The following is a 72,089-nucleotide window of genomic DNA, read 5'->3' on the forward strand; positions in this document are numbered from 1 at the left end:
TCCACATCTAATGGCTGCTCGGCAGAAGACGGTGCAGTAGGACTGCTAGCCATCCTCATCTCTTGCCTGCCTGGAAGAAGATGGTACAGTACGACTGCTAGCAATCCGTATCGCCTGCCTGCTCACCATAAGATGGTTCAATAGGACTGACTGCAGGACTAAAGAGAATGACCTGGTCAAGTCACTCCAAATTTAGTCCCTGCGCCCAAGTCTGCCCAGGCGCTCCTGGCCAACGTGGCCAGGAGCACTCGGACATGACGATGACGGCTACCAGTCGTATTGTACCGTCTGCTGCCACAAGGCAATGGGTTGCTGCTACTGTGTAGCAATTCAGTACCGCGTCTGCCAGCACCCAGGAGACATACGGTGACAGTGAGCTGAGCGGGCTCCATGCTTGCCGTGGTATGGCGTCTGCACAGGTAACTCAGGAAAAAAGGCATGAAACGATTGTCTGCCCTTGCTTTCACGGAGGGAGGGAGGGAACGGGGGCCTGACGATATGTACCCAAACCACTCGCAACAATGTTTTAGCCCTATCAGGCATTGGGATCTCAACCCAGAATTCCAATGGGCAGTGGAGACTGCGGGAACTGTGGGATAGCTACCCACAGTGCAACGCTCTGGAAGTCGACTCTAGCCTCGGTACTGTGGAAGCACTCCGCCGAGTTAATGCACTTAATGCACTTAGAGAATTTTCTGTGGGGACACACACACTCGAATATATAAAACCGATTTCTAAAAAAACGACTTCTATAAATTCGACCTAATTTCGTAGTGTAGACATACCCTTAGTCATGGATTTTACCCTATGAATGGAGATTGTTTTGAGGCTTTACACAACTTGTGATTCTCTCAGTATATTTGTGCTGAATGCTTACAAAGAAAACCAAAATAACGTTACCATAATGCTATTCAGCCAAAGGCCAGAACAGAGAGCTCTTGTATCTGCACTTACCTGCACACTGAATTCCTTTATCTGAGGATCTCAAAGCACTTAAACATTGAATACAGAACACACCTGTAAGGAACAGCCATCCTCATTAAAGTGTTTAGTGAAGAATAATGCCACCATAATGCTAATCACCTGCAAGCAGTAAATGTCAGCATTTTAATGGTGACTGTTGTAGGTAAAACCTGTCTCCCTTTTACAAATGGCTAAACTGAAGCACAGGGGGGTTCAGCAGAGATTTGTAAAGGTGCAAAGGACAGCCAGATGCCCAATTCCTATTGTAGATCAATGGGAACTGGACACCTCTCTCCCATTTGTGCTTTTCAAAATTCCCCCAATTGCCTTGAACATGTCCATTCAGCAAGTGAGCAGCATAAGGCAGGACTAATAATTCTTAGCTCCCAGTCTCATTCTTAGTCCACACTGCCTCCCTATCACTTTTAAATGCCTCTATACAACTTTGTTAGGGATTATTCCCTTTTTCTCTCTCTCAAAAGTGAGGTAACTTGAGGGGAGGATGATGATGATAAGGTATGTTATTAACATATTCATAAAGTCAGTGGAGTTAATGACATTGAACTAATGTAAAGACTTGATTCAATGTTAATGGTATGTTGAATTGTGCCCTAAGCAAGAGGAAAATCTGGCCTGTTAACATTTGTGGAGCCTATGGAGATCCTTGGATGGAAGAGACTACAGAAATGCACAGTATTCTTATCCAATACCAACAAGTCACCAGGCTGGCTTTATGTCTGACATTCTGTGCAGCTTTAACCACTCTCATGGCATAGTTCAGTTGATCTGAGAAGGGACAAATTTTGACGTGATCCTGGATACTTTGGGTGAGATTTTAATTTCTCAACATTTCATCTTCATTGGAGTTATTCATGGTCTAAAATGGGATCAGAATCAGACTCTTAGTTATTATGAACCATGTTCTGCCCTGGGCTCTGAGTGAGAGGCTCCAATTGATTATAACCATGCACACTTCATATATCCAAGGATACAGTTGGCCCCATAGCAGTCATCTGATATTTTGCATCTCTCACAGTGCCTGCATACTGAAAAAAGTGAAAGAAGTTTTTTTGCTCAAATGTGCTTTATTACAAGGTGATGCGTGAACAGTCGTGTATGCACAGTCTGCAGCACCTAGGACAGATGAGAAATTAACAATGACATAGAATTAACATATAGCTTGCTGCTCCTGTATCTCTTGGAAATGTAATTTTAATCATTAGTTCTCCTGAGCCTAGACTGTCATCGGCTCAGTGAATATGAAAACCACCGACTGGCTAACACCTGCACTATTTCCCGTGGTGGTTTGAAAGGAGCCTATAACTAGAAAAGCCGAACACTATTGCTGTTTTAAATACCACAAGCAAAACTTGTCTTCTGTTAATACAAACGCTTCCAGCCTCCTTTATTCTTTACAGGGAGTAAATTAACTGTATTTGTGGAAACTAGGTGTCAGATCCTACACTGACATATACCCTGTGCAATCCTGATTAAGTCTACGGGACTTGACAGGATGGATATAAGCCATTGCTGAATAGGGCCCTATATCTTTTGTAAATTATCTTCTCTATTAGCTCTAGTGTAAGAATATAATTTCCCATACCTGTCCCAATATATCCTCTCAGCAGGATTCTAGCTGGTCTCTGAGAGCCAGGAAGAGTCAATTAGTAGTTAGAGCCATCTGGTGTATTTGAAAACCATGCTCAAATTGTAGGGTGTTCCTTTAATTTGTAAGGAGGTTCCTGGTCCTTCTGCCTGTAGGGAAGGGTCAGTCAGTCGACAAAAAGAAAAGGAGTACTTGTGGCACCTTAGAGACTAACAAATTTATTTGAGCATAAGTGTTCGTGAGCTACAGCTTATGCTCAAATAAATTTGTTAGTCTCTAAGGTGTCACAAGTACTCCTTTTCTTTTTGCGAATACAGACTAACGCGGTTGCTACTCTGAAAACAGTCAGTAGACAGTTAGCCTACAGTAAGGTGGGGTGAGTTGTTCCTCTCTGTTTTAGGGAACAGCCTGCTTTGTCTCTCTGTTCTGTGGTTCTTGTGTATTAGTGTTCTCAGTTCTAAGAAATAAAGTGTGTTATATTGCAACCTTCCAGAAAGAATATTTATGTTTTTATCTAACTTCTCAGTGTGTTTACAAGAACATAACAGAGAAAACTGGTGGTGAAGATGAGATATTAAAAACAAAAACAAAAGAAGAAAAAGAAGAAGAGAGTAAAGATAAAATTGCTGCATATGGCAATAGGGACAGTTTCCAATTTAATGGAAAAGGAAATTTTTGCAACATATATTCAGAGACTTGATCAGTGTTTTTAGGCAAATGCTATAGAAGATACTGCTAAACAAAGAGCTGTTTTTGTAACATTGACGGCAGAAAATCAGTATTTACAGTGCTTAAAAATTTATGTTTTCCACACAAACCTGATCTTGACAGAGTATAAGGACAAAATAGAGCTTCTAAAGAAGCATTACATGCCTAACTCAGTTTTTTTAACAGAATGATAAACGTTTGGTCTAAGAAGCCAAAAAGAAGAACAATATCTCTGAATTTTTGTCAAGTTTAAAAAATCTGCCTGCTACTAGTGGTTTTGGTAACTTTCTGAAAGAGGCTCAGAGACCAACTTGTTTCTGGAGTAAAACACAGCGAACTAAAAGAGGGTCTGCAGAATGTTGTGACTAAGAAGGAACTGCCATTAGAGGGAGGTGTAGAGACTGTTCCCTTGTTAGAATCCTCAAAGAAAAATGTGCCAAAATTTGAAAATAAACTGCCCCCATGTACCATTCCTGGGAAGAAGGGCCTCAGGAGGGGGTGAAGAAGATAATGACACAGGTTGGCACCTCTAACAGAATCCAAACAAAACAGAGGGAGCTGTTGAGGGACATCACACTGGCAGGAGCTGTGTGTCTTTAATAAGTTTAAGTGAAAGAGGCGTCATAAGAGGGGACATGCCTCCCGGGCTTGCTGCATTGCACCAAAGCAGATCAAAAGATATGACAAGAGGAAGCCATCAGTGCCTACAAGAAGAATCCACTAAACTAGTTATGTGACCTTGCAGGAACTGGACTTGGAAGCAGGCTGCTCCCTAAAACAGAGACACAAGTCACCCCAGCTTGACTCTGTGCTGGCTGCTGACTGACTGACTCTGATTACATGCTTTGGTGATGTGAAGTGTCTATCATTACGTGTTGCGTACATGTTGACATTATTATTTGTATTACCCCATTGTGCTAGGTGCTGTGCAAACACAGAACAAAAATACAGCCACTCCTCCAAGGAGCTGATAACCTAAGTGTAAGACAAGAGACAATAGATGGAGACAGACAGGTGGGGAATACAAGGAAAGACTGAAACAATTATGTTGATAGTCGCCACAATTGCCAGTTTTCAAGTTTATTGTAAGCACCATTGCAAAGGAGTTTTGAGGAGTGATTTGAAAGTGGATAGTGAGAGATATTTACTGAAAGGATAAACGACCTTTAAAACACTACCATTAACATTTTTAGAATTACATTTAAGTGCCATAAAATAAAAATGTCAACAAATAGACAATTAACAACCACGCACCTTTATGCAGTTATTTTTGGATTGATCTGATGACTGTGTTATATCTGCACTGGGAATTTTATTGATCACCAGTAATCACTACCTTTCTTGTCTCCTGTTAAATGTTCTGCATTAACTGATTGTTTTCCTGAATCCCAGGCTGCTTCACTGTTCTTGATTTTTCTCTTGTGATCTCTTTAATCTTTTAAAATTCATTGATGTCTCTTTTAGAGTGTTCCTTACCTTCCACTGAATTTATTTTGTGGACTATCACTTGCTGAATCATTCACTTTAATATATGCATTCTGTTTGGTGGACACTGCATCAAGCTGGGTTTTTTTCCATAAACTATTTTAGAGCACCTTCAACTAATGTATGTTCTTACTGAAAAATGTTAAGGTACCTTCTACACAGTTGTTGGCCCTGTCATGAAATTTGTACTCTTTATGTAAAAATCATGTGAATGGCTGTAAAATAATGAGTTTTTTTAAAACCTGAGAGATTCTTATTATTTGCCTTCTGATTTCTGAGCCTTAGAGCTACATTTGGGTTACATTGTCAAGGTTCCTCCCCCACTCTGAACTCTAGGGTACAGATGTAGGGACCTGCATAAAAACCTCCTAAGCTTACTTCTACCAGCTTAGGTTAAAACTTCCCCAAGGTACAAATTAATTTTATCCTTTGTCCTTGGAATAACCACTGCCACCACCAAACTCTAACTGGGTTTACTGGGAAACGCAGTTTGGACACGTCTTCCCCCCAAAATCCTCCCAACCCTTGCACCGCACTTCCTGGGAAAGGTTTGGTAAAAATCCTCACCAATTTGCATAGGTGACCACAGACCCAAACCCTTGGATCTGAGAACAATGAAAAAGCATTCAGTTTTCTTACAAGAAGACTTTTAATAGAAATAGAAGTAAATAGGAGTAAAGGAATCACCCCTGTAAAATCAGGATGGTAGGTACCTTACAGGGTAATTTGATTCAAAACATAGAGAATCCCTCTAGGCAAAACCTTAAGTTATAAAAAAGACACACAGACAGAAATTGTCATTCTATTCAGCACAATTCTTTTCTCAGCCATTTAAAGAAATCATAATCTAACGCATACCTAGCTAGATTACTTACTAAAAGTTCTAAGACTCCATTCCTGTTCTATCCCCGGCAAAGCAGCATACCAACAGACGCAGACCCTTTGTTTCTCTCCCTCCTCCCAGCTTTTGAAAGTATCTTGTCTCCTCATTGGTCATCAGGTGCCAGCGAGGTTACCTTTAGCTTCTTAACCCTTTACAGGTGAGAGGATTTTTCCTCTGGCCAGGAGGGATTTTAAAGGGGTTTACCCTTCCCTTTACATTTATGACATGCCCCCCAAATCTCAGCTAGGGTGAAACACTGGCTGGGATTTCTTCCTGGAGCTCTAGGAAAAACAGAGTTAATAAGACACATGCATCTCTAAATATACTACCAAGTACATAAAGACTAACAATATTTTCCACATCTTAAGGACGATTTTAACCAGTTGATTCTGGGAAACTTTCACGGGAGAGTACATCAGCCACTTTGTTAGAAGCTCCTGAGATGTGTTGGATGTCGAAATCAAAATCTTGGAGAGCTAAACTCCACCAAAGAAGCTTTTTGTTATTTTCTTTGACGGTGTGAAGCCACTTCGGTGCAGCATGGTCGGTTTGCAGGTGGAAACGCCGTCCCCAAACATATGGGCGTAGCTTTTCCAGAGTGTAGACAATGGCGTAACATTCTTTTTCAGTGACTGACCAGTTGCTTTCCCTCTCAGACAGTTTTTTGCTGAGAAACACTACAGGGTGGAATTCTTGATCAGGTCCTTTCTGCATTAAAACTGCTCCCACACCACGCTCGGATGCATCTGTGGTTACTAGGAACGGTTTGTCAAAGTCTGGGGCCCTTAGTACAGGGTCAGACATGAGTGTCGCTTTAAGCTTGTTAAAGGCCTTCTGACACTTTTCGGTCCACTGAACGGCATTTGGCTGTTTCTTTTTGGTTAGGTCTGTCAGTGGGGCAGCAATTTGGCTGTATTGCAGTACAAATCGTCTGTAATAACCGGCCAAGCCTGAGAAGGATTGAACCTGTTTCATTGACTTTGGGACAGGCCACTTTTGGATAGCATCCACTTTAGCCTGTAGGGGGCTGATAGTTCCTTGACCCACCTGGTGTCCAAGGTAAGTCACTCTGTTTAGGCCTATTTGACACTTCTTCGCCTTAACAGTTAGTCCTGCCTCCCTTATGCGCTCAAGGACTTTTTGTAGATGTTCCAGGTGGTCTGCCCAGGAATCCGAAAATATGGCCACATCGTCAAGGTAGGCGACTGCATATTCTCCTAATCCCGCTAGGAGACCATCTACAAGTCTTTGGAAGGTGGCGGGTGCATTTCGCAGCCCAAAAGGGAGTACATTAAATTCATACAGCCCGAGATGTGTGGTGAAGGCTGACCTTTCCTTGGCAGATTCATCTAGCGGTACCTGCCAGTACCCCTTGGTTAAGTCCAAGGTAGAGATGAACTGGGCCCGTCCCAGTTTCTCTAATAGTTCATCTGTGTGTGGCATTGGATAGTTGTCTGGGCGAGTTACAGCATTTAGCTTACGGTAGTCCATGCAAAAACGTATTTCCCCATCCGGTTTGGGAACTAGAACCACTGGAGATGCCCATGCACTTTCAGAGGGGCGGATTACACCCATCTGTAACATATCCTGGATCTCCCGTTCTATAGCAGTTTTAGCTTGAGGAGACACCCGGTAAGGTTGGACTTTAATTGGGTGAGCATTACCTGTGTCAATGGAGTGGTATGCCCATTCAGTCAGTCCTGGGGTGGCTGAGAACGTTGGCGCCTACCTAGTGCACAGCTCCTTGATCTGCTGTCGCTGCATATGCCCAAGGGTCATGGAGAGGTTCACCTCTTCCACACCACCAGCACTTTTCCCTTCGTAGTAGACACCTTCAGGCCACTCAGCGTCGTCTCCTCCCTGGGCTGTAAACTGACAAACCTTTAATTCTCTGGAATAAAAGGGCTTTAGAGAATTAATATGGTACACCTTAGGCTTTCGGTTGGAGGTGGGGAATGCTATGAGATAATTAACAGCTCCCAGGCGCTCCTGGACCGTGAATGGCCCTTCCCACGATACTTCCATTTTATGGGCCTGGAGCGCCTTTAAGACCATGACCTGGTCCCCTACTTTGAAGGAACGCTCTCTGGCATGTTTATCATACCAGGATTTTTGCTCTTTTTGAGCATCCTGTAAGTTTTCTCTAGCAAGGGCTAAAGAGGTTCGGAGGGTGTTTTGTAGGTTGGTTACAAAGTCCAGAATGTTACTTCCTGGAGAAGGTGTAGATCCCTCCCATTGCTGCTTCACCAACTGCAATGGCCCCTTAACCTCACGGCCATATACAAGTTCAAATGGGGAAAACCCTAAACTGGGGTGTGGTACAGCTCTGTAGGCAAAGAGCAACTGCTGCAACACTAGGTCCCAATCATTGGAGTGCTCATTTACGAATTTACGTATCATGGCCCCCAAAGTTCCATTATACTTCTCCACCATGACATTTGTTTGATGGTGGTAAGGAGTGGCAACCAAGTGATTTACCCCATGAGCTTCCCAAAGGTTTTCCATAGTTCCTGCCAGGAAATTAGTCCCTGCATCTGTGAGGATGTCGGAGGGCCAACCTACCCTGGCAAAAATGTCTGCTAGTGCCTGGCACATACTTTTAGCCCTGGTGTTGCTTAGAGCTACTGCTTCCGGCCATCGGGTGGCAAAATCCATGAAAGTCAGTATGTACTGTTTCCTCTGGCTGTCTTTTTCGGAAAAGGACCCAGAATATCCACAGCTACTCACTGAAATGGAACTTCAATGATGGGGAGTGGCTGCAGAGGGGCTTTGACCTGGTCTTGGGGTTTTCCCACACTTTGGCATACTTCACAAGACCGGACATAGGTAGAAACATCCTTGCCCATTCCCTCCCAGTGGAATGACACCCCCCCCAACGGTCTTTGGTCCTGTTCACCCCAGCATGGCCACTAGGGTGATCGTGGGCTAAGCTCAAGAGCTTGGCCCGGTATTTAGTTGGAACTACCAACTGTCTCTGAGGATGCCAGTCTTCCTGGTGTCCCCCAGAAAGAGTTTCCTTGTATAAAAGTCCTCTTTCTACAACAAACCTGGATCGATTAGAAGAGCTGAGAGGTGGTGGGTTGCTCCATGCCACCGTCCAAGCTCTCTGGAGGCTTTCATCTGCTTCCTGTTCGGTCTGAAACTGTTCCCTTGATGCTGGAGACATCAGTTCCTCATTGGATTGGGGACCTATGCTTGGTCCCTCTGGAAGCGATGTAGGGGATGGGGCTGTTTCCGTTGACTGTGAACTGCTTTCCGCTGGTGCACTATGTTGGGACTCAGGCTCCGGCTGAGCCTCTTGTGTCGGGTTATCGGCTGCTGCCAGTTCAGGTTCGTTGGGGCCCTCTGGTGTTGAGGTTGCAAGTACTGGATTCAGTGCTGGCAATGGGTCTGGTGTTGGTTGTTCGGCTGGTTCCGGTTCTGGGATTGGTTCCGTCTGAGCCTCTGGGACTGGATCCACTACTGCTGTTGCAGACATTGGCCTGGGGTCCAGGTCCATCACCTCTGACCGGGTCCTGATAGAAGTTTCCGGAACAGAGCTAGGCCTCACAGCTTGTTTAGCCTGGCTACGGGTGACCATTCCCACCCTCTTGGCCCGCTTCACATGATTGGCCAAGTCTTCCCCCAACAGCATGGGGATGGGATAATCATCATAGACTGCAATAGTCCACATTCCTGACCAGCCCTTGTACTGGACAGGCAACTTGGCTGTAGGCAAATTGAAAGAGTTGGACTTGAAGGGTTGAATCGTCACTTGGATCTCTGGGTTGATTGAATTGGGGTCCACTAAGGAAGCATGGATAGCTGACACTTGTGCTCCAGTGTCCCTCCACGCGGTGACCTTTTTCCTGCCCACACTCACAGTTTCCCTCCGCTCCAAGGGTATCTGGGAGATATCTGGGCCTGCGGACCTCTGGTGTGATCCCGGTGCAATGAACTGTAATCTGTTGGGGTTCTTGGGGCAGTTGGCCTTTACATGCCCCAGCTCATTACATTTAAAACATCGTCCAGCTGACGGGTCACTGGGGCAAGGTGGGTTGCTGGAGAACGGGGTGGTGGGACGATAAGGGGTCTGTAGGGTTCTTTGGGAGGTAGGTGGGGCTTTGTGTGGCCCCCGGTGATAGGGTGTGGTCTGGGGTTGTCCCTTCTGGTCTCCGCTCCAACTGCGACCAGTTTTCTTCTTCTCGGCCACCTCCACCCATCTGGCTCCAATCTCTCCTGCCTCGATTACACTTTTGGGTTTCCCATCTAGGATGTATCTTTCTATTTCCTCAGGAACACCCTCTAAGAATTGTTCCATTTGCATTAGGAAGGGCAAATTTACTGGAGATTCAACACTTGCTCCTGATATCCAGGCATCCCAATGTTTCACAATGTGGTAGGCATATCGGGTAAATGACATGTCTGGTTTCCACCTTAGGGCTCTGAACCTCCGACGAGACTGCTCGGGTGTTATCCCCATTCTGACTCTCGCCTTGGATTTAAACAGTTCATACTTGTTCATGTGTTCTTTAGGCATTTTAGCTGCCACCTCAGCTAAGGGTCCACTAAGCTGTGGCCTCAGCTCTACCATGTATTGGTCAGTAGAGATGTTGTACCCAAGGCAGGCCCTTTCGAAGTTTTCTAGGAAGGCCTCAGTATCATCGCCTGCCTTGTAGGTGGGGAACTTTCTGGGATGGGGAGTGGTACCTGGAGAAGGATTGCTAGGGTTTGTTGGTATATTCTGCTGAGCCTTTACCTTCTCCATCTCCAGTGCATGCTTCCTCTCTTCTTCCACATGCTTCCTCTCTTCTTCCTTCTCCTCCTTCTTCAGCCGCATGAGTTCTATCTGTCTTTCATGTTTCCTTTGTTTTTCCTTAGCCTGAAATCTGGCTAATTCCAGCTTTTGTTGAGCCGTGGATTTTGTCACCCTAACCTCTCTGTTTTTTAACTAACTTTACACCTGAGGTTTAGAAATAAACAAACAAAACTTGGCTTTAAAATTTTGCTGTGCTGGAGTAGAATACCTATTCTCTGATAGTGATTGTCAGCCTACAGAAAAAGACAATTCCCTTGTCTCTGCTCTGGCCCCAAATCAAAGCAAAAAACCTCCAACTACTTGGAAACCTGCTTACCAGCAGCCCAAAGGAAAAAAAATTCCTTTTCAAACTTGTGCTCCTTGTAAAAAAAAAAAAAAGCCCCTGCCACTTTTGTCTCCACGCAAATGGGTAGAACATCCCCCCTATTTACTTTTATGTGAAAATGAACCCTTCTGGTTTGGAAGACTGTGAATTTCCCTGCAGGAGTTAAGTACCCTGCCTCCAGGCAAAGAAAACCTGCAATTCACAAAGATAATCCCCTTTTGTCTCTCCTCTGGCTCCAAAGCAGAGAAAAAACAAGCTGCTTTCAGTTTCAGCTGCTTTCTGGACCTCTTTTCCAGCAGCCCCAAAGGAAAAAAAAATTCCTTTTTAAAATCTGTATTTCTAGTTCAAAAAATCTCAAATTGATCTCAAAATGATTTCAGGTTAATCCCACCACTCTGCCACCATGTCAAGGTTCCTCCCCCACTCTGAACTCTAGGGTACAGATGTAGGGACCTGCATGAAAACCTCTTAAGCTTACTTCTACCAGCTTAGGTTAAAACTTCCCCAAGGTACAAATTAATTTTATCCTTTGTCCTTGGAATAACCACTGCCACCACCAAACTCTAACTGGGTTTACTGGGAAACGCAGTTTGGACACGTCTTCCCCCCAAAATCCTCCCAACCCTTGCACCGCACTTCCTGGGAAAGGTTTGGTAAAAATCCTCACCAATTTGCATAGGTGACCACAGACCCAAACCCTTGGATCTGAGAACAATGAAAAAGCATTCAGTTTTCTTACAAGAAGACTTTTAATAGAAATAGAAGTAAATAGGAGTAAAGGAATCACCCCTGTAAAATCAGGATGGTAGGTACCTTACAGGGTAATTTGATTCAAAACATAGAGAATCCCTCTAGGCAAAACCTTAAGTTATAAAAAAGACACACAGACAGAAATTGTCATTCTATTCAGCACAATTCTTTTCTCAGCCATTTAAAGAAATCATAATCTAACGCATACCTAGCTAGATTACTTACTAAAAGTTCTAAGACTCCATTCCTGTTCTATCCCCGGCAAAGCAGCATACCAACAGACGCAGACCCTTTGTTTCTCTCCCTCCTCCCAGCTTTTGAAAGTATCTTGTCTCCTCATTGGTCATCAGGTGCCAGCGAGGTTACCTTTAGCTTCTTAACCCTTTACAGGTGAGAGGATTTTTCCTCTGGCCAGGAGGGATTTTAAAGGGGTTTACCCTTCCCTTTACATTTATGACATATGTTTTCAAACTTTTCTTTATAACTGTGAGAGCTAAAAAAAATGTTTATAATGAAAGCCGAGGTTCTCATGCAATCCCTTGATTCCAATAGCTGGGGCTTTAAGAAAAACATATTTTGTGAGACTTGTGATAAAATTGTGAGAGTTGGCAATACTACTCTGACTTTAGCATCTATGAATCATTTGTGGGTGAGGCAAAAGTACTTCAGTCCCTATACCTAAACATTTGGCTCAGTTTGTCCCTTCTGTAGTCACAATGTCCATTGTCCCATGATTTTTAGAAAGCACCTATCATGCTTTTAGGTGCTATGAAATAAATACATTTTGTGCTATCTGCCAGGCCAGAAAATCTAAAGGAGGAGAAGAATTATGACATTGCTAATTATACTTTATTTATGAGAATATCATTTTATGGTAGCCACAGCTTCTCTGTGTATAAGGTGAATTTGTTTTATTTATTCTTCTACTGACATGAAACTAAAACAATGAAGCAATAGCCAATGGCATTTCTCCTGGTTAAACATTCCACAGATCCTGCAGTCAAAAGACAGATTTAAAGCTACCTTTCACAATGTTATGACTACAGCAGGATCTCAACATATTTAACCCAAAAAATAGGAATAAACATAATGCTAATGTGTGCGTGCAAATGGCAACACTGGAAACTGGGTGGGTTTTGCCAATATTTGTACTTGAAGGCATATTTGCAAATGACTATGTAATTAAAATGTCTGAAGTTCACACAATTAGTTCCCAATCACACAATCTGGATATATGCTAAATGAGCCTGCTTAGAGAAGTTCACTAAAATATACAGATCCCACGGACTGGTAATGACTGAAAATAGGGCAGTGAAAAAAATCCATAGCTGTGTGTGGTTTTTCATCTTTTCTTAGAATTCTTGATGTGGCTCACTGAAATAATCTCAACTATTTGCTGAGTTGTAACTTCAAAAATCTTGTCAGTATTACACAAGCTCCACTGTGGACTTTTAGAAAGCTTTGGTGAAAGAGAAGGAAACCCAGAACAGAGTTTGAATCTTTCCAAAATGAACTGTGGGCATATCAAGGACTTCGTAGATAATCCACAGTAACGTTCCTATCTGTAAATAAAGAATAAGAATATATTTAATATGACTAGTTTACGTTAGATTGTCAGGGCCTGATCTAAAACCAACCGAATCCAATGCAAGTCTTTTCCATAGACTTCAATGAAGCCTTAAACACCTCCCATCCCATCTAAACGATAAAAAGAAAAGAGATTCTCCTTTTGAACTCTGCAATCATTGCTAGAATGATTCGGCTTTTAGCGCCACAGGGGACTTTATCACTTAAGAAGAAAATAAAGAGAAACTTACCCACAGGGACTGATTGTGGGTGGATGGTAAAATACGAAATAAAAGTCAACAAATATATTTGTTCCATTTACCACAGCCTGAGAGCTATATCATTCTGGTGAATCTGAGATTTTCCATTAATTTTGGAAAAGGGAAGGGACTCATTGCTGTCTGCTAAACAAAAATATTGTTTGTTTTTTAAATCACCACAGATAGTTGTTTTTTTTTTTAAAAAAAAAAACACTATTGCAATAATAATAAAAAGAAAAGGAGTACTTGTGGCACCTTAGAGACTAACCAATTTATTTGAGCATAAGCTTTTGTGAGCTACAGATCACTTCATTGGATGCATAAAGTGGAAAGTACAGTGAGGAGATTTTATATACACACAGACCATGAAAAAATACACATTGTAAGGAGAGTAATCACTTAAGATGAGCTATTACCAGCAGGAGAGTGGGGTGAGGGGAGAGAAAACCTTTTGAAGCGATAATCAAGGTGGGCCATTTCCAGCACATTTCCAGGAGTTAAGAAGAACATCTGAGGAACAGTTGCGGGGGGAGGAGGAGGTGAGGAATAAACAAGGGGAAATCGTTTTACTTAGCATAATGACTCAACCACTCCCAGTCTCTATTCAAGCCTAAGTTAATTGTATCCAATTTGCAAATTAATTCCAATTCAGCAGTCTCTTGTTGGAGTCTGTTTTCGAAGTTTTTTTGTTGAAGGATAGTCACTTTGAGATCAGAAATCGAGTGACGAGAGAGATTGAAGTGTTCTCCAACTGGTTTATGAATGTTATAATTCTTGACATCTGATTTGTGTCCATTTATTCTTTTACGTAGAGACTGTTCAGTTTGACCAATGTACATGGCAGAGGGGCATTGCTGGCACATGATGGCATATATCACATTGGTGGATGTGAAGGCGAACGAGCCTCTGATAGTGTGGCTGATGTGATTAGGCCCTATGATGGTGTCCCCTGAATAGATATGTGGGCACAGTTGGCAACGGGCTTTGTTGCAAGGATAGGTTCCTGGGTTAGTGGTTCTGTTGTGTGGTGTGTGGTTGCTGGTGAGTATTTGCTTCAGGTTGCGGGGCTGTCAGTAGGCAAGGACTGGCCTGTCTCCCAAGATTTGTGAGAGTGATGGGTCGTCCTTCAGGATAGGTTGTAGATCCTTGATAATGTTGGAGAGGTTTTAGTTGGGGGCTGAAGGTGACGGTAAGTGGCATTCTGTTATTTTCTTTGTTGGGCCTGTCCTATAGTTGGTGACTTCTGGGTACTCTTCTGGCTCTGTCAATCTGTTTCTTCACTTCAGCAGGTGGGTATTGTAGTTGTAAGAATGCTTGATAGAGATCTTGTAGGTGTTTGTCTCTGTCTGAGGGGTTGGAGCAAATGCGGTTGTATCGTAGAGCTTGGCTGTAGACAATGGATCGTGTGGTGTGGTCTGGGTGAAAGCTGGAGGCATGTAGGTAGGAATAGCAGTCAGTAGGTTTCCGGTATAGGGTGGTGTTTATGTGACCATCATTTATTAGCATTGTAGTGTCCAGGAAGTGGATCTCTTGTGTGGACTGGTCCAGGCTGAGTTTGATGGTGGGATGGAAATGGTTGAAATCATGGTGGAATTCCTCAAGGGCTTCTTTTCCATGGGTCCAGATGATGAAGATGTCATCAATATAGCGCAAGTAGAGTAGGGGCATTAGGGGACGAGAGCTGAGGAAGCATTGTTCTAAGTCAGCCATAAAAATGTTGGCATACTGTGGGGCCATGCGGGTACCCGTAGCAGTGCCGCTGATTTGAAGGTATACATTGTCCCCAAATGTGAAATAGTTATGGGTGAGGACAAAGTCACAAAGTTCAGCCACCAGGTTTGCCGTGACATTATCGGGGATAGTGTTCCTGATGGCTTGTAGTCCATCTTTGTGTGGAATGTTTGTGTAGAGGGCTTCTAGATTTATAGTGGCCAGGATGGTGTTTTCAGGAAGATCACCAATGGATTGTAGTTTCCTCAGGAAGTCAGTGGTGTCTCAAAGATAGCTGGGAGTGCTGGTAGTGTAGGGCCTGAGGAGGGAGTCTACATAGTCAGACAATCCTGCTGTCAGGGTGCCAATGCCTGAGATGATGGGGCACCCAGGATTTCCAGGTTTATGGATCTTGGGTAGCAGATAGAATACCCCAGGTCGGGGTTCCAGGGGTGCGTCTGTGCGGATTTGTTCTTGTGCTTTTTCAGGGAGTTTCTTGAGCAAATGCTGTAGTTTCTTTTGGTAACCCTCAGTGGGATCAGAGGGTAATGGCTTGTAGAAAGTGGTGTTGGAGAGCTGCCGAGCACCCTCTTGTTCATATTCTGACCTATTCATGATGACGACAGCACCTCCTTTGTCAGCCTTTTTGATTATGATGTCAGAGTTGTTTCTGAAGCTGTGGATGGCATTGTGTTCTGCACGGCTGAGGTTATGGGGCAAGTGATGCTGCTTTTCCACAATTTCAGCCCGTGCACATCAGTGTAAGCACTCTATGTAGAAGTCCAGTCTGCTGTTTCGACCTTCAGGAGGAGTCCACCTAGAATCCTTCTTTTTGTAGTGTTGGTAGGAACGTCTCTGTGGATTAGTATGTTGTTCAGAGGTGTGTTGGAAATATTCCTTGAATCGGAGACGTCGAAAATAGGATTCTAGGTCACCACAGAACTGTATCATGTTCGTGGGGGTGGAGGGGCAGAAGGAGAGGCCCCGAGATAGGACAGATTCTTCTGCTGGGTTAAGAGTATAGTTGGATAGATTAACAATATTGCTGGTTGGGTTAAGGGAACCATTGCTGTGGCCCCTTGTGGCATGTAGTAGTTTAGATAATTTAGTATCCTTTTTCTTTTGTAGAGAAGCAAAGTGTGTGTTGTAAATAGCTTGTCTAGTTTTAGTAAAGTCCAGCCATGAGGAAGTTTGTATGGAAGGTTGGCTTTTTTATGAGAGTATCCAGTTTTGAGAGCTCATTCTTAATCTTTCCCTGTTTGCTGTAGAGGATGTTGATCAGGTGGTTCCACAGTTTCTTTGAGAGCGTGTGACACAAGCTGTCAGCATAGTCTGACTTAGAACAACGCTTCCTCAGCTCTCGTCCCCTATTGCCCCTATTCTACTTGCGCTATATTGATGACATCTTCATCATCTGGACCCATGGAAAAGAAGCCCTTGAGGAATTCCACCATGATTTCAACCATTTCCATCCCACCATCAACCTCAGCCTGGACCAGTCCACACAAGAGATCCACTTCCTGGACACTGCAGTGCTAATAAACGACGGTCACATAAACACCACCCTATACCAGAAACCTACTGACCGCTATTCCTACTTACGTGCCTCCAGCTTTCACCCAGACCACACAACCCATTGTCTACAGCCAAGCTCTACGATACAACCGCATTTGCTCCAACCCCTCAGACAGAGACAAACACTTACAAGATCTCTATCAAGCATTCTTACAACTACAGTACCCACCTGCTGAAGTGAAGAAACAGATTGACAGAGCCAGAAGAGTACCCAGAAGTCACCTACTACAGGACAGGCCCAACAAAGAAAATAACAGAACGCCACTTACCGTCACCTTCAGCCCCCAACTAAAACCTCTCCAACGCATTATCAAGGATCTACAACCTATCCTGAAGGACGACCCATCACTCTCACAAATCTTGGGAGACAGGCCAGTCCTTGCCTACCGACAGTCCCCCAACCTGAAGCAAATACTCACCAGCAACCACACACCACACAACAGGAACCTATCCTTGCAACAAAGCCCGTTGCCAACTGTGCCCACATATCTATTCAGGGGACACCATCATAGGGCCTAATCACATCAGCCACACTATCAGAGGCTCGTTTACCTGCACATCTACCAATGTGATATATGCCATCATGTGCCAGCAATGCCCCTCTGCCATGTACATTGGTCAAACTGGACAGTCTCTACATAAAAGAATAAATGGACACAAATCAGATGTCAAGAATTATAACATTCATAAACCAGTCGGAGAACACTTCAGTCTCTCTGGTCACTTGATTTCTGATCTCAAAGTGACTATCCCTCAACAAAAAAACTTCGAAAACAGACTCCAACGAGAGACTGCTGAATTGGAATTAATTTGAAAATTGGATACAATTAACTTAGGCTTGAATAGAGACTGGGAGTGGTTGAGTCATTATGCTAAGTAAAATTATTTCCCTTGTTTATTCCTCACCTCCTCCTCCCCCCGCAACTGTTCCTCAGACGTTCTTCTTAACTCCTGGAAATGTGCTGGAAATGGCCCACCTTGATTATCAATTCAAAAGGTTTTCTCTCCCCCCACCCCACTCTCCTGCTGGTAATAGCTCATCTTAAGTGATCACTCTCCTTACAATGTGTATTTTTTCATGGTCTGTGTGTATATAAAATCTCCTCACTGTACTTTCCACTTTATGCATCCGATGAAGTGATCTGTAGCTCACAAAAGCTTATGCTCAAATAAATTGGTTAGTCTCTAAGGTGCCACAATACTCCTTTTCTTTTTGCGAATACAGGCTAACACGGCTGCTACTCTGAAATAATAATAAAAAGATCATACCCAAGAAATTGGAAATGAATGTGGTGAAATGCTATGCTGCAGATATTTTGTGCACAGATCTGAAAACTCAGTATTAGTCATTTATTTTATGCTTGTATTTTGTAAAAAGAGAACACTTTTTTGAAGTTAAATCAAGTAACATATAGCAAGACAAAAAAAATATGTCCCTAATATCAGCCTATGGGAGTGATCTTACTCTTATATGTAAAACATGACAGTCAGTTGCATTCCCCCACCCCATTGTTCCTAGGACTGTCAGAGGCCTGTCACTTTGTGTAACTTGTTCTGCTTCTGTCTAGAACTGTGATGACTATTGCTGGGTAAGAGTGCTAGAAATAGTGAAAAGGAGCTGAGTGAGTGAAAAGTAACCAGAGAGTAGCAGCCTGGTCTAGTAAGCAGCTTAGAGAGCCAGCAGTATCTGCAGTCTAATCCTGAATGACTTTGTGCTTGTCTTTGAGAACACTTCAATCTTACAAAATGCGGATATTAATGTTTATTTTCACCACAGGAGTGTGGTGTGGCTTAATGACTTAGACCAAAACAGTTGAATTAGGCACCTCAATAAAAGTAGCCTGATTTTTCAGACATGCTGAGCACCCACAGTTTCTAACTGAGTTAATAGGACCTGCCAGTGCTCAGGACCCTAGACAATCAGGCCACTTATGTCCCTAAATAGAGCCGTAGTAGCTAAGCTTTAAGCACCCAGTAATGAAAATTTTGGCCTTAAATAACTGTACAGTTTTTTGAACTACTTTCAAAGTAGTGTATAAATGGTCAGAGGGAGATTTTCAGAGGCCCTAATAGGACCTAGGTGCACCACTCCAATGGCTTTTAGTGGCATTTGGGCACCTAACTATCTTTGCACCTTTGAAGATGTCCCTTGAAGTCCTACCTCTTCCCCCAGATTCCTCCGTGGTAGTTGAACCTATGTACCTGAAGATGGAATTAGGCATTGAATCCATGGGAGTTGTATGCAGCTGGGAGTTTAGGTGCATGATTAGCCAGTGGGATTAGCGTCAGATAGGTTGTCTTTTGAAACTAGATCCTAGCCAGCCTATCATGTCAGGGATCCTCACATCTGACAGGGCAGTTCATTATTTGCATCTTCTACCATTAACTCCTTTCTTGTTCTCAGGATCTTCTAGCTGTCTATCCAGATGCCCTATAACTTATTACGTTTATTGTTTAAATTACCCAGTGAAGTGAAACATGGGGTCAGACACTTAGCCTCTTCTCCAGCACACGGTACATTCACTACTCCCTTTGTGTCATTTTTTTCTATTTTTATTCCCCTACCTTTACGGTTAAATCTTTGTTAACAACATGCTTTAAAAAATATTCTGTCTCTGTCTTCTCCCTACTGTGAGCAGCATTTTTTGGATCTGCCACTTTTGGGAAGTTGCCAAGTTCCACTGTGGGACCAGCTCCTGCCACATGCTGAGCTGTGCCTTGCGTTCAATTTGTGGGCACTCAGCACTTTGCAGGATTGCTCTGTACACTGAACAGCAATCATGCACTGGTTACAGGACATGGCAACAGTTTATAGCTGTCCCAACGCATCACTCATAAATGCTGCTGTAATCAAGAATGATTTGTAAATACATATTTTGTGAGCTCTTTTTTGAGCCTATTTGCAGATTTCTGAGTCCCAGCTGACTAGTGTCCTACAATGAGTACAGCATATTTTAACATACCCCAACGTAAGACACTATTTATGGTAAATTAATAAAAATGATTTTCCTAAATTATGTCTGTTGTATAATTATTAAGAGCATATATAATGACTTCCGTGTTTTTAGTAACGACATACTTGATGCTTTCTGTTGACAAGGAAGTAGATGATAACATCTGATCAGCACTAAATTATTGCTTAATTAGACAGTGTTGTACATTTGCATTTGTTTAAGTCGTGCGAGTGAATCTGTACACTACATTATTTTATCTGTTCTCTTGTTGGTGTGTGGGTGAAATGTAAATTGCACTCGTTAACCATCTGTCTATCTGCAGATGGATATAAAATTCCTCGCTCTTCTGTGTGACCCTGACTGGCATGCCTAATGTCATTTCTAGAGAATGGGGAAGTTAACAGTGTCTGACATATCATTAGAGGGGATAACATACAGCAGGAATAGCAGCACAGAGATGAAACTGTTTCTTTTGAACAATGTTGTCAAATGTGAGAAAAGCAGGAAACACCAAGGTCCTGATTCTGGACACATCTCTGTTCAGAATAGCACTTTAGTGTGAACTTAACTGTGATTAAGTCCTATTGACTTCAGTCAGACTTAAGCATGTTCCTAAAATTTGACCATTTACTTAAGTGCTCTCCTGCATCATGGCCCAAATTACGACTATACTCAATTTCTGGCTCCACTCTACCCATGTGACCTTTAGCAAGTCACAACTTTTCTTCTTCTATCTGTAAAATGGGGATGATCACATTTAATGTCCTGGCTCAGAGGATCAAAGAATTCTAAAGCAAAATGCTTGGATAAAAGGTGTAATGTAAATGTAAAATATTATTATAACACTACCATCCAGCCATATATCAATATGCCAGCGTCAAGTTCCTCAGTAAAGCCGTGGTATGCAGAGTTATGTGTATCTGAATATCTGTTTCTCTTTGTATTGTTCACAAGCTTTTGTAATGCCTCAAAACTCCCTTTATGATGCTAAACTGTGAGAAAGCCAGATCTTGTATAATTTCACCTACTGGATGGTGGAAATTCTGACAAAGGAGCATTTTTTGGCCTATAGTGAGTGCTTATTAATGAAAAACAAAACCAAATACCACTATTTTGAGTTATATGTTGCATTCCTGTGGAATGAAAACACATAAACATATCCAACACTGCATTCTTTTATAAGGCTGATCAGAAAACACACTGCACAGCTTTACAGTACTTTATGTCACTACTCTGGGATACTGAAGGGGGTTATTTTTATCATGCTTTATAATAAGGGTCCATTTATAAATAATTTATAAGGGGTTAATACATGATTAATAGGTGTTTGGTTATTCAATTGTTATACGGACAACAGGTCCATACGTTGCTCATAACCATAGCTTATATCTTTCTCCTGTTGTGCTTTTAATAGCCATCTATAACATGTACTACTTATGTTTGTAAAATGTTCCTAACATCATGTTAACCCTTTATAAACTGTTTATAAATGAAACTTTAATATTATATGTGATTTTTTCAATTAACACACTGAAAGCCTAAATTTCCAACTCTGCAAACAACAAGAGTAAATTTCCAAATAATGGTTTTCTTTGTAACACGTAGATCTTAGTTGTGTCTTTAATGTGTTTGGCATCTAGTCTCATTTTTATTTTCTCCTAGTTTCAATCACTGCCATTTTTTGTCTGAAAGGAAACTTGCCGTTGCCTGCTCATTTGTGAATGCTGTTTGATAAGCCTGTATATTAATATGCAGTAATTCTGCTGCAGTCAAATAAGCCACAAACCTTTTCAGACATGGGTAAAATCAGACGAAAGGGCTCAGAGCCATTTTTCCCACAGGAAGAAAAAGGTAAAATGCTGAAGGATACGATTGCTGTTTTGTTGGAGTGTACTGAACCCACTGATGAGGAAGTAATTATAGGCAGGAAAAAACAATCCTTCTGAATCCCATCTCATACAAATTACAGGAATCAGAAATGCTTTTCAGCTGTAGAAACCTTATTTGACTGTTCTTAGGGGAGGGGAAAAAATGAGGCTATTTTGTGAACGATGCATAAAATCAATGCAATAGGTTGCTCAGACATCAGTTCCTGCAGACTGGAAACTGTGATTCACCTCTATTGTGTAGCAAGCGTTTTTGGGAGTTAAATGAACAAGTCCCACAGAAATTGAACAATAAAGGGGAGCTCTAATATCATTCAAAAATGTTAAATATTTCCTACTTACATTTCCTTCAGGGTTCGACCCTCTTAGACTGGAACAGAAGGCAAAAAAGGTAGGACTGATGTAGTTTTTCAAAAGAATGTCTTATTTCCTGCACATTGGGAATAAAAAGAAAGGATAACACCACTTATAAGAACTATAATTCTTTCCCTTGACATGGCTTTAAGGGAGACATTCACGTTCTGCTCTGACTCAGACATGAGGAAGGCTCTGACCTTTGCAAGCTAATATTGCACAAGCTATTACTTAGTAATACCATGTGTCTGGATGATCCGTTAGAATTTATTATTATAAAAAATGTAGCATCTAGCACCATGCATGTTGCTTTGTAAACAAAGGGTGTGATTCTGCATTTTATATACAGCCCCAAGTAAAGGGCAGTGCATAATGTCACTGTCCCAGGAGGACCCACTGTTATGCTGAAGTGGAGAGGGGGCAGAAATTTGCTACATGGCATTTCACAATGTAGCTTATTCCTACCGCCATGCAGCCAGACTGTTCCGTGGGGTCCGTGCTTAGGGCTTATGATGCCATGGCTTTGTCCACTACTCACTGTTGACTTTCTATGGGAGCATCTGTCTACGAGCCCCTCAGTAGACAGAGCTAAGATCCAGATAGACCTAGTACAATCACACAAGGGTGTGATCCTTACAGCTCCCTACTCCTATAGGCAGTCATTCTAGCCCAGTTATAAGCCATGCTGGTGAGAAAGCAAACATAAACACAAAATCATAAGAAACCTGAGCACCAGCAGATTTAAAGCAAATGAGAAAATCAATGAAAAGCTGATGAGAAAACTATCGTAGTGCAAACATGATATTACAGTGGAAAGTGATTGTTTTATAGCAGAAGCAACAAATAAGACATGACTGCCTATGAGACAGCACAGTCCTCAGGTGAACAGTTGGGCACGAAGTGACCCCACGTACAGCTTCTGGAACATGCTTGAGAAATGCCTAGTCATTATTAATGAGACAAGAAAGTGTGATCTCATGGTTAACACACAGAATATGGGCGGCCAGGGTCATAAGTGTTGTTCCTGGTTCTACAACTGACTTAGAATCTGACTATGGGCAAGTTACTCAACCTCTCTGAGCCTCAGTTTCAAGATTTGTAAAAAGGGGCAAAAATGTTTATAAAGCAATTTGAGATGAATGTCACTAAGCATTAGTAGGAGGAGGAGGAGAATTTCCATGTGCTCTGAAGCAACCTTTCCAGACTACTGTACCCCTTTCAGGGGTCTGATATGTCTTGCATACCCCCACCACTAAGCTACTTGCTTACAAAATCAGACATAAAAATACAAGTGTCACAGCACACTATGGCTGAAAAATTGCCTACTTTATAATTTTTAACATATAATTATAAAATAAATCAACTGTAATATAAATATTGTACTTACATTTCAGTGTATAGTATATAGAGCAGTATAAACAAGTTTTTGTCTGTATGAAATTTACTTTGTACTGACTTTTCTAGTGCTTTTTATGTAGCCTGTTGTAAAACTAAGCAAATATCTAGATGAGTTGATGTACTCCTGGAAGACCTCTGCATACCCCCCCCAGGGGTACACATATCCCTGTTTGAGAAACAGTGCTCTGAAGTATGTTACCATTGTCACTATTAGGCAAAAAACCCCAATTATATCGGTTTAATTCTCAAAAAATTTCTTGAAATACCAACAGGATGTCTCAAATAACATAATACAGGTAACACCAATCAGCTCATCTGTACCACTGTAAATAATACACATTTAGAATCCCTGTTCAGTGAAGCTTTTTCCCTGATTGTATTATTATTTACTATTTATTTACTTATTTGGTATTTTTATTTCAACAGCCGGGTGAGACGCGATAAAATTGTGAGAGTTGGCAACACTACGCTTCTACCTCCTGTTATTTCTTAGTTTATTCTTTCTGCCAGGTGCTGTTGGCAGCAACAAGGACTGTATTTTCATCTAAAACAGCCAAAACTGATCACTTTGACAAAGCAGGTCTGTCTGTTGATTACCTAGGCATAGTAGATGTGTCTATGCAAATGCCTTCTGTTCCTGAGGTCCTTTCTACCAATTCATGGCTAGATGTTAGGGGACAGCTCATTCAGGCCATGCTTTCACAGAGGTGAAGAGCAAAGGCTGCATAGAACCACACTGTTTCTTGGGGCCCTTTGCTATATATGGCAAGGAAAACCAGAGGTGGACAGTGGATAAGTCAGGCCTGGGCCTCTAATTTATTTATTTATTACTTGTATTGTGGTAGCATGTAGGAGTCTCAGTCATAGACTCTGACCCCATTGTGCTAGATGCTGTACAAGCATCGAACAAAAAGATAGCCCCTGCCCAAAGGAGTTTCCAGTTGTGAAACAGAACAGAACCATTATAGTATTGGGGGGAAACATAGATCATTTACCCATCTTGATCTGAACTATAATACTTACACCTATAATTTTGTTCCCTTTTCTTGTCTGAGATGAGTCGATCTCTTCCACACAGTAGGCACCAGATTTATTAGAGTTCCCCATTAATCCTTGCCTGCTGTTCTTAAAGCCTGGTTGGACATAAGTGAAGCACAGAGGCCATTTCTGTGTGCTGCTGCTGGACCCAGACCTTTGTTAATCATCTAAACGTTCTTCATGGATTTTTTTAACGAGTCCTTTTAGATGTGGCCAAAGGCATCTCATTTGCTTTTCATTCTGTGTGTTTAAGCAGTTTCTCCTTGGCGTGCTGTGCACCTGAAAATCATTAAAAAGGAAAGCTTTTAAAAAAATTCAATGCTGACTTCCTCATAGACTATGAGTAACTGCCAACAGTGAACATATTTTTAAATTTGATGAATGTTTGGGGATTTATATTATATGTAATTAATAAAGCATTTTTGTGCAGTTTACTCTGGAACACCCAAAACGTTCACTAACAATATTTACATTTGAATTTCAGTGGACACATCTACCTGCCATAATGCCATGTGAACAGGAAAAGTTACATGTGTAAGAGGGGCATGAATGTCAAGGGTATAAAATATAAAAGGAAAAGACTCTGGATTTGGCTGGACTCAGGATATGGTAGTAATAAACAAAACTGCATGAAGTAAAATAGTCTGCATGTATAGATTACATTACTTTGAATCAATAGTGCACCATAAGTGCAACTGACAATATGCTGAACCATATATATATATTTTTTTTGTCAAAACAGTATACTGAATTTCTGGGAATTAACTAAATAAGAACCGAACTGGAGGATCCTCAAGAGCTGGGGACTGAGTCACCTATCCAGGTTTACCAGCATAAAGCTGGAGGAACACCGCTAGGAATTAAGCCCCTGGTGTTTTGTTTAGGTTGATTCTCTTGCACCACCGTAGTTTCACAGAGTAAAAATATTATCACTTTTGTGTTAGATCTTTGGATCAAGACAAAGAAATAAAAGCGGCCAAGAGGTGAAAGAGCTTTAATAGGGCTGGCTTCTAGTCTCCAATCATGGCATAAAAATGTGCTGAGTTCTACTGACTCCTGAAATCAAAGTGAAACACCATCCTGACACCCCATAAAGTTTACCCTGTTAGCCAATGGGTCTGATGATGTATGATCTCACATACATTGGTTTTACACTGGTGTGACTTTGGTCACAGTGGGGATACCCGTGATTTATCCCAAGTTATGCAAGAGCAGAATCATGCCCTCTGATGACAGTTTGAGACAGGAGCTGACTGGTTTTCTCAGAAAAGCAGGGTAAAAGGGAAAGAAAGATTTTCCTATTTTTCCAAAATGAAACTAGGCTTTAGCTGTGCAGATCTCTGATCTTGTCCTCAAACTTTCTCATGAAGTTTCTCTGCAATCAGCCACTGCCCTTTATGGACTTGTCTGAATTGAACTAGGGGAAGATGAACAGGTCAGGAATCCAAACTTGAAAAATGGAGAAAGTTATTATCTCCCTCATCCTTCAACAATGGACTGGAACTACTGAATAAAATCTAATTATGTAGGCCCAGTGCCCAAATATTTTTGAGGATCTGGATCATGGAGCCTAATCCTGCACCATGGAAGTCAGTGGGATTTTTTTCCATTGACTTCAATTACCCTCTAATAAATGCTTACCCACGAGGCTGCTAAGTCTCTACACCACCGGATATAAGGATCTTTATAGAAGTGGGTAAGAACTGTAGGGTCTGTGGCTCTGGGGCAGCTCACCAGATGGACTGCCTGAGTTGGGTATCCCAGGATTACAGGATCTGTGGCTCTGGGGCAGACTGCCCTAGTGCTGGGGCTCCTTACCCTTTTGCGGAGAAATTCAGAATTTTTGGTTTTCATTCTGAACTGGAATTAAACCAATTTTGAAATCACAAAATCTTCCATGAAATAGAAATTCCTTTCTCCCTCCAGTTCTAAAAGCACTGGAATGGGCAGGTGTGAACAACTCACATTGACAGTCATTCATCCTGAATAAGAGCTCAAAGCGTCTCTCTTTCACCAACAGAATTTGGTCCAATAAAAGATAGTACCTCACCCCCTTTGCCTCTCTAATATCCTGGGACCACAAAGCTAGAACAACACTGCAAACCACTCATCCAGTCAGATACCTGGTGACACACTGAGCAGCACAGAGGCCTGTCATTCAGGTAGGCTCATCACTCAGAATCGTAAGAGCAGGGAAAGAGGACTGACAGGGGAACTTTTCTTCTCTTCTGGGACAAGACATGGCCTGGACATAATGATGCAGAAATACATCTCTGGGTAAACAGGGCAAAGCAGCCTCATAGACATTGCTGGAAGATGGTCAGCAGCACATTGACCTCAGGAGTTCAGTAGGTAAGTTTCTTTGAATCATAGAATCATAGAATATCAGGGTTGGAAGGGACCCCAGAAGGTCATCTAGTCCAACCCCCTGCTCAAAGCAGGACCAATTCCCAGTTAAATCATCCCAGCCAGGGCTTTGTCAAGCCTGACCTTAAAAAACTCTAAGGAAGGAGATTCAACCACCTCCCTAGGTAACGCATTCCAGTGTTTCACCACCCTCTTAGTGAAAAAGTTTTTCCTAATATCCAATCTAAACCTCCCCCACTGCAACTTGAGACCATTACTCCTCGTTCTGTCATCTGCTACCATTGAGAACAGTCTAGAGCCATCCTCTTTGGAACCCCCTTTCAGGTAGTTGAAAGCAGCTATCAAATCCCCCCTCATTCTTCTCTTCTGCAGGCTAAACAATCCCAGCTCCCTCAGCCTCTCCTCATAAGTCATGTGTTCCAGACCCCTAATCATTTTTGTTGCCCTTCGCTGGACTCTCTCCAATTTATCCACATCCTTCTTGTAGTGTGGGGCCCAAAACTGGACACAGTACTCCAGATGAGGCCTCACCAATGTCGAATAGAGGGGAACGATCACGTCCCTCGATCTGCTCGCTATGCCCCTATTTATACATCCCAAAATGCCATTGGCCTTCTTGGCAACAAGGGCACACTGCTGACTCATATCCAGCTTCTCGTCCACTGTCACCCCTAGGTCCTTTTCCGCAGAACTGCTGCCTAGCCATTCGGTCCCTAGTCTGTAGCTGTGCATTGGGTTCTTCCGTCCTAAGTGCAGGACCCTGCACTTATCCTTATTGAACCTCATCAGATTTCTTTTGGCCCAATCCTCCAATTTGTCTAGGTCCTTCTGTATCCTATCCCTCCCCTCCAGCATATCTACCACTCCTCCCAGTTTAGTATCATCCGCAAATTTGCTGAGAGTGCAATCCACACCATCCTCCAGATCATTTATGAAGATATTGAACAAAACCGGCCCCAGGACCGACCCTTGGGGCACTCCACTTGATACCGGCTGCCAACTAGACATGGAGCCATTGATCACTACCCGTTGAGCCCGACAATCTAGCCAGCTTTCTACCCACCTTATAGTGCATTCATCCAGCCCATACTTCCTTAACTTGCTGACAAGAATACTATGGGAGACCGTGTCAAAAGCTTTGCTAAAGTCAAGAAACAATACATCCACTGCTTTCCCTTCATCCACAGAACCAGTAATCTCATCATAAAAGGCGATTAGATTAGTCAGGCATGACCTTCCCTTGGTGAATCCATGCTGGCTGTTCCTGATCACTTTCCTCTCATGCAAGTGCTTCAGGATTGATTCTTTGAGGACCTGCTCCATGATTTTTCCGGGGACTGAGGTGAGGCTGACTGGCCTGTAGTTCCCAGGATCCTCCTTCTTCCCTTTTTTAAAGATTGGCACTACATTAGCCTTTTTTCAGTCATCCGGGACTTCCCCGGTTCGCCACGAGTTTTCAAAGATAATGGCCAATGGCTCTGCAATCACAGCCGCCAATTCCTTCAGCACTCTCGGATGCAACTCGTCCAGCCCCATGGACTTGTGCACGTCCAGCTTTTCTAAATAGTCCCTAACCACCTCTATCTCCACAGAGGGCTGGCCATCTCTTCCCCATTTTGTGATGCCCAGTGCAGCAGTCTGGGAGCTGACCTTGTTAGTGAAAACAGAGGCAAAAAAAGCATTATTTGCATTATTTACCGACTGATAAATGAACCAGAACCAGAGTACTGCATGATCATAGTGCAAGGGACACCTTGGAGAACAGCACACAGGTTGACATACTAAATTCAGGAGGCAGAATCTGGTTAGTCTGAGAATGTAACATGTGGTATGTCTTCACATCAGAGTTAACCCAGTTCTGGTTATTTGATTAGCCTAGCTTGTGTATGAGTGTCCACACACTCATGCTGGTGGTGTGCAGTAACCTGGGGGAGGTGCTTGGACTTCTAGAGGCAAATCCCATGGTTCATACCACTGCACTAAACTATGCTACTCTATTAATTGTTTTGCTGTGCATTGTGGGAGAGGTTGGCTGTCCTTCTTAGGCTCCTGCACAGAAGTGCTCTTACTCTGCCAACTATCAGGGACCACAGATCTTGAATGCTGGTTCACAGGGCGCTTAGGAGCTAGTAGGTTCGCAGCCTGCCACACAGTGGCCTGCTAGCAGTTGTAGGTTAGAAGCCGAACCATGACAGAGGACTCCAGTCCAGAAATCTTTTTTGGCAAAATGGGGCGGGGATCCCTGATTGGTTTACAGCTTTTGTCCATGCACCTGGGAGCCACCTTGCTCTGGACTGTGTTTCTTGTGCTTCCTGCTTCTGCTCCCCTGGCTCGACATCCTGGTATCCTGACCTGGCTGGACTCTGGTTACTGATTTGTGGTTCTGCTCTCAAGTTTGTCTCCTGCTTCTGATCACCTGGTTACCTGACCCTGCCGGCCTTCTGACACTCAACTTTTGTTTTTGAGCTCTGCCCTGTCTGACCTCCTGGTATCTGACCCGGCTTGACTCCTGCTCCAACCACTAGGTTCGGACCGCCCATGTCCTGGTCATAACAGCAGCATGATAAGCGAAAGCATGTCTGACTCTACATGCTCCACACTTCTGTCCACGGCCTCCATTCCAACCAGTAGCAAGGAATGGATCCAGCTCAGGACCTTGTCCTGTTCCACGTGGTAGCATTAATGCAATTCATTTCAGCAACAACAGGCAAATGCAGGACCTTTGCATATGTTCGTTGCCCTGAGAAGGTGGCAGAGATCAAGTACGGCTTTGTAGGCTATATCCAGACATGGAAGAATGGAGACATCTGATGCAGACTTTAATAGCTGTGAACTCCCCCTGTGCTGATCAGAAGTTCTAGAGCTGGACCACAAGCACAAAGTGATGAGATGACCTTGCCCTGCAGAGCTGGAATGACTAGTGGTGGCTCCAGAACTCCCTCATAGAAAGGCCACCTCCAGGGAGCTGTGTGAGGAGTGTCTCCTGGCCCTTCATTGTCAGGACACGAATAAGAGCGAGTCCATACGAATCCAGAAGGGGGTTGCAGTTGCCATTTGGTGCTACAGATTGGTGGCTAATCAATTTGATGTTTGAAAGTCAACTGTTGTGCTGTGGTGCTGGAAATTTGTAAGCAATTATCCACTGTGGGATCACTCAGACCAGTAAGGGGTTCTGTTACTGTCTGCCCTGTAACCTTGGGTTTCTTTATGCTGTGTAGTTTTGGTTCAGACACCCATAGCCTGTCTACAAGGACAAAATCTCACCCTGGTTTCTATCAGTGTGGTTAATCCTGGCAGGGTGATACCAACAGCCCTTCCAATCCCGAGTCTCCCCAAATCCATCCTCCCTCAGCTCTTAACTCCAAGACACTCCCTCTCTCAGCCCCTGTGTGTCTTCTCCTTTCTGTGGAAAAGCAAGAAGAAAAATATATATGCTCTTCTTTGTTAAAGGAAACTTTTGAATGTTTTGTTTTTGTCTGTAGGACTGTAGAAGATTTTATGTAAAAAATTATTTAAAACTCTTCCCCTTAGAATGTTTTAGATGAGATTAGGCAGCACCCAGCATGAGTTACCAGCCATCATCCAAACCTCTGCACAATGGCTCTGTTGTATAGGTACACATCTGACAGCCTGTCTTTTGGCAGGAAGTGAAGTCTAGTGGTTGGGGTACAGGACTGAGTCTCAGGAGACCTGATGTGATGCTGTATGTATGATTTATATCACTGTTGTTACCACTAATACACAATTTCCATAAGTCTTGTACAAAGTATGTCATGTAAGGTATCAATAGAAAAGTTATGAATTGCTAAGAGTATTATGATCCTGTTTATATGCATGTATCTTTTTATCTGAAGTTATGAATATTGGCTGTGTATCTGTATCTCAAACATGTGTTGTATGCCTGAGTGACACTCCCCAGACAGATTTACAACAGGACTAGACAGCTATGTATTGATGGCCCATTAAGGAGACTCCACTTTCACAATGGGCCACTGAAGAATCTCATGCTGCCTAGTAGGCCTTTCCTGTGGACACCTCAGACAGCAGGGGCCAAGGCCACCCCTTGTGATTCAGCAAAACACCTTGGGGCATGTGATATGCTCATGTGACCCTGAACTCCATTTTGGGCCAGTAACTTTCCATACACAGAGGCTAGGGGCTTTGTTTGGGACAGTAACTTTCTATGCACATGGCAGAAGATATAAAAGGCACTGGAGACATCTCCATTTTGCTTCTTTCCTGCTCTAATTCTCTGGACTGTGGATTTACAACTAAAAGGAGTATCTTGAACTATAGATTGAGGAACTTCCAATCTTTTGGAAGTTACCAGAGAGACTTTTGGAAGCCAGCAGTCTATTCCATCATAGAATCATAGAATCATAGAATATCAGGGTTGGAAGGGACCCCAGAAGGTCATCTAGTCCAACCCCCTGCTCAAAGCAGGACCAATTCCCAGTTAAATCCTCCCAGCCAGGGCTTTGTCAAGCCTAACCTTAAAAACCTCTAAGGAAGAAGATTCTACCACCTCCCTAGGTAACGCATTCCAGTGTTTCACCACCCTCTTAGTGAAAAAGTTTTTCCTAATATCCAATCTAAACCTCCCCCACTGCAACTTGAGACCATTACTCCTCATTCTGTCATCTGCTACCATTGAGAACAGTCTAGAGCCATCCTCTTTGGAACCCCCTTTCAGGTAGTTGAAAGCAGCTATCAAATCCCCCCTCATTCTTCTCTTCTGCAGGCTAAACAATCCCAGCTCCCTCAGCCTCTCCTCATAACTCATGTGTTCCAGACCCCTAATCATTTTTGTTGCCCTTCGCTGGACTCTCTCCAATTTATCCACATCCTTCTTGAAGTGTGGGGCCCAAAACTGGACACAGTACTCCAGATGAGGCCTCACCAATGTCGAATAGAGGGGAACGATCACGTCCCTCGATCTGCTCGCTATGCCCCTACTTATACATCCCAAAATGCCATTGGCCTTCTTGGCAACAAGGGCACACTGCTGACTCATATCCAGCTTCTCGTCCACTGTCACCCCTAGCTCCTTTTCCGCAGAACTGCTGCCTAGCCATTCGGTCCCTAGTCTGTAGCTGTGCATTGGGTTCTTCCGTCCTAAGTGCAGGACCCTGCACTTATCCTTATTGAACCTCATCAGATTTCTTTTGGCCCAATCTTCCAATTGGTCTAGGTCCTTCTGTATCCTATCCCTCCCCTCCAGCGTATCTACCACTCCTCCCAGTTTAGTATCATCCGCAAATTTGCTGAGAGTGCAATCCACACCATCCTCCAGATCATTTATGAAGATATTGAATAAAACCGGCCCCAGGACCGACCCTTGGGGCACTCCACTTGATACTTGATACCGGCTGCCAACTAGACATGGAGCCATTGATCACTACCCGTTGAGCCCGACAATCTAGCCAGCTTTCTACCCACCTTATAGTGCATTCATCCAGCCCATACTTCCTTAACTTGCTGACAAGAATACTATGGGAGACCGTGTCAAAAACTTTGCTAAAGTCAAGAAACAATACATCCACTGCTTTCCCTTCATCCACAGAACCAGTAATCTCATCATAAAAGGCGATTAGATTAGTCAGGCATGACCTTCCCTTGGTGAATCCATGCTGGCTGTTCCTGATCACTTTCCTCTCATGCAAGTGCTTCAGGATTGATTCTTTGAGGACCTGCTCCATGATTTTTCCAGGGACTGAGGTGAGGCTGACTGGCCTGTAGTTCCCAGGATCTTCCTTCTTCCCTTTTTTAAAGATTGGCACTACATTAGCCTTTTTCCAGTCATCCGGGACTTCCCCGGTTCGCCACGAGTTTTCAAAGATAATGGCCAGTGGCTCTGCAATCACAGCCGCCAATTCCTTCAGCACTCTCGGATGCAACCCGTCCGGCCCCATGGACTTGTGCACGTCCAGCTTTTCTAAATAGTCCCTAACCGCCTCTATCTCCACAGAGGGCTGGCCATCTCTTCCGCATTTTGTGATGCCCAGCGCAGCAGTCTGGGAGCTCACCTTGTTAGTGAAAACAGAGGCAAAAAAAGCATTGAGTACATTAGCTTTTTCCACATCCTCTGTCACTAGGTTGCCTCCCTCATTCAGTAAGGGGCCCACACATTCCTTGGCTTTCTTCTTGTTGCCAACATACCTGAAGAAACCCTTCTTGTTACTCTTGACATCTCTGGCTAGCTGCAGCTCCAGGTGCGATTTGGCCCTCCTGATAACATTCCTACATGCCCGAGCAATATTTTTATACTCTTCCCTGGTCATATGTCCAACCTTCCACTTCTTGTAAGCTTCTTTTTTATGTTTAAGATCCGCTAGGATTTCACCATTAAGCCAAGCTGGTCGCCTGCCATATTTACTATTCTTTCGACTCATCGGGATGGTTTGTCCCTGTAACCTCAACAGGGATTCCTTGAAATACAGCCAGCTCTCCTGGACTCCTTTCCCCTTCAAGTTAGTCCCCCAGGGAATCCTGGCCATCCGTTCCCTGAGGGAGTCGAAGTCTGCTTTCCTGAAGTCCAGGGTCCGTATCCTGCTGCTTACCTTTCTTCCCTGCGTCAGGATCCTGAACTGTATCACTGATACAAACCTGATATAAGGACTTTGCAATCATTTATATATACTTTATCTGTTAACCATTTATAACTCTTTTCTTTTAATAAATCTTTAGTTAGTTTACTAAGGATTGGCTGACAACATTATATTTGTGTAAGATTTGAGATACATATTGACTTGGGGGTAAGTGTCTGATCCTTTGGGATTAGGTGAGAACCTCACAAATGGTTTTCAGTAACCTCTAGCTATATTAGACCTGGTTGTCTGGATGGGACCCAAGGGCTGCAATGCTAAAGGGCACTGTGTTTGGCTTCTAATCAGTGTGCTACTGTAGAAACTCTTTTCTTACTGGCTTGGTGAATCTAATTATAGAATAAATCACCAGTTTGAGGGGATTATCTGCCCAGATTCTTGCAGTCTTCCTTGAGTGTGGCATTCTCTGTGTGGTCTCAGGCACCCAGTTACATTTGGCTTCTGTTTTCAATTCTGCCAGTGGGTAACCTTGGGCAATTCATTTAACCGTTATGTGCCTCAGTTTCCCCATCTGTAAACTGGGAATAATACTACTTACCTCCTTTGTAAAGCATTTTAAGATATACTGATAAAAAGTACTATATGTAAGAGGTAGGTGGTGGTATTATTAATAATCCAGCCACAGATTGGCTGGAATGAAACTTGGAGCTCTCACTCAAACCTTTTTAACTTCATTTTCCTGTAGTCATTCATAGAATCATAGAACATCAGGGTTGGAAGGGACCTCAGGAGGTCATCTAGTCCAACCCCCTGCTCAAAGCAGGACCAATCCCCAACTAAATCATCCCAGCCAAGGCTTTGTCAAGCCTGACCTTAAAAACCTCAGAAGAAGGAGATTCTACCACCTCCCTAGGTAACGCATTCCACTGTTTCACCACCCTCCGAGTGAAAAAGATTTTCCTAATATCCAACCTAAACCTCCTCCACTTCAACTTGAGACCATTACTCCTTGTCCTGTCCTCTTCTACCACTGAGAATAGTCTAGAACCATCCTCTTTGGAACCACCTCTCAGGTAGTTGAAAGCGGCTATCAAATCCCCCCTCATTCTTCTCTTCTGCAGACTAAACAATCCCAGTTCCCTCAGCCTCTCCTCATAAGTCATGTGTTCTAGACCCCTAATCATTTTTGTTGCCCTTCGCTGGACTCCAATTTTTCCACATCCTTCTTGTAGTGTGGGGCCCAAAACTGGACACAGTACTCCAGATGAGACCTCACCAATGTCGAATAGAGGGGAATGATCACGTCCCTCGATCTGCTGGCTATGCCCCTACATATACATCCCAAAATGCCATTGGCCTTCTTGGCAACAAGGGCACACTGTTGACTCATATCCAGCTTCTTGTCCACTGTCACCCCTAGGTCCTTTTCCTCAGAAATGCTCCCTAGCCATTCGGTCCCTAGTCTGTAGTGGTGCATGGGATTCTTCCGTCCTAAGTGCAGGACTCTGCACTTATCCTTGTTGAACCTCATCAGATTTCTTTTGGCCCAATCCTCCAATTTGTCTAGGTCCCACTGTTTCCTATCCCTACCTGCCACCATATCTACCACTCCTCCTAGTTTAGTATCATTCGCAAATTTGCTGAGAGTGCAATCCACACCATCCTCCAGATCATTTATGAAGATATTGAATAAAACCGGCCCCAGGACCGACCCTTGGGGCACTCCACTTGATACCGGCTGCCAACTAGACATGGAGCCATTGATCACTACCCGTTGAGCCCGACAATCTAGCCAACTTTCTACCCACCTTATAGTGCATTCATCCAGCCCATACTTCCTTAACTTGCTGACAAGAATACTATGGGAGACCGTGTCAAAAGCTTTGCTAAAGTCAAGAAACAATACATCCACTGCTTTCCCTTCATCCACAGAACCAGTAATCTCATCATAGAAGGCGATTAGATTAGTCAGGCATGACCTTCCCTTGGTGAATCCATGCTGACTGTTCCTGATCACTTTTCTCTCGTGTAAGCGCTTCAGGATTGATTCCTTGAGGACCTGCTCCATGATTTTTCCGGGGACTGAGGTGAGGCTGACTGGCCTGTAGTTCCCAGGATCCTCCTTCTTCCCTTTTTTAAAGATGGGCACTACATTAGCCTTTTTCCAGTCATCCGGGACTTCCCCCGATCGCCATGAGTTTTCAAAAATAATGGCCAATGGCTCTGCAATCACAGCCGCCAACTCCTTTAGCATTCTCGGATGCAACGCATCCAGCCCCATGGACTTGTGCACGTCCAGCTTTTCTAAATAGTCCCTAACCACTTTTTTCTCCACAGAGGGCTGGCCACCTACTCCCCATGCTGTGTTGCCCAGTGCAGCAGTCTGGGAGCTGACCTTGTTCGTGAAGACAGAGGCAAAAAAAGCATTGAGCACATTAGCTTTTTCCACATCCTCTGTCACTAGGTTGCCTCCCTCATTCAGTAATGGGCCCACACTTTCCTTGTCTTTCTTCTTGTTGCCAACATACCTGAAGAAACCCTTCTTGTTACTCTTAACATCTCTTGCTAGCTGCAGCTCCAGATGCGATTTGGCCTTCCTGATTTCATTCCTATATGCCCGAGCAACATTTTTATACTCTTCCCTGGTCATTTGTCCAATCTTCCACTTCTTGTAAGCTTCTTTTTTATGTTGAAGATCCGCAAGGATTTCACTGTTAAGCCAAGCTGGTCGCCTGCCATATTTACTATTCTTTTGATGCATCGGGATGGTTTGTCCCTGTAACCTCAATAGGGATTCTTTGAAATACAACCAGCTCTCCTGGACTCCTTTCCCCCTCATGTTATTCCCCCAGGGGATCTTACCCATCAGTTCCCTGAGGGAGTCGAAGTCTGCTTTGCTGAAGTCCAGGGTCTGTATTCTGCTGCTTATCTTTCTTCCCTGTGTCAGGATCCTGAACTCGACCAACTCATGGTCACTGCCTCCCAGATTCCCATCCACTTTTGCTTCCCCTACTAATTCTTCCCAGTTTGTGAGCAGCAGTCAAGAAAAGCTCTCACCCTAGTTGGCTCCTCCAGCACTTGCACCAGGAAATTGTCCCCTACATTTTCCAAAAACTTCCTGGATTGTCTATGCACCGCTGTATTGCTCTCCCAGCAGATATCAGAATGATTAAAGTCGCCCATGAGAACCAGGGCGTGCGATCTAGTAGCTTCTGTGAGTTGCTGGAAGAAATTCATGAAATGCCAGATGACAAACACTGACCACAATTTTCAGCTGGCCAAAAAATGACAATATTCATGATATGCATCAGATACCTCATCAGGTCTGTCCTCCCTTACAATCTGGAAGTGGGAAGTAGTGGGGCCAACACTGATTGGTCTGTTCACTGGCAGGGGCACAGATGTACAATACCAAAAAGAACAGAAAGGCTTAACTCAAAATTCAAACACATAAGTAATAAAATTGAAAGACTGTGTACAAGATAAACCAGTCAATGCTGCCAGAGCCATGGGGAATTGCTGTAGTTCAAAATTTAACGGTACGCTTTGGCTTATAAACATGTGGACTATTCATGGATCACAGAAGCATTAAAGCTGCACAGAATAAATAAATATTCTAGTATCTTTATTAAGTATTCTGTTTTCATTAGAAAGGCATATTCTGGTTTGGATTCAGTTCAGAGAAGGGCTTTCAGGCTTTACCAAAGGCATAAAATACAGCAATTATATTACCCAAGTGATGGAGCTGCCATCACTTCTCTTGAGAGCCTATTTCACAGTCTAATAGACCTCACTGCAAGGAAGAACAGCCTGAATAGTTAGTCTCATATTCAGCGTAAATTTTCCTTTTCTCAGTTTCTTGGTAACATAAGATTCCCGTGGCCATTGCTGCTTCAGTACAGGCTGTTGCCCTCTCATCTTGACTCTTCTTTAACTGCGTCTTTGCTCATTTTGATCTTTTTTTGATTTACTTATTCCTGTCTCTAGTGGAGGAACTTTCAGGCTTGTTTCCAGAGATATCTGGCAGCTTTATATTTTTTATGACAGAGGAGCTTAATTTTCTCCAGTGAACTGTACAAACAGCTCTAGAACAAAAAGAAAGTCTATTCTTTAGAGGGGAGTATTGTATGCAGATCTATGGGGACTTGCAATAACAAGACCCCTCTCATATCCCAAGTTACTGGGGTCACCTTAAATCAAAGCACTGCGGCACAACAGTGAGACACATAACTATGAGCTTTATCAATCACGTATGTACTGCATGAGTATTCACTCAGAACTAACCAAACTGACCCAGCATACCTTGGAATTAATGTTATACTTCAGATGGATTCTTCTTTGGTAGGTCCAGAGCCCTTGCATGAAATTCAATCCCCATTTAAGTCAGTGGCAAAACTCCTATTGATTTTGGGAGGGTCAGAGCAAGATTTTACCCCAGTGTGGAGCATAGGAATAGGAAGATTGGGTCAAGTCAATGGTCCTTTCAGCCCAGCATCCTGTCTCTGGCAGGGATAAGGGATTCTTCAGGGGAAGGTGCAAAACATCTGTAATGGACAATTACAGGTTAATTTGCCCCTAAAGAAAATTCCTCTTTGGCAGTTTTTTCCCCCTTTCATAGATTCCAAGGCTAGAAGGGACCATTGTGATCATTTAGTCTGACTTCTTGTCTAACACTTCCCCATAGAACTTCCCGCAAATCGTTCCTGGAGCATGTCTTTAGAAAAACATTGAGTCTTGATTTTAAAAATGCCAATGATAAAGGATCCACCACAACCCTTGGTAAATTGTTCCAATGGTTAAATATCCTCACTTGCAAAAAAGTGTACCTTATTTCCAGTCTGAATTTGCCTTTCTTCAACTTCCAGCCAAGGGATTGTGTTATACCTTTCTCTACTAGATTGAAAAGCCCATTATTCAATGAGTACCCTATGCAGATACTTATAGACTGTAATCAAGTCTTAACCTTCTTTATGTTAAGCTAAATGGATCGAGGTCTTTGAGTTTGAGTTTATCACTATAAGGCATATTTTCTAATCCTTTAACCATTCTCATGGCTTTTCTCTGAACCCTTTCCATTTTATCAACCACCTTCTTGAATTGTGGGCACCAGAACTGGACACACTGTTCCAGCAGTGGCCGCAAAATACAGACAAAGAATAACCTCTCTACTCCTACTCAAGATTCCCCCTTTTATGCATCCAAGGATCACATTAGTTCTTTTGGCCACAGCATCACATTGGGAGTTCATATTCAGCTGATTATCTAACATGACCCCCCAAATCTTTTTTCAGAGTCACTGCTTCCCAGGTGAGAGTCCTGCATCCTTTAAATATGGCCTTCATTCTTTGTTCCTAGATGGATACACTTATATTCAGGAGCATTATAATGCATATTGTTTCCTTGCACCCAGTTTACCAAGCAATCCAGATTGCTCTGAATCAATGACCTGTCCTTTTCGTTATTTATAATTCCCCCAGTTCTTGTGTCATCTGAAAACTCTATCTGTGATGATTTTATGTTTTCTTCCAGGTTATAGATAAAAATGTTAAATAGCATACAGCCAAGAACCAATTCTTGTGGGACCCCACTAGAACCACACCCACTTGGTGATGATTCCCTGTATACAGTTACATTTGAGACCCATCAATTAGCCAATTTTTAATCCATTTAATGTGTTCCATGTTAATTTTGTATCATTCTAATTTTTTAAAGCAAAATATCATGCAATACCAAATCAAACACCTTACAGAAGTCTAAGTACATTATGTCAATGCTATTACCTTTGCCAATCAAACTTGTAAGCTCATTTAAAAAAAAAAATCAAGTTTGTCTGACAGGATCTATTTTCCATAAAACCTTGTTGATTTGCATTAATTACATTAATTCTTTAATTCTTTAAGTGCCGTATCAGCTGCTCCATTATTTTGCCTAGGATCAATGTCAGCCTGACTGGTCTATAATTACCAGGGTCATCCTGTTTACCATTTTTAAAAATTGGCACAATATTAGTTTTCTTCCAGTCTTCTGGAACTTCCCCAGCTCCAAGACTTACTGAAAACCAACATTAATAGTCCTGCAAGCTCCTCAGTCAATTTTCTAACCCTTCAGACATTCCATTGGAATTCAGAGTGAAATCTCAGGCTGTCTCTGGAGAAGCACACATTTTTGAGGGGCTTGGGAGGGGAGGGGTGTTAATGATATGAGGCACCTGGTATGCCTTCTGGACTGAATGACGTCTCATCTTGTGAATTGTTACTAAACCACATGTGATGCACAGAATTTCATGAAGGTCACACCATCTCTTTACATATTCCTCTGAACAAATCTGAAAAGTAATTGGAAATACAAACTGTGTAGGCCACATACATTTCAGCAAACTTATTAGGCAAGTTGGGGTGTATGTGAACAGAACATGACAAGTTTTGCACAGCTCTAGCTGTGTGGAAATTGCTCAAGAGTCACTGCAGAGGATGCAACATGCTGACTAAAATCATTGCCTTCCATCGAGTCGAATTCAAGTGAATGTTTATGGAATATTGGGGGGGGGGCGGGGAAGGAAGAGGGGTAGCAGCATACACTTTTTCAGCTGGGATATGAGAATGTCAATGGGCACAAATGTTTCTGTTTTCTGATGGAGAAATTCTCTTTTATTTTTAGAGGTCCATAAATTGTTTAGTAGTGGGCCTTTGTTCATGGCTTGGTTCAGCCTTGGGATTTGTTTGCTTGTTTGTTTCCTTTACTGCGTCGTCTTTTGTTTTCCCAACTACATTTCCTCTGTCTGCTCACTTGTGTGACTAAAACTGTCTGTGTTGTTTCCTTTGTCTCTGTTGCTTCCCCTGGTTTCTTTTCACTTAGCTGTATGTGTGTAAATACCATGTAATGCTGTTAAGTGCTGTCTTAACTACGTGATTAACCTAAAAAGACAAGGAGTACTTGTGGCACCTTAGAGACTAACAAATTTATTTGAGCATAAGCTTTCGTGAGCTACAACTCACTTCATCGGATGCAATTTGTTAGTCTCTAAGGTGCCAGAAGTACTCCTTTTCTTTTTGTGGATACAGACTAACACGGCTGCTACTCTGAAACCTATGATTAACCTACTGTACCTACCTATATGCTAACACTAGAAGTAAAAGGTAGGAAAGTATCTAATTCCTACAAGATTCTCTCTCTGGGATTTAGGACAAACCCCTTTTTTTGCTTCTATTAAAAAAGGTTACCTTGGTATTGTTTTGTCTTAAGAATACGTGCAAAGCAGTGTGTGTGAGATCAGAGTACTGAAATAATTTCTGATGGATCGGTGCTACTCTGAATAATCTGAAGTGACAGTTGCATTCACTTTATCATTCATTTTCCTTCAGTCCAGAAATGCATTTTCCTACCTTCCCTTTTTTCAGTTGTTGCTTGATTGGATCAGATTTTTTTCATTTGTTCTAAGTGATATAAATCTTCTTACATTATAACTCATTTATCATTTCAGTTCTGTTAAATCTTCACATGGTCAAATTCCATCCTCAGATCTGTGCTGCATTGCTTCAAAACTTGTAAGGAATTCAGTGCTTCAGAGGCTGACAGCAGACTCTGAGCATAACTTTTAATCCACAGGTTTTCTATTGTCTTTCAAGAAGTGCAGATTTCCATATCAGCATGCCTTGTGCATTGGCAACTGTGGATCTTCAGAAGTTCTTGTTTCACCAAAAGAGGCGGAATTTCTCCTATTTGCTATTACTGAGGTATTGTGTTATTTACTAACAGACATAGGGCTTAATACAACACCAGTTGAAGTCAGCGAATAGTCTCCCATTGATTTCAATGGATGCTGGATGGAGTGCTTAGAGGCCCCATTCATCAAGGTACTTTTTTAGCTTGCCTAACTTTATGCATATGAGTAGTCCCATTGGTTTAAAGTTAAACTTGTACTTAAGTACTCTGTTAATTTCATAATCCAAGGGTTTTATTTAACAATAGAGCAAACACAGCACAAAATGTAGTCAACCAATATGAACAAAAATAACTTAAATCAAGAAAGGTTTCACTGAATGCATCCGATGAAGTGAGCTGTAGCTCACGAAAGCTTTTGCTCAAATAAATTGGTTAGTCTCTAAGGTGCCACTAGTACTCCTTTTCTTTTTGTTAAGAAATAAAGCTTTAAGCTTTTTCCGTGGTCACTTTCAGTTTTCTTCATAAGAATTTGTTGTGATGTGACAACATTCCTCAAATCATCAGAAAGTGCATTAAGGGCCTGATCCTGGGTCTACTGAATTCAATGAGAAAGGTCTGATTGACTTCAGCAGATGCAGAATTGGGACCTCAGGATAATTAGGTCTCAAAACTTCCTTATCAAACAGGTGAATATTACTAGCTCCTTTTCACAGAGGTATTGTGTTTGTCTTAAGGCCAGATCAGTTAGTAGACAACATTTTTAAAAGCTCCTTCCAGTTTTCAATGCTTCCAATTTTGTTTCTCCAAGGTCTGGTGACTCCCAGCAAATGTGAGGCTGGAAATCCTTGCCCCTTCAAGCTCTGCAGGTCCCCAAATGTCTTTGGAGGAAACTCCACAACATGTACTTTGCAAAGATTTCCTTCCTCTGTAACATCTTTCTGTTCATTTCTCCATGGAAGGGGGCAGTCTTCCCGTATCATGCAGAGGTTGTCCTATACCAGTGCCGAATTAAAGGAATAAGGAGAGTCGATATATATATTTGTGTGCGTCCATTATAGCTTGTTATGAGACACCACTATTAGCACCATTTGCCCATTGTATATAATTTTCTTTTACATTTTATTTTTGGGAATAGCTGTCATAATTAATTAAAAGAACAAGCAATGGATACAAAAAATAGGATCCTTTTACTACTGCACTTGCAATCAGGAGGGTTTGTTTTCCCACTCTTATCACTGGTTCCCCATTATGTGGTAAGTCCCAGTACCCATACCTCTTTGTTATAGCTCCTACAAGTTATTTTGACTGTGGAACACATTCTTGCTGACCTCCATTTTCTGTGCAGTGACAGTGAATACACACATTTAGGACTAGAAGGTGTAACTCTCCCACCTGGCTGCCAAAAATAACTGAATTCTTTCCTTTTGATATTTTTGCAAGTAATTGCTAATAAAATCTAGTGAAAAAAGTCACAAATTCACCACTCAATTCAACTGAATTCTTTGAAAATTTGAAGAGCATTTTACCAGAAGGAAAAGACCCTAACAATCTGGACAAGTTAGTTGATATTATGAAGTTATTAGGAAGCTGTTAGTACGAAATGGCTGTATCATGGACTGCCTCTAGGTCTGTGTAACCACCATGGCTTACAAGCGTGAAAAAAAGAAAAAAAGAAAAAAAAATCACAACTCTGCCAGACCAGGGACAATAGCCTATAAAGGACTGTCAGCACCTGAACAGGTATTACCAGTACGCAGTGTTGATGTAGCCATGTTGGTGCCAGGATATTACAGAGACAAGGTGGTTGTGGTAATATCTATTATTGGACCAAATTCTGTCGGTGAGAGACAAACTTTCAAGCTTACACAGACCTAAAGAAGGGCTCAGTGTAAGCTCAAAAGATTGTCTCTCTCACCAACAGAAGTTGGTCCAATAAAAGTTATTACCTCATCCACCTTGTCTCTCGAGGTCTTACCTGTGAAGTATGAAAGAATAACTGCACCACAGAGGGAAACAGTTCTTTTCACCTTCCCTTTGCAGGAGACTGGTTTTGAAAGAATGGAAAATTCCCAAAGACAGAGACAGACATGACAAAACCCAGTCTCAGGAGAAGCAAGCTGACTTAGGGAGAAGTCATGCAGCTGCAGGGAAAAGATTCTGGGTACCACAGAGGACCCTGACCCTAGTGTAAAGAATGCTTTGAAGTGGTGTGGGAACTGAGGCAGAGTAATGCGTGTAGGATTTATTATTGTTGTATGTGATTAAGTAGAGCAATAATGTGTAGACGTCTGTGCAAAGTGTCTACACGTACCATGTTACACCTATTGAAGAAGTAAACCAGAAAGCTCAGGCTTTTGGGTGGAGTTCTGGGAGAGGGTGTGTTTAAGCTACAGATGGTCTGAGCAATCAGCACTGCTTCCAGGGACTGTGCAGAGGAACCAAATGTTCTAAACTCTCATGACAGGGGTTCTGTTCAGTCTCCAGAGATTTAAAACACCCAGGGATCCAGTGGCTGGATTCTCCCACATCAATCTGATGATGTGAAAGCAGGAGGAGCCCAACCACATGTATGACAGCCTAAAATTAAGGTTCCACGTGATGCTCTCTGTTCATGTGTGTACACACACACACACACACACACACACACACACAGAGTTCCTTTACTACTTCTCTTCCATTGTGGCCCATTAACTATTGAATTTATGAAGTCTGCATCAGGTTGATATACAACTAAAAACCATAAAATATGCTGAAACCACGTTAGATGGCTAAGTAATTGTGACAATAACCCTCTATTCCCCCTGAAGTAGTATCTAATCATAGATACCAATCCTCACTAAAACAATTTAAAACCAATTTAGAGGATCAAGGGCTGGCATTTTAGAAGTCATAAGGACATATCCTCATACACAAACATCAGGAAAATCTGAATCACCTAATTCTTTCAACTCCCATCTCTCTGAAATGCCTCATCCAGTTTGTGTTAAACATTCCATATGCCATGTGCTGTGACTCAGAATCATATCTGTCAACTTTCAGTTGGATTGGTTTAGCTTTAGGAAAGTTCACAGGGGGTGTATGCCTGTGAAAAACAGGCTTACAATGGAAGGGTAGCTTCAATCTTACCTGTCAAGAAATTAGTCACTCCCTACGTTGAAATGGTGGTAGCATCAATCCCTCAACCTAGAATTTTTCCTTCCACTGTGAGACAGGAGGAGGTCATATACACAGCCTGGAGGGGAAAATCCACACCCATGAGCAACATAGTTATACTGACCTAAGCCCTGACGTAGACAGCACTATGTTGACAGGAGGGCTTCCCCCCTCAACATAGCTACCGCTTCCTGGGGAGGTGGGTACCTACATCGACAGGAGAAGCTCTTCCATCAGCATAGGTAGTTTCTTCACTAAGTGCTACAGCAGCACCGCTGCAGTGCTGTAAGTGTAGCCAAGCCCTTCCTGTGTGATCTTAGGCAAATGATTTACTATATCCTGTGCTTCAGTTTCCTATCTGTAAAATGGGGTGTTATGGTGTGCACTCACCACCAAAACAGCTCCTCATGTCAGGACACAGGATTGCAGGGTTTCTTCCGACTTCCAGGACAGGGAAAGCAAGACTTCCCTGTCCTGGCTTCACCTAGAACTGGCCCGTAGCCAGAAGCATCCAGTCTTTTTTTGTGGTCTGGTGAGCCCTGATTGGCCTCTGCCAGCCCCCAGCCCTTCTAGGTGCTGGAGGACCAACTTGTGCTGGTTCTGCCTACAGCTGATCACAGCAGGCCTCTCTGGGCAACTCCTGGATATCTGACCTTGATGCTCTTCCCTTCCAGCAATACTTGTTCCTAGGGTGGGGCCTTTGGCAGGAGGCAGCAAATGCCTGGTACCCCCCATCACACAGGGACAGTAATAATGACTGTGAGGCACTCAGATACTATAGTAGTGGGGGTCATATAAAGCCAGTCAAGAAGAAGGTCAGAGTAGCAACTGGTTTAGATGACAGAAAAAATAAATAGACTAGGTAGATTCATATTGGATTACAATGTGTAACAGATGTGGGGCTGCTTGCACACACACAGCTATGGTTATCATTTATAACATTTGCTATATCACACAGGTCTTTGTGGTCAGCACTAGGGAAAAGAACTCTGGCCCAGAGTCACAAATGTATTTAGGGTCCATATGCCATGTGCTGTGACTCAGAGTGTAATACCATGGTGGATCTGGGCCTCAGGGCCTTCTGCTTCAAAGCTCAAGTCCTTTATCGATTGAGATAGCTGAGAATCTCCAATATATCTACTAGTATTAAGTCTTTTATCCTCTTTAGAGGCCAGGAGCATTGTAACACATAGTTAGTAATGTCCTTACTGTAGGTTATATAGTACTATTTATTTAAGTACAAGAAAGTAACATGATATCTCAAATACACAGACACACACACACACACACACACACACAGGGCAGGGGTATACAGTCACATTACTTGGAATGTGAGCTCTTTTGTGCAGGGACTATCTTTCTGCACAGCACCTAGCACAATGGAGTCTTGGTCTATGACTAGGGCTCCTAGGTGCTATCTTAACACAATTCTTTACCAATGATAATAATAGGCCATGTGTCTACTCTTCTCCAGTGTATCTTCCCCCCCAAACTTGCTCCTGCCAATGGTCTAGGATTGGTAAGATTCAGTCTGGCAGAAGTAACTGTTTTCCTGGACATAAATATGATCTGAGGAGCTAGAACCAAAATCTCTGGGTAGGAGAGATTCCTAGTATCCCAGTAAAATCAGTGGCACTCACCTCTAGTCCAAGATATCAGGCTTTTGAAATTTGATACTTTTAGGTATAGAAAAGTTACTTTTAGTCATTTATAGAAGTTTGTGTGGCTCTCCCTAAGTGCTGTATTATTAGACTCCAAGAATGGCTTTTCAGCAACAAGGGTATGAAACATAGTTCAAACAATTTTTAAAAAAACTCTAAAACTTACATAAAATAGATTTCTGAAACATTTGTGGCAAATACAGAATACCTGATGGTATATAGAGGTTTTGTCAGTGATCATGTGGCTTACAGAGAGAGAGAGAGATCTGAATATAGAGAATACTTGATGAGTCTAACAGTACATATGACAATAATATATAGATCTATATTAAGGTGGGCCCCAGAAATTGCCATGAAGGGTTATGGCATCATTATGCTAAACATTGAACAGACAAATAAAAAAGACAGAGCCTGCCTGAGATAGTTTACTGTCAAGGTGTGAGTTTACAGTCTATGGGCCATACACAATGGATCTATGTACTATTACTTTTATTCTTTATATTTAAATTTGTAAAAGCATCCAGACTAGGTGATAGGTGCTTAATAATAAATAAAAATGCATAATTAGTGTCTGGATGGGTACTGTAGCAGGGCGGCGACTCACCCCCTGCGGCACCTCCTGCTGGTCGTCCAGGGAATTAGCTTTTCCAGCCTCCAGAGCTTCCTCTGCAGGCCTGTGTGCTGCTTGCCACTGGGCCTGAGTCCCTCTGTGCCCCTTTCAGGTCAGGGTTTGGCCCCCTGGCAGTACCCCCACAGATCTGGGTCTCCCCTCCCCAGAGAACCCCCACCCTCTATCCCCACCTCACCTCAGTCTGTGGCCGCTGCCAGTCATCAGCTAGCCCCGCTCCCTGGGGCGGACTGCAGTGTAAGTGCCACTCATCAAGGGAGGCTTGGACCTGCTGCCTCTGCCTACCCTTGGGCTGCCCTCTACAACCCCAGTACCTTTCCTTTAACAAGGCCTGCAGCCTGGAGGGTTTCCAGGCTGAAGCTCCACAGCTCCTCTGGTCTTCCTCCAGCACTGCTCAAGTCTTGGTACCCTGCTTAGGGGGAAAGGAGTCCAGGAGATCTGGCTGCATTTTAAAGAAGCCTTATAGAGGGTGCAGGAACAAACCATCCCAATGTGCAGAAAAAATAGCAAATATGGCAGGTGACCAGTTTGGCTTAGCAGAGAAATCTTCGGTGAGTTTAACCATAAAAAGGAAGCTTACAAGAAGTGGAAACTTGCACAGTTGACTAGGGAGGAGTATAAAAATATTGCTCAAGCATGCAGGGGTGTAATCATAGAATCACAGAATATCAGGTTTGGAAGGGACCTCAGGAGATCATCTAGTTCAACCCCCTGCTCAAAGCAGGACCAATCCCCAACTAAATCATCCCAGCCAGGGCTTTGTCAAGCCTGACCTTAAAAACTTCCAAGGAAGGACATTCCACCATCTCCCTAGGTAACGCATTCCAGTGCTTCACCACCCTCCTAGTGAAAAAGTTTTTCCTAATATCCAACCTAAACCTCCCCCACTGCAATCAGGAAAGCCAAATCCGGAAGGTCATAGCACAATTGGAGTTGCAGCTAGCAAGAGATGTGAAGGGTAACAAGAAGGGTTTCTACAGGTATGTTAGCAACAAGAAGGTGGTCAGGGAGAGTGTGGGACCCTTACTGAATGGGAAAGGCAACCTAATGACAGAGGATGTGGAAAAAGCTGAAGTACTCAATGCTTTTTTAGCCTCGGTCTTCACAGACAAAGTCAGCTCCCAGACTGCTGAACTGGGAAGCACAGTATGGGGAGGAGGCAAGCAGCCCTCAATGGTGAAAGAACAGATTGAGGACTATTTAGAAAAGCTGGACATGCTCAAATCCATGGAGCAGGATCTAATGCATCTGAGGGTGCTGAAAGAGTTGGCTGATGTGATTGCAGAGTCATTGGCCATTATCTCTGAAAACTTGTGGCGATTGAGGGAGTTCCCAGACGATTGGGAAAAGGCAAATATAGTGCCCATCTTTTAGAAAGGGAAGAAGGAGAATCCAGGAAACTACGGACTGGTCAGCCTCACCTCAGTCCCCCGGAAAAATCATAGAGCAAGTCCTCAAGGAAGCCATTTTGAAGCACTTGGAGGAGAGAAAGGAACAGTCAAGATTAGGAAAGATTAGGAACAGTCAAGATGGATTCACCCAGGGCAAGTCATGCCTGACCAACCTGATTGCCTTCTATGATGAGATAAATGGCTCTGTGGATATGGGGAAAGCAGTATATGTGATATAGCTTGACTTTAGCAAAGCTTTTGATACAGTCTCCCACAGTATTCTTGCCAGCAAGTTAAAGAAGTATGGATTGGATGACTGGTCTATAAGGTGGATAGAAAGCTGACTAGATTGTTGGGCTCAATGGGTAGTGATCAACAGCTCCATGTCAAGTTGGCAGCCGGTATCAAGCAGCGTGCCCCAAGGGTCGGTCCTGGGGGCTGGTTTTGTTCAACATCTTCATTAATTATCTGGATAATGGGATGGACTGAACCCTCAGCAAGTTCGTGGATGACACGAAGCTGGGGGGAGAGGTAGATATGCTGGAGGGTAGGGATAGGGTCCAGAGTGACCTAGACAAATTGGAGGATTGGACCAAAAGAAATCGGATGAGGTTCAAAAAGGACAAGTGCAGAGTCCTGCTTAGGATGGAAGAATCCCATGCACTACTACAGGCTGGGACCAACTGGCTAAGCAGCAGTTCTGCAGAAAAGGACCTGGGGATTACAGAGGACGAGAAGCTGGATATAAGTCAACGGTGTGCCCTTGTTGCCAAGAAGGCTAACGGTATATTGGGCTGCATTAGTATGGGTATTGCCAGCAGATCGAGGGAAGTGATTATTCCCCTCTATTTGGCACTGGTGAGGCCACATCTGGAGTATTGTGTCCAGTTTTGGGCCCCCCACTACAGAAAGGATGTCAACAAATTGGAGAGAGTCCAGCAGAGGGCAATGAAAATGACTGGGGGGCTGGGGCACATGACTTACAAGGAAGGGCTGAGGGAACTGGGCTTATTTAGTCTGCAGAAGAGAAGAGTGAGGGGGTGGTTTGATAGCAGCCTTCAACTACCTAAAGGGGGGTGGGTGTCCAAAGAGGATGGAGTTAGGCTGTTCTCAGTGGTGGCAGATGACAGAACAAGAAGTAAAGGTCTCAAGTTGCAGTGGGGGAGGTCTAGGTTGGACGTGAGTAAACACTGTTTCACAAGAAGGGTGGTGAAGCACTGGAATGGGTTAGCTAGGGAGGTGGTAGTATCTCCTTCTTTTGAGGTTTTTAAGGTCAGGCTTGACAAAGCCCTGGCTGGGATGATTTGGTTGGGGATTGGTCCTGCTTTGAGCAGGGGGTTGGACTAGATGACCTCCTGAGGTCTATTCCAACCCTAATCTTCTATGATTCTGTGCTGAAGAATCCCAGCATCCTCTTACAATCTTAACCAAGTGACCTACAAATATCACTTTAGCCGCTACTGAAGTAGAGTCAGTTCAAATATGCAGCAGGGACTAATGCACAGCAAAATAGCATAACAGCTACTAGGATCTGGTCTAGTGTTCATGGAAGTTAATGGAAAGACTCCAATTTACTTCAGTGGATGTTGGATCTAGCCTCTAGTACAGAGCACCACACAATCATTTAAGGGAGAAAGTGAAGGACAATTTCAATTGTACAGCAAGACATTTTAAGGAAAGGCATAATGGGCCTGAATATGCTCTCACTTAAACTATTGGAACTCATGCTGGACAAGTCAATAATTACATACACCATTGTGAAGTTGGCAGGAGAGGAGAATCAACTTCATGGGGGAGTCAGAGGAATGTCACCTACGAAATCACATAGTGGATGATACAGGTTTCTGTGACCCCACGAGCCCCACAGTGCCAATTGGCAGAGGTCCCACTGTTCTGTAAACCCCTTCCAGGTCTGGCACACTAATTACACCTTAAACATTGCCATTACGGTATTTATCTATAAAGAGTGTCCTGTGTATTGTCAAATGAAAGCCAGTGACCCTCATTAATTTCACTGCATGATGTATATCTGAACGGTGTGTAAAAAGTTATGTGTATGCTGGAAATATGTTCCTAAAATATCTTTTGGTGAGGAGACTTGAGAAACAAGTTTGTCCTAGAGAAAGGACTGTTGCTTCTCCTGTTCACCTGTGTCTATAATGTAAATTCAGCAGGATGAAGTCAGAGACAATGGGCAGTTCATTTGCATCCGAGGTGAGCATCAGTTACCAGGAGGATGAGGAAATAACATGACATCAGTTCACTGGAGCACAAACAGCAAGAGAGAAGAACTTTATCTGGGGACACACTTCAAAAATGCTTTTAAAATGTTTACTGGACTATAAGAAGAAGGGGAGAGAACCCCTTAGTTATCCATCACTGAGGGAACAAACAGATCAGTGGTCTTTGCGTCTGTGAATGGTGGATCCCCAGCTGCATGGGCTGGTGATGTTGAAAAGTACCTGTAGGTGAGAAGACTGCTTTATACAAAGTTTGAAGCCTGCTAAAGTATGTGTAGACTCTGAGAAGCACATTATTCTTTTGTTTTATTTGTAACCATTTCTGTTTCTATTATCTCTGCTTAGTGTCACTTAAATCTCTGTTCTTTATTAATAATCTTATTCCTGTTTTGTTATAAATTAATCTCAGTGCTGGTATTCTAAAATGAGGGGTGCATTCCCAGTTGAGCCAACAGGCTGCTGTGTATTTTCTCTTTTTTTGGCGACTTAGTATTTCTGTGAGCATCCAGTGACAGGGTCTGGATGCTGCAGAGGAATGCTCTTCCAGGAGGGTTGGGAACTGAAGTACACCAAGGGTTAACCTGCAAGGCAAAGGTGGGACTGGCAGAGTCCTGAGGAAGTTGTTGGGCTGGCTAATATACTGGTGTGGCAGAGAGGTGTCACACAACACAGCACCAACAAATCTCTCTTTTCTTGCTGAGGCTAAAGGGTAACCAAGTGACTTGCAGGCCTGGATGCCCAAAGAAAGTGTCTGTTTCCCATCCAAATAGTGAACCAACCCAAGTCTATTTGCCTTATGTAACCCCCTCTCCTGTTCACTGGCCCAGTATGAGGTTCTACAAGATAGGGGAAGCCTGCCTTGCGACTTTTTACACAACTTTGGGAAACTGGGCCCAAGGCTCCTTCGGGTGCTCTGCGTTGTGTGTCTGTGTGTGTTCACCTCAGACCAGACCCACTCAGACAAACCACCAGGAACAAGGCTTTATTCTGTAAAGAACATAGAACAGGAGTACAGCCCAGCAGCCTCCTCTCTGTTTGCCTGCTATGTGCTCCCAGCTCAGTCAGTGTTGGGACCTCCTGCTGTGGGGGCAGAGGGTACATCCTGGCAGGAACCAGGAAGTTCTCCCAAGATGCCTCAATTTGTAGTCCACACCTTGTAGTTCCCAGGGCTGCTGTTGAAGCACACTGGACCTTGGGCTATACCTGCAAGGTATGACAAATTGCAAGGTGGCAAACCATTCAGTACAGGCGTAAGCAGGGGTTTCACGTATCTGGATAGAATTTGGGAAACTAGAATGTTTTAAAAACTAATGCCACTGGCATGTGATTGTCCAAGTTAGATCCTGAGATAGGGGTTTCAAAGTCACGTCACATAATTAAATCATGTGATTTGTCAACTGTAACTGAGATGTCTAGTGCCACTAAGTTCTGAAAAGCAGCACTCAGTCATGAAGAAGAGACAAATACATCTTAGTTTATTAAAATAGCTTAGTTGTTTAGCAAGCAACTTACATTCCTCAGGCCTTCTAGAAGTCTATCAGTGTGCATCATGTGCTCACAGATAATAATAAATCTCCTTCAGCAAGGCTAAACTGTGCTTTATTTCTCTCTGGTGGTGTTATGCAGCTGGATCTAAGTTTTAAAGCTTGGCCCTTCAATTTTAAATAGGAGTCTCCAAATGGTTCATTGTAGCAGATTTCTTACACTGGTACTATTAGGATTTTGTTAGCAAGCCCTATAACTACTCCCAGTTCTACTTTACTATTATAAAAGTAGTAAATCCCTATTGTCAGGGATTTATAACATCATAAAAACACAATTTGCTTTAGAAAAGCCAAGTCCATAAAAATGAGTCTGATTTTTCCCAATTAATTTCCAAACATTTGGCTTGTCTTTTTAAAAACTGCATACACAGCAGGGGAAAGTACACCTTACCTGTGTATATTATAATGGTGTCTTATTGCTTCTGTCTGTGGAACATACAGGATATGACAGGAAGTATAAAAGAAATAACTTCTTTATTTGTACCAGCTCCAGCAAGAAAACCACAGTGAAGATTTTTGGACATGGATGCCTAACATTAGGCTCCTAAATCCATATACAGATACCTAAAAAATGGGCTAATTTTCCAAAGTATTGAGCACCCAGCAACTTCCATTTAAATAATGGATTCACTGCCAGTGATTCCATGTGTAAACTTGAGCAAATGACTTAACTGTTCTGTGACTCAGTTTACCTATCTGTATGACAGGGATAACTATGCAGTCTACCATGCAGAAGTCACACTCAGTTACACGCTGGTGTAAGTCCTGAATAACACAACAAGTTTTAATGAAAGCACTCAATCATAAAGAACAGACAAATACATCCTTGTTTTCAGTTTGCACAATGAGCTCACACATTATAATAAATCTCCTTCAGCAAGGCCGAGCTGTGTTTTATTTCTCTCTGGATTTCTAGATTTACATCAGTTTAACTGAGAACAGCATTTTGGTACTCAGACAGCATGGTGTTTGGATGCATAAATAGGTAGTCACATTTTCAGGAGTGCCGGGAATGCAGCAGTTATGAGTTAAATTGACCCGGACTGTAGTCATGTAATAACTCCACAGTGACTCTGTGCAGGTGCAAAGGTCTGTGCTAGCAAAATGGCTTGCGGAGTTGGGGCTAAAAATTTCTATTTCAGTTATAAATTTCCTGACTTCATGAGACAGCTATTACTCTTTAACTGCAGTCTTTTGTATTCAGATTAAAAATCAAAGTTTTGGTAGTTTCCTAATCTCTGTGCTGCTTTTTCTATATGAGTCAGTTTAGATAATTCTCTAAAGAACCCTGACAATTATGGGAAAAATAACCTAAATACTAGAGGGTGAATCTCAGATCAAGCCCTATATGTGGCTTCAATATTTATCAAATAATTTTTCTACCATTTGTCCCAACTGTGCAGATATGACCATTTCCTTTCTACCAAACGAACCGGAATGATGCTTGAGACCCTAAAAACAGTAAACATTCACAATGTCCCATACTTTAGTTTCTTCTTTGTGGGGAGGGTGGGTCCTTTTATATTCCAGATCTGCAATCACATGCTGAATGACAGCAGCATTAATGAAATGAATAGTTCTGATGGATAACTGTATAGGGACAGGCAATCTGAAAGAGTAAGAGCATTCTATACAGAGAGCAGAAACCAGTGTAACAGAGAGGAGAGGACATCTGATCAAGAAATCTCCACCAGGCATCAGATAAAAAGACAATGAGTGATAAAAGTTTGTCACTTTATATTAACACAATGTATGTTTCTATGTCACTTTCATAGGGCCAGATTGTGAGCCCCCTTGCTCCAACTGGGGAAAAGTTACTTGCACAAGCCATCCCATTGGTTTTAATGGGACTGACCTTTCATATAAGTAACTGCTGACCAGTGGAGTAGGAGGTTCACAACCTGTGCCATAGTGAGTGTTAAAAGCAAGGGATAACAAGTCAGCTTTCCTGGTTCCTGTTTCTGCACTAGCTTACTGTGTGACCATGGGCAAATCACCTGACCTTTCTCTGCACTAGTTTGCCCACCTATAGAACTGGGATAGCAATGCTAACTTCTATACACCAAACTTAAATGTTCATTCTGCAAGACATTACCTGTGGCATTTTAAATATAGGGAACATCTCATGGACTGATAGGATCATTCAAAATGAATGAAACTTTCTAAAGATGAATGTTAGGTGTCTTAATTAATGTCTTTTGAGATTTCTTTAGGCACTACACAAGTGCTATTATTTAGTGTTAAAGCGAATTTTATTTTATATCTTCTTTTTATAGGGCTGAGAATCATGAGCCTATCTCCCAACATGTGGTACTCAAAATTTAATACTGACTGTCTCTCCCAGGTCCCTTTATTTTTTTTAAACTCAAAACAATACACCAAACATATTGCTTGAATTTTGTTATATTTTTCTTTGTCTTTCCAAAGTATAGACAGAATGAGAGCTCAGTGTGTCAGACCCTCTGTTCTACAACCTAAGATATGTGCTAAAGAAAACCAAAAGGACTGAAACATTGATTTTTCAAAAGACTAATGCAACAAAGATCAAGTAAGTAATATGTTCAGTTTATTGATAAGTAAAAGGTGGTATCTGGGAGATGCCTTGTAGATGGCTGTGCAACAGAGAAAATAAATAAAGCTGCCTTTCTAGATCGAGGGGACTCAAGAAGGCATTAGCACCAACAAATAGGCTAGGCAGAAAAATCTGTAGTCCTTCCATGGCTCACTGACCTTGCAGTGCAGTCAAGTTCAAACAATTATACAGATAGGTAGATAGATGCTCAAGAGCCAACCACCTTTGTCCAACTATCAAAATGCATGAGAAGGAGCCTAATGTAGGCAAGTTATTATAATAGGATTTCAACAGGCAGCTTTTGGGGAATATTATACTTTGCAGCAGAGGGTAGTCCTGTCCACACCCCTTTGCAGAACTTGTGCTGATGTCCCACACTGCATCCTGACTGTTGCAAATCTTTAGGGAGCATGCCACTTAAATTATGCTCCGTGGCAGGCCGGGCTGGTTTGTTTACATGCTGCATCTGCAGGTTTGGCTGATGGCAGCTCCCAGTGGCTGCGGTTCGCCGCTCCAGGCCAATGTGGGCTGCGGGATGCCGTTTAAACCTTTCTCTGTTGCACTGTTAAACCTGTCTCTATTACACTGTTTCTCTGTTACACTGAACAGCTAGTTGTTAAATATTTATTCCCCATGTAGGTACTTACAGACAATATTATAATCATCACCCCGTAATTTTCCCTTTGTTATGATAAATAGGTTGAGCTCCCTGAGTCTATCACTGTAAGACAGGTTTCTAATCCTTTCATCATTCTCTTGGATCTTCTCTGAACCTTCTCCAAGTTGTCAACAACATTTTTAATTGAGGACACTAGAACTAGACACAGCTGGGGTAGCACCACTGCCAAATACAAACACAGAATAACCTGTTTCCTCCTACTCAAGATTTCCCTGTTTATACACCCAAGGATTTGCATTGGCCATTTTGGCCACACTGGGAGTTCATGTTCAGCTGATTATTCACCATGCCCCCAAATCTTTTTTAGAGTCACTGCTTCCCAAGATAGAGTCCGACATCATATAAGTATGGCCTAGGTTCCTTGTTCCTAGATGTATACATTTACATTTAGCCATATAGGCCATTATGAACAGGAAAAAATATAGTTACACTGTGATTTAGTGTATTTGGCATAGTATTCATATCCCAAGTAGAGTTTTTATCCTGAAAAGGGAGGCCAGGGACTCCATGAAAGTCATGAGGGACTTGTTATTACTACTGATTTTACATGGAAGATGCTCAGAGACTAATGTGCTGGGTAACAGTATAAAACCCTAAGACAGATACAAAGGTAGTCACTACCATTTCTTTTTCACAATATGAGAAAATTCCATACTTGTCAGTCAGCCACATGCTACCCATTCATATGGAGACTACTATAGCTTATTCTTCTTACGGTAGTGATACTCTGACAGTGTTAGCAATTCCTCTTCAAAGGTATGGTACTCACATGTATTTAAAATTTCTGTTTTCAATCCAACCATAAAGGTATCTTTCAGCGTAAATTTAAATCAACACTATCCCAAGAGTAAACACTAATTAGAGGCTTGAATAATTGTGATCAGTGTACAATTTGGCTGAGAACCGCAGCTTTTGTTAATTCTAGGATTGCTGTTTATGCGTCATATATATCGAAAAGTCATGTTATTACCATTGCAAGATAATCAGCATTTCCTTAGAAAATTCAGAGGACAAAAAAGGCCAGTGTTGTGTACCCTAGAGTACCTCTGTGTAACATACTGCATTGCAGCAAGACAGCTAATAATATAGTGAAGCAAAAGCACATTTACTACTATACTGTGGAGAATAGGATGATACCATTTTTGTTTTATGTTTTGTAAGCACAGTTACTTTGGGGGATTTCTTTTTTTTTCTTTTTTTTTTGTTAAGAGATAAAGCACATTTCTGGCATGAATAGTAATATATTAAACAGTCAGATGCACCTCTTTTGAATATTATCTCTGTTATTTGGAGGTATTGTTGAGAGAATTTTCTGTCTATTACAGTGCAGTGTTTGTCTGATGGCACAGAACACAGGGGATGGAGAATAATGTAACAAGCCTGCTGCAGTAACAATCTCCTGGTTTTAGTCTAAAATCAACAAGAATATCCAATGTGATTTAGGACAATAATACATCATTGGAGGAAGGAGATTTTCCAAGGCGCAAATGAGTTAAATACCTATCGCCCATTGACTTTTAATGGAGTCCAGCACTTAAATGCCATTTTGTGCCTTTGAAAAATCTCCCTTCTAAATGTTGATTTCATTGCTTAGCAAGGTTATATTTAACAAGGGCTGAATGTTGCTTCACTGTCTCTGGTGCGATAGGTGGGTGGAATCCAATACTCTGGTTAAGACTTGACAAAGTATCCTTAAAATACTGGTGTGGATATTCGCAGTACTGTTGTACCCATGTGGGCACCAGCATTTGAGAGAGACAAGGTGGGTTAGGTGATATCTTTCATTAGACCAACTTCTGTTGGTGAAAGAGACAAGCTTTCAAACTTACACAGAGCACTTCTTCAGGTCTGGACCTTTGCAACTGGAGAGAGTCCGCAGCAGTTCCTATGTTGAACAATTGGAGCGAGTCCACAAAAATGATAAAAGGTTTAGAAATGATGGAAGGTTCCTTACCTATGATGGAAGGTTAAAAAAAGCTGAGCATGTTTCATCTTGGGAAATGAAGACTGAGAGGAGTTCTCATAACAGTGTTGAAATATATTAAGGGCTGTTATAAAGAGTACTGTAATCAATTGTTCTCCATGTCCACTGGTGGTAGGACAAGAAGTAATGGGCTTAATTTTCAGCAATGGAAATTTAGGCTAGATATTAAAAAAAACTTCCTACCTATAAGGCTAGTTAAGCTCTGGATTAGGCTTTCATGGGAGGTTGTAAAATCCCATCATTGGAGGTTTTTAAGAGGAGGTTGGACAAATATGTCAGGGGTGATCTAGATGTATTTGGTTCTGTATTAGCAAAGGGGGCCGGACTTGATGACTTATCAAGGTCCCTTCCAGCCCTACATTGCTATAATTCAATGTTCTTTTGTAATAGGAGATCTTTAAGAGTGTTATTAGTACCTGTAAATATTTATATTATGTTAGTGCCCAAAGGGTCTGCTCAGGATTGGGGCTCCATTGTGCTGGGTGCTGTGCAAACATAGAAAAGAGATAACATCCTCACTGGAGGACTCCAATATTCATTACTAACTGGGGGTGGTTTGGTGGCCTAGGTGCAATGAGTTGGTGATTTCAATATAGTTTTCAAACAGTGTCTTGCATTAAATATCTGCTCATTCTTAGAAAGTTCAGCCATTTTTTCAGCTATCTTTTTAAAGAAAAGTGTTCGCGACTTTTTTTTAACCAGAAAAGCAGATTTTTTTTTTTCACTCTTGCAATGTTCAAAACCAACTTGAAGGGATTTTGCTCAAATTTTCCAAAACCTTCCTTCTTGCCAGAGACCAAGTATGTAAAATTTCAGCCTCAAAGGTGAATTTTTCAGAAAGTCAGGAGTTTATAAAAATCATTTATATTGTTTTACAACTGTAACTGCAACATTTAGTAGTAAAATTGACAGGAAATAATTTATTTTGAGAATTTAGCCTTTTTGTTGTGAATTATCAGTGAAAAGAATGTACCTTTCATTTGTTCAATGCAATTTTTTATGAAGAAATTTCAGCATGTGGTTTGCTTGTGAACTGTTTTCTGTGACTTTTCCTTTGAGCATTAGATTTTCACAATTCAATATCATTTCTGTTCCCTGATTAGATAAGCTGCTATAATATTTATTAACAACTTCTAGCTCCACCCAAAAGGTGAAATTCACTCCTGTGCAGAGGACTAGCACAAACCATAAGCACCTCTTACGTCCCCCTTAAGCCCTGATTGAGTATGGCTTTGTGTTCCCCCAAACAGTATGCATTCTTTAAGACATGCATTAGAAGCTTCAGGAGTTACGTAGTGCATGCCTAGGGCTGGGGCTCTGCAAAGGGCAGAATTTCATCCCAGATTCATTTAATTTTGTCATTCAATGAACCTTGATGGTGTGTTTGAAATACGCTCTCAGTGACCATTCACAGAAACAAAACTTCCAGTGAATGTTGACAAAAAGTGAATAAAATGGGGTATGAACACAGTTAAAGATAAAACACATTTAGAAGCAGCCAGAATATTCAACCATGTAATCAGTTGTCTTCAGCAGAGAGCAAACAACTAGGCTATATATATATAGTACATTTCCTAATATGTTTCCAAAACCAGTATACTTTTAATGACAGAGCCCCAGGCATGTGATGGAAATACAAATATAATAATATTACAATAGGCTACCTTGTTGGTAGCTTCATCAGAGTACAAGAACTAAATAGACATGGTGGTTAATCTACCTACAGGTATAGGTAATCCCATTAGAATTGAATAGAGATTACTGCCGGAGCAATACTGCAGAAATGATTGAATATTCATTTGAATTTTTCACTGAATTCACTCTGTGTTTGTGGCACTTTTGTATATCCTCTCCACAAATATTCTAGTGAACAATAGGCTTGTGAATTGAAATAGTGAATTTTAAACAGATATTGCAGGATATTCACAGACAACAAATTTGAAATGCAGAATTATAAGCGATTGCAGTAGCATCAAGAGGTTCCAATTGGGCATCAGGAGTGTTCACAGGGAAGATCTGATTCTAAGAGTTCACTTCATCCAGTCAGGGATCATAAATATAACCTATGGTCTGTAGGTCCAGTCAAAACAGCTCAACTTTCAAATGCTGAATACTCAAAACAATATTTGCAGTGAACAGTTGGCTGTGTCACTGGCTGAACTATGTTTGCTTTGAAATTATTGCATAAATGTTTTACGCAAATAAATTAATAGAAATCATCTGTTCACTGTTACTTCTTCAATAGCAAAAAATCTGAAATGCCTAAACTGGGCATTGTTTCCCCAGTGTTAGCTGTGGCATGTTGGCAGGGGATTGTGGGTTAAGCTTGGTTACTCTCATTGCTGGATCCATTTTCTGGATCAGCAGCATTTACAAACACATCCAATTCTGTGTCAAAGAGAGTGAAAGTTGCTGTCTTCTGCTACTTTTACAATTTCCATTTTATAGTACTGCTATTTGCAGCATTCGTGAAGTATGATGTATAGGGTCTTTGTTGTTTCATTACATTAATATGTCACTGTAGTATTCTACTGAAGTGGTAAAATGTTTTCAGACACCTACAAAAACTCAGTGCTCCCTGTTCAAGGGATTAACCTTCAAGATCCAAACTGCTTGACCAATTTGAAATCTGTTGCAGAGTTTACCAGGGAACTGTGGGTAAATATTAATGTGCACCAGGTGTCCGGAGCTGCATTGACTGCCCTGTATTTAACTCTATCCACTTCCTGCAGTGTTTTGCCATAGAGTGCAGTTGTAGATGCTCTTATTTTAGTTTAATACTGTATATTTTCACCATCATCTAATCCTTAGGATTTTGGCTTACAAGGGAAACACTGTAGTTCAGCTGGAAAATACCATTTTCCCACCAGCAACCTTGAACATTTTTCTACCCCAGTAGGTGACAAAATGAAAAAGACCAAAACAATGTGATCTTCCTTCAAAGTCATATGGACAAAGAACTGTATTATGTGAGTAAGCAGAAATGCTGTGTGCGTGGGAGTCTGAGGATGGGATTCACCGGGGGATTTGGGCTGAATAGTGTAGTGCCTAACTTTTAGGCACCCTGCTGCTGCCTGGATCCACAGCCCTGAGTTTGGCACCCAGGCTCCCTATACAATGCCTGGGGAGAGTGAAGCATTTCAGAAAGGGAACCACAGAAGCCAGAATGCTGAGCAGGGAGCAGCCTAAGCTTGTCGGTAAGAAATGCTGAGGAGGAAGGTGTGGCTAGACCCCCAAGTCTAAAGGGGAGTTAGATGTCTAACTCCAGGCTGGAGGGAGGTGCCTGCTTCCACTTGTGATTCACAGCTATGAAACCTCCTTCTGGAGTTAGGTGCCTAAGCCAGGTCAGTCATTTCTCAAGAAACACTGAGGAGATACTGACTCCCTTTTACCCAATAGCCCAGTGGTAAAGGCACTCACCCAGGTTGGAGAAAACCTGAGTTGAACCTGGGTCTCCTACATGCCAGTTATGTGGCCTAAGCCCTAGGCATGGGGAGGAGAATGTCTCTTTCTCACTCTCTCCTGTTGAAGCTGTTCCCCAAATACAGTACTTAAATAGTCATCAGAACAGGGACTTGAGTCTCCCACATCCCAGATGAGTGCCCTAACCACTGGGAGATAGAGTCACTATCTCTCCTTTTCTCTCTGTGACCATCTTGAGCCCTGGAATTCTGGGAAAGGTAGACTGGGGCTGTCATAAATATAAAGGGAAGGGTAACCACCTTTCTGTATACAGAACTAGAAAATCCCTCCTGGCCAGAGGCAAAATCCCTTCACCTGTAAATGGTTAAGAAGCTAAGATAACATCACTGGCACATGACCAAAATGACCAATGAGGGGACAAGATACTTTCAAAGCTGGATGGGGGGAAACAAAGGGTCTATCTGTCTGTGTGATGCTTTTGCCAGGAACAGAACAGGACTGGAGTATTAGAACTTGTTAGTAAGTAATCTAGCTAGAAATGCATTAGATTTCCTTTTGTTTAAATGGCTGGTAAATAAGCTGTGCTGAATGGAATGTATATTCCTGTTTTTGTGTCTTTTTGTAACTTAAGGTTTTGCCTAGAGGGATTCTCCATGTTTTGAATCTGATTACCCTTTAAGGTATTTACCATCCTGATTTTACAGAGGTGATTCTTTTACTTTTTCTTTAATTAAAATTCTTCTTTTAAGATCTTGATTGCTTTTTCCTTGTTCTTAAGATCCAAGGGTTTGGGTCTGTGTTCACCTATGCAAATTGGTGAGGATTTTTATCAAGCCTTCCCCAGGAAAGGGGGTGTAGGGCTTGGGGAGATATTTGGGGAATGGGGGAAAGACGTCTCCAAGTGGGCTCTTTCCCTGTTCTTTGTTTAACATGCTTGGTGGTGGCAGCATAGGGTTCCAGGACAAGGCAAAGTTTGTACCTTGGGGAAGTTTTTAACCTAAGCTGGTAAGAATAAGCTTAGGGGGTCTTTCATGCAGGTCCCCACATCTGTACCCCAGAGTTCAGAGTGGGGAAGGAACCTTGACAGGGGAGAGGGAGGGGTCAATTGACTGGGACTTGTGTCCATGAGCCAGGCCTGCTGGGGGATATTTAAGAGGCAACTTTTTGCTCAGTTTTGGAGAAGTCAAGGACTGGGAGAGAGCTAGTGTGGGACTCTTCACAGAGCCCGGGTTTCCTTACACCCATTGCTTAATTTGTAATGAAAGAGGTGCCAGGGCTCAAGCAATTAGGTGCTCAAGAAATTGTTTTACTTTCATAACTGACACGGCAAGCCCTGAGGTGCAGGGGTTATGAACTGCCAAGCCTAGAGGTGCCAGGACCCAGCCACTCTAAGCCACAGCACAAATGAAACACTGCTTAAACCACAGCTGCCACCAGTGAAAGTTTGAGTAGGCACAGATGCCACCTTAGTATCCGCCCTATCTGCCAATAGCTGCACTTTCAAACCTGAGCCAAAGATTTAGCACTAATGATCACAAACAAACAAAGGGAGGGATGTTCAAAAGCATGCAGCATTGAGCTGTCTTTGTTCCCACTCGAATCAATGGTAAAACTCCCATGGATGTCCAGTGGAATCAGAGTTAGGTCAACGCTAATCATTTTTGCAAATCCCACACAGAAAGTCTTGGAAATGTTCACAGTGTCTTCTTTTTTGGTCATACACAAAAGCAAAAGTGGCTGAACCATTCAAAACCACTCCGGTAAAAATACATAATTAATTGCATTCTACTCAACAAAAAATCCATATGACTCACCTTCAGTTTGATAAAGTTTGAAATAGCCATTGGAAAGTCATCATACAATGGAAACAATGGATGCTTCTAATATATTTTTTGAAGTTGCACTGCTGAGCACAGGTGTAGTAAACTGCCCACAGATTAATTCATTTGGTGCTCAGTGAAACATTTTAATTATGATGAACTAATGAGATTTTAATGGATTGTCATAAGTATCCTTATGCAAATTCTATTATAATGCAGCAATTAATTTACAAATGTGCTGTGATTTTAACAGGTGAGGTAACTCACAATCCTAAGTTTGTGCAGGGATTCACTGTGAGACTGCTGAAATCAAATGGACATGTTCCTTGGATAAGATCTGCTTTTCCTGGGAAGGGTGTGTTTGTGTTGGTGTAAGTGTGTGTATGTACAAACTAGACTCAATTATTAGCTAAAATTCCCTTTGTAGAGGCTACTACAATCAATGAGAAAGTGAGTGGAGGAGTAGATCATGTTTAGTTGAGTTGAGTGTAGTTTTTCACCCAAAACCTTTTTACAAATTTGTGGCAGCTGAACTGAGTCAGAAAAAATAAAAACAAAGAAAAAAACCTTAAAAAAAATGATGAAAATATTGAAATGTTTAGTTTCAACATTTTTTAAATGAAACATTTTCAATTTTTCAGTTAGAAGCGACTTTTGGTTTCATAATTTCCTTTAATTTTGTAAAAGTAAAATTAAATTAAAGTTTAAAAATATTTGAAATCAAAATGAAATGTTTTGTTTAACCTGCTATTATTTTTTTTACTTTTTGATTTGCCAGAAGTTTAAAAAAAATCATAGTTGATTTGACCCAAAAACAATTGTTGTAATTTTTCAGAATTTCCAGAGAACCAAAAAAAATCCATTATTTACACAGTTCTGATTTTTAACTCATAACCAGGACCAGAGAAAATTGATTTACAAAACAATTAGACATCCCTTTGAGGCACAGTTCCATTGGGGCTCTCCTCTTCTGCTAGGAGAGAAGAGTATGCTGCTTTTGGCCTTCACAAGACACAACCTATCCTTACCCCACTAGCTGGTGTGAGGAGAGGTGGAGCCAGGGCTTTGCCTAATCCCCACCTCTTTCTGCTGATTCTCTGCCTGCTTACACCATCTGCTTAGATGTGTATGCTGGGCCCAGTGAACTTCTCTCATCCTACCATGCAGAGCCCTTTGCTGAGGTGTTCTTGGTGGCTTCCCCATGGCAGTGAGTCTTGTACTTACCACTCAGTTAAGATGCATGGGGCAGTTCATTGTTTCAGGCTGACTGAAGACTCAGGAAGATGTCCCTATATCACTTACACGTGGGGCATGTTTTCAAGCTTTTCTTCACATCCTCAAGAGCTAATAACTTTAAAAAAAACCCAAAACAAACAGAAAGCTGAGATTCTAATCTCATCACATGCGTACATGATCCAGGGATGTGGTGCCTATGCCTTAATCTGGCTCAGATGTGGGCTGCTGCATGGCTGTGTAGAACCAGGCCACAAAGTAGATTGAAATTTACAAATTGACATTTGCTGTCTGCATTCCTCTCTGTAAAGCTAGCTTACTAGAGGGTTCTTGCTAATATCATTCAAGCAGTAACATTGTCCTACAAAATAGTCTTTGGCCTAGGAAAGGTACACCAGGCTGGGAACTATGAATTCTAAATGCTCCCACACTAACTGGTGTCAATAATTCAATGCCCTTTAAAATTCATATTATTAAGCATGATCTCATATCTCACAGAATGTTGACACATACTGGGACTAGAATACAGGGTTGAGGTTTTCAAGGCCAATATTAATTGCAATATCATAAAGTTGTGTGGCTAAATCCCTTAGCTAGCTTTGAAAAGCTTGGCCCATATCTCTAATACAGCAGACCCTTAGCTCATCCTGCAAGAAAGACTGCTGCATCCATGTGCTTGGCTGTGCTGTCCATAAAATGGTGCATACATAGTACATCTGTAACTCACTGTTTCAATGTGTTATGCCCCCTCATCCTATGGCACGTCCACAGAGGATAACACCCTAATCGTGCTGCCTGCTCTTATAGCTATAAATCTGTGCTGAAGGTCCAGGGTACAAAAACTGATGAGTGTGGGGACATACATTCATATAACAGAACATGGATTTACTTTTTAAAAAAACTTACATGTAGAAAATTATATACAAAAACTGTGTAGAAGAGTGTTGTTGGGTTGTAATGTTAGGCATTCAAAAGTTAGTAAATGCCACAATTAAGGTTGCTTATGCAGCCTTAATTCTGTCCCCTGGTGTGTATGTATTATGATATATGCTGTGTTGTTGTAGCTGTGTAGGTACCAGGATAGTAGAGAGACAAGGTGGGTGAGGTAGTATCTTTGATTGGACCAACTTCTGCTGATGAGAGACACAAACTTTCAAGCATACAGAGAGCTCTTTTTCAGGTCTGGGAAAGGTACTCATAATGTCACAGCTCAGTATGAGGTGGAACAGATTGTTTAGCATAAGCAGTTAACACATATTTCAAGGGACCATTCAAGGTGAAGTGGCCAGTTATGGTCTTTACGTACATGATCATATACTATTTTCTTCCACAGAACCCCTGTCTCATTGACTTTTGTGGTGCTTTTACTGGGTGTAGGGATCTGCCTGAGTGCATCTAATTGCAGGATCAGGGCCACAGCAATCAGTTTGATCAGGATCTAGCTCCCTGTATGATTCAGATGGAATGTTTCCCATAAATTGTGGCTATTTCTTGCTAAATGTTTTCAGAGCAAATGTCCTGTGCAACATAAATCTTGATTACATGTTTATTTCAGTTGTTGGGTACATTGTCAGGAGGATAATAAGGATAGTGGGGATGGGGAAGATTTATCTGACTAGTAAAATCACACTGTGTTCAGACTCCCTGTAGAGCTTTTATTGACTCTGCTGCCATCAGAGATTAGTGCAATGCAAAACTGTTAAATACACATCCCAGCACATCCCTGTATTTAAGTGGTTCAGATAATTAGCAGTTTTCTGTCCTTCCATTACATCTTTATTTCAGCTGGCAGAGACACATTTTTAAAAATCCACTTCTTTGTAAGCCTCTCCAATCCATATTTGGATGTAAAGGGTTGCACTGGGCATGCATTGCCACTGGATAAACAACATATACAACTCAGCTCGCCCTAAAATGACAAAAGCCTCATTTCACATAGTGCACCTATAATGTGTTTACATTGTATGATGACGAGAATACATTAAAATACCCTCCAGTTCTCTTTCTACAGCTAGCTACTGTCCAAAAACCCACCTGGTGACAGAGTATGAGGAGAGATTTAAAAGACTTGGACTGTTCAAGTTGGAAAAGAGATGACTAAGGGGGAGTGGGGGTGGGATATGATAGAGGTCTATAAAATCATGACTGGTGTAGAGAAAATGAATAGGGAAGTGTTATTTACCCCTTCACATAACACAAGAACCAGGGTCATAAGATGAAATTAATAGGCAGCAGGTTTAAAACAAACAAAAGGAAGTATTTCTTCACACAACGCACAGTCAACCTGTGGAACTCATTCCCAGGGAATGTTGTGAAGGACAAAAGCATAACTAGGTTCAAAAAAGAATTAGAGAAGTTCATGGAGGATAGGTTCATCAATGGCAATTAGCCAAGATGGCCCAGGATGCAACCCCATGCTCTGGGTGTCCCTAAGCTTCTGACCCCCAAATGCTGGGACTGGAAGATAGGGGATGGACAAAATTGTCCTGTTCCGTTCATTCCCTCTAAAGCTTCTGGCATTGGTCACTGTCAGAAGACCACAGTATACTGGGCTTGATTGACCATTGATCTGACCCAACATGGCCATTCTTATGTTTGGTTTCAGAGTAACAGCCGTGTTAGTCTGTATTTGCAAAAAAAAAAAGGAGTACTTGTGGCACCTTAGAGAGGATGCATACTGTGAGCTGTAGCTCACGAAAGCTTATGCTCAAATAAATTGGTTAGTCTCTAAGGTGCCACAAGTACTCCTTTTCTTTTATTCTTATGTTCTGACCTCAGATTGCCTGGCATACAACAAGTTGCAGATAAGGGGCTGTCATAAATATAAAGGGAAGGGTAAACCCCTTTAAAATCCCTCCTGGCCAGAGTAAAACTCCTCTCACCTGTAAAGGGTTAAGAAGCTAAAGGTAACCTCGCTGGCACCTGACCAAAATGACCAATGAGGAGACAAGATACTTTCAAAAGCTGGGAGGAGGGAGAGAAACAAAGGGTTTCTGTCTGTCTATATGCTGTTTCTGCTGGGGATAGACCAGGAATAGAGTCTTAGAACTTTTAGTAAGTAATCTAGCTAGGTATGTGTTAGATTATGATTTCTTTAAATGGCTGAGAAAAGAATTGTGCTGAATAAAATAACTATTTCTGTCTGTGTATTTTTTTTGTAACTTAAGGTTTTGCCTAGAGGGGTTCTCTATGTTTTGAATCTAATTACCCTGTAAGGTATCTACCATCCTGATTTTACAGAGGTGATTTCTTTACTTCTATTTACTTCTATTTCTATTAAAAGTCTTCTTGTAAGAAAACTGAATGCTTTTTTCATTGTTCTCAGATCCAAGGGTTTGGGTCTGTAGTCACCTATGCAAATTGGTGAGGCTTTTTATCCAACATTTCCCAGGAAAGTGGGGGTGCAAGTGTTGGGAGGATTGTTCATTGTTCTTAAGATCCAAGGGTCTGGGTCTGTAGTCACCTAGGCACACTGGTGAGGCTTTTTACCAAACCTTGTCTAGGAAGTGGGGTGCAAGGTTTTGGGAAGTATTTTGGGGGGAAAGATGTTTCCAAACAGCTCTTCCCCAGTAACCAGTATTTGTTTGGTGGTGGTAGCATCCAATCCAAGGACAAAGGATGGAATATTTTGTACCTTGGGGAAGTTTTGACCTAAGCTGGTAAAGATAAGCTTAGGAGGTTTTTCATGCAGGTCCCCACATCTGTACCCTAGCATTCATAGTGGGGAAGGAACCTTGACAGGGGCAAAAGAAATAAGGACATAAATGTCCCAACTAACATGCTTGTCTGCTGAAAGGCTTTGCATTAAAAACAAAAGATTTGTGCTTCAAGATGGGAATGTCCCTTTGGGTGGAATTTCTATTCAAGGACCTCCAAAATAGCCTGGTTTGTTAACTTTGCAGGTGCTTGGGTGTTTTATTACAGCCTTGTATGAATGGTGCTCTCTCTCAAATTTGCTGTGTGCAGTGCTGTATAGCATTTCTCTCTTCTGTTATTCTGTTATTTCCTGGCAGTAATGGTCCTCTATCCCCCCCCTAGAATTGGCACAGAATTCCAGGGCTGTGGGGCGGACAAAAAAGGGGGAACTGATAGTTTAAAAGCTCAAACCCTAAAAGGTGCTATGCAGTGGATGGGTTTTTAAAATTGACTCTATAATGTGATGGAAGGGGGTGATGTCAAAAGGATGAATGTCAACAAGTGATAGAATGACAAGAATGTAAAGAATGCAATGTCCTGTGGCTGCAAGACCTGATGGAATTCTAGATCCATCACTAAGTCCAGCAAGAAGTTAGTATTAGCTTTTGATTTATGTAGTGCCTACTGCAGGACTCAAAGCACTTCTCAAAAATCTCCCATGTACTTGTGGGGATCACTTCTTTTCATCTGTCTCCCAACTGCAGTCACTTATAGGGTGGAAAATGACAACCATTAATTGGAGCCAGTAAACATTGTTCAGCAGAATCTACCCTTCTGAAAGCTGCTGCCTTCAAATTCTCTGCCTCTGGTATCACTGTATGCTCTCAGGCAAAAGGCCTTCACATGGTTAGCTGTGGAAAATCAATCTCAATTTCCAGAAGATAGAACTGCTGTCATAGAAGTTTACTTAGCACTAACAGCTGCTTTTTCAGATAGAGACTCTTGAAGAGAAGTTCAAAATGCAAAGATTGGCTTGTAGGGATGCATGCGGGTTCAGGTGTTTGTATTTCTCTTTCAAGTGTGACCTTTTATTATTGGTATTCCTATGTGAACATTCCTCATCTCTTTGTGCATATATCTTATATATATTTTCCAAAGATTTTTTAATGCCTGAGGGAGCCATGTATGAGACTGTGCAATGTATGGGTTCTCTTATGCCACCATCCAGAAACAGGCCTAATGTGACTGGAGCTTACACTACTTTGACCTCATAAATTGTTCTCTGAGGAACTGCCCGCTGAAGTCAGTGGGAGTTTTTCTATTAATGGTAATTGGATCAGGCCTGAAAGAGCTTGGGAAGAATGCATGTATAAATACAAATAAATGCAAATAGTGTAGCCAACTAGACACTGCATATACATCAATTTGTGTATGCATATTAACATGTTCTGCTGGACAGATCATCACTGATTATCTTTGTATCATGGGCCCTCTATTGCTAGCATCTAGCTGAGATTCTCCAAGTTGCAGACCCCTGTGCTTTAGAATCAAGAGGCTCTGAGTGTTAGCTCCATGGCTGACCTGGCACTTCAAATAGCCACAGTGTGCAGCATAGTGAGGAGGATCATTGTAGTGGGGGAGGAGACAGATAGTTTGAAGTCACTTCTCCCCTTCTGCAGGTTTATGGGCGGATTACACATATGAATGTCAGTTATTCTGATTGTTTTGGTCTGTGTTGGGAGGGAGTTTGCTTTAGAATGAAACATATTCAGGACTCTAGTGAGACAGTATAGGTATTCCGAGTGGATTAGAAAACCAGGTTCATGATTATGATTATGAAGAGATGGGGTCTGATCAGGGTCCAGTAGGAGTCATTGGCAAAACACCTGCTGATTTCACTGGGAGTATATTAGGTGCTCATACCCCACCCCCTCCCCCGGCCCCAATTCATCCCCTAACTTCATTGGGACTCTACAGGGGCTAAAGAGATTATACCCAGATGAATTTCTCTGCAAATTCAGGGTCATATTTTATAGAACAAAAGGAAATTTCATTTTGGGAGGAAGCACAGTTTAGTGGCTTGAACATGGAACTAACAACTAGAAACTTCTGCATTCCCACCCTAGCTAGGTCACTGACTTTCCGCATAGCCTTGCCAAACCATTTAACCTTCTTCCTCTCTGGAAAATGGGCATAATAATATTTCTGTGCCTAATTCGCAGTGACTATGAGGATTAATTAATTAATATTTTTATTTTGAAAGTGGCACATACAGCTGTTCACTCTAGCAATTCCTTACTTCTGAGTGCTCGACAGGGCCATATGAATATTCCTTTAACTTGATTTCTTGTGTGGACTTACAATATTTTTGGTAGAGCACAAGTGCATGCTAAACTTATGCAGATAATATTGTCTTTTCTCCTTCCTAAAATTGCTACATTAGAGTATTTACTTATTTATTTGGGCAGCTATTATATATAATCATCGGTATCAGCATAAAATACTCAGGTAACAGGGTTAAAAGAAAATAATAGTTATACTATGGCATTGCTCTCTGAGGACATTCATAAATCTTCTTCAGTCCAGATTAATTGATAAATCCTTCAAAGAGGTGTCCTAAAGATTTTGAGAAAGACATTGTTTTATGTTTGTACCAGCGGTGGAAAATTAATGCTAGCATAAATGTTGTCTCAGTTGACATGTTTAAACAAATGAGCTTTACTGGACTGTTGCTCGTATTGTGCTTTCTATCATCCAGAAGAAAGGGGTTGGCTAAGAATGTCTCAATATTAAAAAATAAAACAAAAAAGGAAACAAATAGGTCACATTCTAGTTTAATCATCTGTAGCATTTTTAAAGTGTTTTGAAATGACTCAGATACCTACATCTGACAGTTAACTCCTGAGCATTTCCAGTTTTTTCTAGACATCGGCACCACAGTGAAGCCTTGTGTAGGACATGTATAGTAAATCTTGAGATCTGGCTTATATTATTCCCATTTTTCATGCAGTTTGCCATGTGGCTCATGTGTGTCAAATCACATTGGTATAAAGGCTTGGTAGCCCACATGCCCTTTAAAAAAACAACTAAAAATGGTCTAGATTTACAGATCAATAAACATAAGTTGCCTGCTTTTCAGAGGTGCTGAGTACCCACAACATTCACTGAAGTCAAGGGGAACTACATGATTTGAGCTTTCATTTAGAAGCCTGACTGTGGACTTAAGTGCCTGACTTCATACAGAACATTTTGGCCACAGTATTCATGGAACAATTTTTGAGCTATCAATGCCATATATAAACGGAGTTGCAACATAATGCATGGTTTCAGAGTAGCATCTGTGTTAGTGTGTATCCACAAAAAGAAAAGGAGGACTTGTGGCACCTTAGAGCCGTAGCTCACGAAAACTTATGCTCAAATAAATTTGTTAGTCTCTAAGGTGCCACAAGTCCTCCTTTTTTTTTAACATAATGCATGATATTACATAAGTTATTTATTCTTTATAATGTTTTGAATAGGTCAAAAAGTCCCATTGCTATGAATGGAAACGTACGCTTCTGACCGAAATCATACATTCCTTACTTGAGGGCAAATGAGTGTTTTGCACTGGGAGTACTTGTCTGGCTACATTATTATATATGCTAGCTTTGAATTTTAGGGAGCTAGCGTGTTATGGGCAAGGCAGAGAACAGGTAGGGTGATCATGTGTCCCTGAAAACCAGGGTTTTCAGGGGTGGTACTCGGGCCTCCATCAGTTTTTCAAGAGGTGATTGTTCTTTGGTTTCTGTAACCCCTTGCACATTCTGGCCTTTAAAAAGCCACTGGTCAGCTGAGCCAGTGAAATTGACAACAGGCTTGCTGAGCACATATGATCCTCAAAGACAAACCTCAATCAGGCCTATCATATGTTGCCATCATGCCCTTTGCCTTCCCTAGAAGGTCTTTCAGGGATTTTCTTGCCTCCCTAGAACAAGTAACTCTCTGCTTCAGCTGTCAAAAGCCTCCTATGTGCACTCTCCTCACATTCCACCAAACCGGTCTCTGCTACAGTTGTCCTTGTTTTTCACTTCAAAAGTTTGGTCATCTCCACATAGGTGAGGGAGAAAGTCAGTGGTTTGCAAACAAACTACTAAGTGATTACTCAGCTATGAAAACAGGAAACCTCAGAAGAATATTTAAATATTTCCAAAACTGAGCTATGATTATCTTAGCCAAAATGTAAAATAATAATGAGTGTCTTAATAACTTCTGAAACTGCAGATCGTTATAAAGAAATCAGATAGTGGAGATTGGAGAAAATGTGTGTTTTTCCCAAACTTTCAGCAGGATCTAAGATCTCGGGGAACAGCAGAAAACAAAGTAAAAATGGCTTCTGCTTAGCTGGGCTAGACAGATACTTTCAAACACATGGAATAGAATCAGCCAATCCTAGGCAAATGACAAATAGCATGTGACCCACTCTCTGTGGTATATCCTCAGAACCAGTTTCAGAATGGCAATAGACCATGTATACAGCAGCATGATAATCTTTACAGATACCCAGATAAATGAAAAAAAATGCAGAAAACTACTATTGGTACTTGATGAACACAACAACATTTGAGCAAACCATTACAGGATAATAGATGCAGTTTAAATACATACCAAGGCAGATATTGAGTATTTTTGTGGTTCAAAGTTGAACTCCTTGCAGAGCTGTAGTTTTAGCATTAGTGTCTCTAAATCATGTTTTCATTTCTCAGAATTCCATTGCACTTAATAGACAGCTTGCACCACTGATTTTAATGGGATTTAGCCGAGTTCATTCTGCATATTAGTACTCATACCTGCCTAGGTAGAGTAATGCGGTTATCAGTGTACAAAAATGATTCACCTGTAATTAATTGTAATGATTCAGCTGAAAAATATTCCTAGCTGTATTTATTAACTACAATATCTTACTGTTTTTTTCATGACATGGTTATTCCAGAGGTTCTTTCCATAAGATTCCTTCCCATTTTTCTTTGTGGCTTGCACCTGGTGACTTTCTTCTGTTCTAGGGAGGATAGCTCCTGAGGTCCCTTCCAACCCTGATATTCTATAATTCTATGGTACTCTCTGTCAAACTGATCAGTGCCATTCTTGGATTAACCTGAGAGATGGTGATTTGAGATATTCTCCTCACCAGGGTTAAAGCTGCTTCTGTCATGCTTCCACCTAATCTTTGGGCAGGGAGTGAGATTTCAGACCTGGAAAAAGAACAAGAGTACTTCATGTAGCAATGCAGAGCACTAACCATAGGCCCACTAGAAA

Source organism: Lepidochelys olivacea, assembly GCF_965140295.1.
Source record: "Lepidochelys olivacea isolate rLepOli2 genome assembly, chromosome: 1".
NCBI lineage: Eukaryota > Metazoa > Chordata > Testudines > Cheloniidae > Lepidochelys > Lepidochelys olivacea.